At 38.4% G+C, this 72,089-nt stretch overlaps 1 protein-coding gene and 3 pseudogenes across 1 annotated transcript in view; all 4 read right to left on the minus strand.

Moving 5' to 3' along the window:
• Nucleotides 1-7,517: 7,517 nt before the first annotated feature.
• LOC133770608 (protein O-glucosyltransferase 1-like) lies at nucleotides 7,518-41,784 on the minus strand (annotated as a pseudogene).
• Nucleotides 41,785-50,932: 9,148 nt separating this feature from the next.
• Nucleotides 50,933-52,621, minus strand: LOC133770609 (constitutive coactivator of PPAR-gamma-like protein 1; annotated as a pseudogene).
• A 2,046-nt stretch (nucleotides 52,622-54,667) lies between these two features.
• Nucleotides 54,668-55,863, minus strand: LOC133770610 (olfactory receptor 2A12-like; annotated as a pseudogene).
• Nucleotides 55,864-72,041: 16,178 nt separating this feature from the next.
• The window catches only part of LOC133770611 (olfactory receptor 2A25-like), a 921-nt gene continuing 873 nt past the window's right edge, over nucleotides 72,042-72,089 (minus strand). The window contains exon 1 of the mRNA XM_062206665.1: nucleotides 72,042-72,089. This exon is cut by the window's right edge and continues 873 nt beyond it. Coding sequence (XP_062062649.1) covers nucleotides 72,042-72,089 — 48 coding nt within the window.

Genomic DNA, 72,089 nt, shown 5'->3' on the forward strand with positions numbered 1-72,089 from the left:
CTTGTTCCACTAGTTGTTTCATTTCATTTTGATTCCTCCTTAATATTTCATTTTCATGAGAGAGATTTTGTATCTTGTCCATTAAGGATTTCTGTAGTTCAAGAATTTGTTTTTGAGAACTTCTTAATGTTCTTATCAATTTTTTGATATCTGCTTCTTGCATTTCTTCAATCTCCTCATCTTCATAATCTTGAATTGGGGTGTCTTTTTCATTTGGGGGTGTCATAGTGTCTTCCTTGTTCTTGTTAGCTCGGTTTTTGCGTTTGTTGTTTGGCATGTTGGAGATATTTGGTTTCTTCACTGTGGTGTTTTTTCTTGTTACACTATGGCTCTATATTAAGTGGACTGTCTGCTTTCAGTGGTGCCTTAGAGGCTTGAGATGAGTGTGGACTGAGAGCTGTGTTTGGTTCCTCAGGGCTGAGGGTGTGTCAAAGATGACACTCCCAGGTTAGGTGTGGTAAATCTCTCTCTTTTTTGATTCAAAAGGGAAGTAATTCCGCACAGCTGAATGTAATTGGAGGTAGTTAGCAGGCAAATGATATACCCACAGGAGCCAGAGATCGGAAGCTCTTTCCCACGGACCACACAGGGAATCTCTGCTGCCCTCAGTGTGGGCTCCAATTCTCCTGCAATCTCCCACTGGGTTGCCAAGTTAGATGCTAATCTCCTGTTATTTCACCCCTCCCCCCAGAGTCAGGTTTTTCTGCTAGGCTCAGGGCTGGTGCAGACCTGAGGTCGCCCTGCTTATGACGTATGTCCAAAATGGCGCCTGCTCTGTCTTGCTCGCCTTTGAGAGGTGAGCGGAGAGAGAGAAACTTGTGTCCGTATCGGTCGCTTTTTTTTTTATTTTTTTCCTCTCTCTCTTCTAGTTAGCCTGGTGAATTTTTCCCCACGAACTTTCAAGCCTCGTTTCCTCTAGCCTCCTCTTTCCGCTTGCCCGCTGGTGTCTCAGGCTATTGTGGTTCGGCTCACCTCGCGTTCCAGCGCTGGTGCGTTGAGTCTGCTGCTCGTGTCCCAAACTTGGGCTCCCACGCTCTCCAGGCAGGTACACTGTGAATCACTAGTTCCGGAAGAGTTTCCTCTGCTGTTTCATCCCCTACTCTTCCTTGACCCTGCAGTATCTCCACTTATATTAACCTGTCTCTCTCTCCGGACTAATAGTGTGCTTTCATATTTAATTTCCATATACAGGGAAAATCATTTTTTGAACCAATACACTTTTTGTTGGCCAAATATAATCATATTTTGAATTCCATTTTTCACAAGAGTTTGAAGTTCTCTATACATATAATCAATGTGCTCTAGATTAAACTCAACTAAGGGGCTCACAGCACTGCCTTTTAATTTCCTTCCCCCTTCTTACTCAGTTACCCCTGAGGCCCTATGTTCTCAATATCCATGGAAAAGTTTCTAAGAGAACCACAATCATTGAGTAGAATAGTTTCTTTTTTTAACAGGCAGAGTTAGACAGTGAGAGAGAGAGAGAGAGAGTCAGAGAGAAAGGTCTTCCTTCCATTGGTTCACTCCCCAAAGGCCACTAAGGCTGATCCAAAGCCAGTAGTCAGGAGCTTCCTCCTGGTTTCCTATGAGGCTGCAGGGCCCAAGCACTTAGGCCATCCTCCACTGCACTCCCAGGCCACAGCAAAGAGCTAGACTGGAAGAGGAGCAACCGGGACAGAATCTGGCGCCCGGACCAGGACTAGAACCTGGGGTGCTGACACTTGCAGGCACGGGATTAGCCTAGTGAGCCGCAGCACCGGCCTAGCTTCTGTTTTGATGTTCTGCTTTCCAAAATGTAAAAGATTGTACCATAATTTTCTTGCTGCATTAACTTCACCTTGTTCTCTGTCAGCCTCAGTTTTTGACCTCTAAAATATTGATAAAAGCAATATCTAAATATTAGGATTGCTGTAAGGGATGAATGAGATAGTGGCTGAAAATTAATTTAATTGGGATAAAAGGAGAATTCATATCGCTAGTAGAGTTGTTTTGAAACTTAAACTAACTAGTACTAGTCAAATCTAGCCAGTGATAACCTACAGGTTCTCCATTTAATAGGGTAGAGTTTAGGTGAAATTTTTGAGGATATCTATTTTGGTTCCTTCACATTTGTGCCCTTTCCTGGCTTTATGACATTTACCTCATTGCTTAGGAGAAGTATTTAGGAAAATCCAACTCATTAGCAAGTGGGAGGACTGTAGACTTTGAGGCTATTGATAGTAAGGCAACCTTTTGTTTTTCATTCAACAGAGAAAATGGAGCTATCTGTTGACTCTGAGCTCATGGAAGTCACATACATCAACTAGAAGACCCAAATAATGAAGAATGGAGACCCCACATCTAGTATGGGCCCATCTAACTCTTTGTATTCTACTTTCTGAGCATCTACATACTTGTATATGACTTTTTAATCCTACACTTCTTATCACATTATTCTAAGACCACTTTAACAATGTTTATTGAATTTTTCTAAATTTAGTTGACATCTTAAACTTCTTTCTAGATAAAATGGATTTCTTGGTAAAAGACTGGTCATGAGACACCTGAAAATCAGACCAACTTTTTGCTTCATGTTTAGCATTACTTGATCTTAATGGAACATTCTGTGAGCAGCTTCTAACATATGAGCTCATCTTGTTAGATCTTATTTTTACCAGTACCCATACACAAGGGAGACTTGAAATGGTTCCTTTGAAAATGGTATAGAAAGATTAAATGAAAAATAATAAAAATAGAATTTAACAGAGAAGTTTTTTGGTCAAAAATTTCTAAACTCATATATTTTCCTTATAATTAGTATTTTCACAAACGTTTTCATGATGTATGAAAATATTTTTGAAAATACATCTTATCAGAAATATTTGCTTGAATTTAAAAATTTTTGAACCACTATAACTCAAATTGTTAATTCTATTTTTATGCTTTTCATTATCTTTTTATACCATTCTCTGTGTACTATTTGATTTTCCCTACACAAATTTGAGAACATCTTCCAACCAAAAGTATTTTTAATATTTCTAATACTAACTTATTTTTCATCAACTGAAATTCCATTTAACAGATCAGTTTGTACATTCCTTTATGTTACATACATATAATTTTAAATATACAGATGACATCCCAAAAACCAAAGGAATCTTTCTGAACAAATAGACTTCCTAGACAAATTCATGACCTGAATCATTTAAAAATATTCAAGACTCACAGTGTATCTTGTAACTGTAAATGGAACCACAAAATGACAGATATATAAAAGTGCCTTGTTTCAAAAAACTCTATTGTGGCACATATATAAATGTTCATTAATAATGTTCATTTCTACCTATTTGTTCATTAATATCCATTTAACTCTTTATTGATACCTATTTGTCAATACTTAATTGATTGTTCATCAATACCTTTTTGACTCTTCATTAGTACCTGTTTGCCTTATTGTTAATATCTATTTGATTATCCATTCATGAATATTTGAATATTCTTTAATACCTATTTGATTCTTCATTAATACCTATTCGGCTATTCAGTAATACTTGTTTGACTTACCGTTAATACCTATTTGACTATTCATTAATGAATATCTGACTGTTCATTAATACCTTCTTTATAAAATGCCAATTTTATCTTTATTAGATACAGGACTTAAAGGTCAAATATAGAGACAACTAAAATATGAATTAATGTTATTCTGAAAATGCTAATTTTTCATGTGACTAAAGTATGAAATTAGAACTATCCTCCAAAAATCTCAAATATTTTATAGAGTAAGGAACACCTAAATCTTCTGCTAGTCGACATTCAGGCACCTGCAAAGTATTTGTATTAGTATGTCCTGATCCTTGGGCCACACTCACCTTACAAAGTAATGTAAGCTTGTCATCTGGTAGAAGACCATTGGCTTCATCAAGCAAAAAAAACCTAGACCTTCCTTTGAACAAATCAGTATGCTCTTTGGCTTTCCATTGCTTTTGTTTCTTCCATTTTAACATTCAGAAGGGAAAATTTGAATTTTGCTCAAACTTCACTTTTGGAGCAACTGACTAAAAGCAAATATAAGGACACACAATCTTTCCTTTCATTATCTAATTCCTTTGGGTTTACCCTCGGGCAGCATTTCATTTTGTCATTTGGGCCAGATGAAAATGTTGAACTTTTTAACCCTTCACCCACTTCTTCTCCACAAAAACTGAAGTTATTAATGGTCCACATGTAGGAAAATTTTACTATTTTAAACTGTGTATAACACCAGCTTTCTGCTATAGGACCAGTAGACATACCGACGGGTAGGTTCCCGAGACATTGCCACTTTATTGTAGTCTAAGGATTTAAATACTATCTCACACAGTTGAGTACTATACCCCGACGTGCAGGGCGGCGGCGGGCAGGCCCAGCAATGGCTCCTCTCCCGCTGAGTGGGCAGCCCTGGCAGTCCCAGCAGCCCAGGCTGTGGCAGCTGAGGCGGCAGGGGTTATGGCAGTGAGTCGATGGGGTGGCTGCCCCTGCTGAACTGCTTCCCTTCTCCCCTGCCCACCCTTCTTCTTTTCGCTGTCGCCCCCAAACTTCTTCTTGCCCGGGATAAACAAACACAATACAGGGGCGACCGCCTGCGCAGCTTCCAACCTTGAGCAACCCTTTACGCCATGGGATGTTCCAGGCTCGGACTTCCTTCATTTTCTGTTTTACTTGAAATTAATTTAATGTTTGATTTTGATTGTGATTGTGAAAAGAATACTTATCATGGGCATTATTTTATATTTAATGGTCTCAAAATTGGGTTGACTATTAAAAATTGTTAGCGGGAATTTTTGTTATTACATTGAACTTAATTATCAGACATTTCATAAGCATTGATAAATTGCATACTACTAAAATAGCATTTACAGAATTAGGACTTACCGCAGCAAATAAGCTCTCCTTGCGTTCATCAGCAGCACTGGGTTGTATAACAAGGTTAGCTGACAAGACAGTCTGGTTACATGGGCTTTGATTGTATAAATATTACTATATGAGCTTTTTAAAAAACTGATGCATAACATTGTATATACTCACAGGAAACTATGTGATATTTTGACACATGTATACATTGTGTAGTGTTCCTGTCAGGCTAAGTGAATGGTGGACACATTCAAAACTCTTTCTTCCAGTTTTATTTTGCACCCCTGATCAAATAGTCAGAAAATGAAAACATTGCAAGTGTCCAACCTCTGATGAAAGGACACAGAAAATATGGCAGAAACACACAATTGAATGCCACTCTGACATAAGGTCAAAGAATGAAATCTTGCCATTCGTAACAACAGGGATGGACGTGGAAATCATTATGTTAACTTAAGTAAGCCAAGTTCTGAAATATGAACATCACAGGATTTCACTCATCTGTGGGTTCTAAAACAACAAAAAAGTGATCTTGTAGAAATAGATAGTATTATGGTGGTTACCAGAGGCTGTATTGGAGGGGAGAGGGAATCAAGGAAAATGTTGACTAATGGGTACTAAGTTATAGCTATATTGGTGTAAAAAGTTCTGTAGTTCTTCTGCTCAGTAGAGTGACAACAAAGTTAATAGGTCACACATTTCTCTATATTAAAAATGTCTGAGTGCTGGTATTGTGGCACCTCATATCAGTGTGCTTGCAATCAAGTCATTCCTGTACTTTAGATCCAACTTCCTGTTAATGTGCCAGGGAGACAGCTAATAATGCCCAACTACTTGTGTTCCTGTCACCTAGGTAGGAGAACCAGATGGAGTTGCTGGCATCTGGCTTCTGCCTGATCCACCCCTAGGTGTTGTGGGAATTTGTGAAATGAACCAGTAGATAGAAGGTCTCTTTCTCTTTCTGTCTCTTCCTCTCCCTCTGTCACTGTGCTTTCAAATTAATTAATTAGTTAATTAACTAAAGATTAAATTACTGCAGAACATGGGATTTTGGATGTTTTACCATAAAAAATGTTAAATGACTGGGGACATAGGTATATTTATCATGATTGGACATTGCATCTTATTTAATATTAATTGGTACCCCATAAATAAGCAATTTTTTTAAATATTAAACAATTCAAAAAGAGACTATACAGTACAATATTTTTACCTACTTTTACTCTACTGTGCAACAAAATGCCAGAATTTCTTTGCCACAGGATAGCTTTGTTCATTTATACTTTATATACATGGAGGATAAGTAGGTAGTCTTTTATAATTAATTTCTTTCAATTGATATGCTTGCTAGCTTCATCCACATGGTCACATATGAGTTCTTACTGTTATTTTCATTGCTATATACCATTGTGGAAATATATAATTTATTTATCCATTCCAGTGTTGATGGACATACTTACTAATGGATTTTGTGATTTGGGGTTATTACGAACAGTGATGCTTTAAAACTTTTAAAAACTTTGTGCAGTTTGTAAACCTGTTATGCTTTAGATCTACACTGAAAAATGGTATGGATGAGTTTTGTGTATTCGAATGTTTAACATTAGATATTTACACACATTTATACTTGTACCAGAAATATAAGAGTGTTCTGGGTACAACAGCATTACATGTCTTGTGTTTCATGATGTGTAGTGTCATTTTTATTTTTATTGCATTTTCAGCTGCTTAGTAAAGTTGGACATTTTTAAAGCATGTTTATCAGCCTTTTGGGTTCTTCTTTGTGGACTCAAACCAGCAGCCTGCCATGGGATGCCAGATTGCAAGCAGTGACTACACCACAATGTTTGGCCCTGATACTGCCAATTTAAGAAGGAAAAATATTATGGGTGTGCAAAGGATAAAAACGAGGTTTTGTTGCAAGCATAGTTCCTTAGAAAGTAAGAACTACTTCCTAAATTTATTAAGAGGTTTTCAATTCTTTTTCTTTGTAAATAAAAAGGGCATGAAGGCACAAACAGGAAACTTTAAATCCAATTGCAATCACTCATGCAAGTTTTCCCTTTCTATGTGGCATTATAGAAACTTCCTGAGTATCACGGGGTTTATGCATTTATAAATAACTCCTACATCATTACATAGCACAGCAGCTCTTCCTTAGACCTTTAAGTAAATAATCCCCAAATATTTTCACAAATTTCCTATTAAAGTAACATCAACAAATTCTAGTATAACTTAAGAACTGTGAAGATGAGTTGCACTAGTTTCAAATGGATTTTTGCTTCAAATGATGGCACACAAGGCATCCTCATAAGGAGAGAGTCCATTTCCATTTCACAATGATGAACATACACAGGTAGATGACCTGAGGCACATGCTGTGATTGGTTGTAAGGCAAAGAAATCCACATTCAAAATCCACATCTCATGATTTCTGTTCTTTCAGTATGAGGGTTGAGCTGCTTCATATCTGGGGATTATACACATTTTGTATCTTACGAGTTGAGCTGGGTGCAGAATGATAAGGAAAATGATATCTGGCTTGATAAATGGTATTCAAAGTATAGGTGCCATGCTCATGGTGAGCTTCTCATCATAAGACATCTGCAACCTGCAGGCATAAAGACAACCATTGTACCACAACCACTAGAGTTCAGTTTTGATAATTGTGGTGCTAATCTGATCATAGCATCTCCTTGCTGCATTATAGGATAGGAATTTATTCAATCAAGAGATTCTCCCCATAACAGGTGATGTCATGCATCTTCAGGTGGTTCATAATAAACTGGCTTCCCTTTCAGCAGCTTTTTAAGCTATATCATCAATTACTTGCAGAAATTGCAACATCACTTGGACACTGGAGGGATCTGTTTTCACTGGGATATAGTGCACTCATGGCTGTAGTTGTGGATAGAAGAATTGGAGCCACTCTTCACCAACATGTAAAACAAGTGAACCACACAGAAAGAGATGTTCAAACTGAAAGCTTACAGCTACACCCCAAATATTAAACAGATATTTATATTTGCAGTGATCTACAAGATGAACATCTTTAGCAGCTGGCTTATCCAAGGTATATTTCATAGATTTCCAGGCCTGGTTTTTGAAATATTCTCCATCAACAAGTTTTGGATTTTTCCAAGATAGAAGAATGAGAGAATATTCTGGATATGTCCTTGACCCTCAGAAATATGCTATAGAATTTTTCTTTTCTCATGGCCACTGCGCTGCTAACTTTACTAGCTCTTCTCTGAAAAGGTCCCACCATCCAATCATGTGGGATAAATTGGCAAACAGCAGGTCCCCCTTCCCAGAATGTCAAAGAAGGATACAAGATATCATGATACTCTGATGTTGGCAACATGGGGGCCTTATCTGCTTTCCTGGGAGAGTTTCAGGGAAAACAACCAGACCAACCACCTTATTGAAGGAGAAGCCTGGGAAAGCAAGCTCCATCCATTTAGGAACCTGAGGATAACCTCGTACATTGACCACCAGCTCCATGTCAGGGAGACGCTCAATACCTTCCAAAATAAAGTGTTCAACACCGTTACACTTGGGAGGGAAACATGAAGTCATTTCTCCATTATAACCTACTCTTAATGATCTAATAGTGGGTCCCCAGCTTCCACTGGACTACCTCTACCATCATCTTCCTGGAAATAATTCTTCGAAAAGTAGTAAGATCTTCCACTTTGACACAATGGTAGCAGATGCAGTTTTCACTTGAACATGGTTCATAATTCTCCAAAGACCTGTTAATTTGATCAATAAACACTTTCCATTTCAAACCTAGCAATGACCTTAAGTGATGTCTCCCATCTGAAAAACTGGAGTGAAGACTTGTATATATTTGTCACACAGAGTCCATGAGGCAACATGATGACTGCTGGCACAGGGCTTGTACCTCAGAGGTATGGGCTGACTTTGATTTATTTTCTTTTTTTAAAAAAATAGATTTATTTTATTTATTTGAAAGACAGAGTTACAGAGGGAGAGAACTAGAGCCAGAGAAAGAGGTCTTCCATTCCATTGGTTCACTCCCAAATGACTGTAATGGCAAGAGCTGAGTTGATCCGAAGCCAGGAACCAGGAGCTTCTTCCAGGTCTCCCACATGGGTGTAGGGGCCCAAGGACTTCAGCCATCTTCTACTGCTATCAGATGCCACAGAAGAGAGCTGGATCAGAAGAGGAGCAGCTGGGACTTGAACCGGTGCTCATATGGAATTCCAGCACTGCAGGCTGGGGCTTTAACCTGCTGCACCACAGAACTGGCCCCAACTTTTGATTTCTTGAACCTTGGAAGTATTGTTTCATTACATCCAAACCATAAGGGGAAGTTGAAAATATCCTAAAGATTTTATGATGTCGTCAGATAGAATTAGCCACCCAAAAGACTTTATTTTAAGAAAAACAAAAGGAAAAACAATAGTCCATATGACAATCCTGAGCTTAGACTTTAGACTAGGTTGTCCTCCTAGTACATTCCAATTTCATTCATACCACCCCTTCAAAATGCATTATTTGCATTAAAATCACAACTTAGACTGGCTGAGTTCTTACTACTCCACTTTTATAAAAACCTTTGAGATATAAATTACCATACTATACAATTCACCATTTTAAAGTGTATAATTAGTATTTTTAATATATTCACTGAATTGTGAAATCGTAACAATCTAATCTTTGAATATTTTTATCATCCTCCAAAAAAAAAACTCTTATACCCATTGAGAGTCATTTTTCACTCTTTCTATTCCCATCCTGAATCAACCAGTGAATTACCATTGTTCTCCATGGATTTGCCTTAATTTGGTCATATCACATAAATTATGTAATATGTGGTGTTAACTCAACATTAATATGGATAATTTCCATACTTTCATTTCCAGAGAGCATAGGTGAGTCTTCGCAGAATAGTAAAATCGTACAATACAATTCTAGAAAATGTTTTAAGCAATCAGGGCTAGACATTATAATTTATTAGTTCTGTCCTTAATATCAGCTATCACTCATTTAATAACCCACGTTCTCTGCATGCCTGAAATATCTTCATATATTTTTTCTTTTTCATTTTTATAAACTAGTTTACAGACATACAAATACTGTACATATTTATGGGGTACTATGTGCTGTTTTGATATATGTAAACATTGTAGAATGTTTAATCAGAGTAAATGTATCTGTCTCAAACATTTAATGTTTCTTTGGGATGAAAATAAACAAAGTCCAGTCTTTTAGGGCTTTTTCCTTGTATAAAGAAATATACAGTACACTAATATTTTCTTTAGTCTTTACTTTACAATAGGACACCAGAACTTCTTGCTTCTATCTAATTCTGTCTTAGTACTATTTTCTTCTACATTTATTCCTTGAAAATGATCAGTTATTAGTTAATAGGTAGATTTGAATATGCCAAGTTTCTGGTTTGGTCTCTGAACATTTGGAGAAGTTCAAGTGAAAATCTACCTTCAAGAACTTATAATCCTGACTTAATATGTTAGGAGAAAAATGAACTTCATTCACTGTATTAAACAAAAGCTTTATAAGCACAGACATTGAATAAGAATGAGTGTGTAAGATTATTTTTGAAGAAATGGATTATTTAAGTCAGAGTTTGTACAGATTACATTTCTTTTTTAAGATTTATGTATTTACTTAAGAGGTAGAGTTACAGACAGAGAGAGGGAGAGACAGAGAGAAAGATCTTCGATCCACTGGTTCACTCTCCAAATGGCTACAATGGCTGGAGCTGAACTGATCCAAAGCCAGGAGCTAGAAGCTTTTTCTGAGTCTCCTACATGGGTGCAGGGGTCCAAGGACTTGGGCCATCTTATTCTGTTTTCCCAGGCCATAGCCGAGAGCTAGATAGGAAGAGGCGCACCTGGGACATGAGCTGGCATCCACGTGCAATGCCAGCGCCATAGGCAGAGGGTTAGTCCACTAAACCACAGGTGCCAGCCCCACAGATTACATTTCTTAAGACTTCTTTGAAACTCAAAGAATGCTTTAAAATAAACCATGCTTGGAAAATTTTAAATTAATATTACAAAAAATAATCCTGGAACTGTTTCTACTGATTCTTTTCCCTGCTAAGATATAGCCTTCCACTATAATCTTCAGTGGAAATACGTGTTCATGTATCACTGTAAAGCTAATTAACAGAATAGAACTCCTTTCATTTTATGGAATCTGCAAACAAAATACATAGATAATTCTGTTTGAGTAGCTAGGTTTGAGGAGACAGAGCTCAAGTTGTGATGACAAGATATATAATAAAAAACACTGAAGTATTAGCAAAATAACATTGAGAACTTGAAACAAACTACAGCATAAAAATGTTTACTTTTGCATCACCAAGCTCATTAAAATATCAAATATATGAGATCCATTATCCTGTAATTTTTACTATATGGTACTCTCCAAGCATCTTGACAACTTTCCCAAAGTTTTCTCTCCAAACCAATTCCTCTTTCTCCAACATGTACTTCATCTTCCAAAGCCAGACTATTGCTCAATTTTCTCAAATGAAGAGATTTTAATGTCTTCAAACCATTTCCCCTTCTGGTTTCACCTACTTAGCATCAGTCAATACGGAGCTATTTATATTTCTTTACTTAATCTTCAGAACAACCCTACTGCATAGTGAATTTTGAAGAAGTAAGATTATCTTCTTAGAACTGTATCTATGAATACAAAAAAATCTGTTTGCTTTATATTAATAAAAAATAAAAAGAATTTTAATGAGGTTCAATGGATGCACAAAGAACTACAAGTATTTAATGTTTACAATTCAATGTGTTTGGTTAAATGCAAGTAGAATGATACCATAACCACTATAAAGGCATTAGACATATCCAACACTTGCCAGAATTTTACTGTGTCTCTCCTTGCTTGGTGAATTCATATCTGGGGTATTGTGAGTAGCATTATAATGAATATGGAATGCCTATATCACTTTGATATAGTAATTTCAATTATTTTGGATATATACCAAAACGTGGGATTGGTAGATCACATAGTCATTCTATTTTTAATGTTTTTGAAGCATTTGGGATAAAGTTTTCCATGCCAACCATTTTCAAGTGTCATGATTTCTCCATATCCCCGTCAATGCTTGTTTTCTTTTGACTACTACATAATACCCATATGAATAATGTAAAATGCCTGTATTTATTCGTATTATTTTATTTTATTTTTTTATTTAGTGAATATAAATTTCCAAAGTACAGCTCATGGATTACAAAGGCTTCCCCCCCCTCAACTTCCCCCCAACCCCCAACCCTCCCCCCTCCCACTCGCTCTCCCCTTCCATTCCCATCAAGATTCATTTTCAATTCTCTTTATATATAGAAAATCAGTTTAGTATATATATAGATTTCAACAGTTTGTCCTCCTATAGCAACACAAAGTGAAAAAATACTGTTGGAGTACTAGTTATAGCAATAAATAACAGTGTACATCACATTAATGACCGAGATTCTGCAAGATATTTTTTTTAAAAAGATTGATTATTTTTCTATGTAATTTCCAATTTAAAACCCAGGGTTTTTTTTTTCATTTTCAATATCTTTATATACAGAAGATCACTTCAGTATATACTAAGCAAAGCTTTCATCAATTTGCACCCACACATAACCACAAAGTGTAAAAATACTGTTTCAGTACTAGCTATATCATTACTTCACCTTTGACAACCTATTAAGGACAGATCCCACATGGGATGCAAGTACACAGTGACTCCTGATGTTGATTTAACAACTTAACACTCTTGTTCATGGCGTCAGTAATCTCCCTAGGCTCTAGCCATGAGTTGCCGAGGCTATGGAAGCCTTTAGGGTTCGCCAACTTCGATCCTATTCCGACAAGGCCATAGTCAAAGTGGAAGTTCTCTCCTCCCTTCAGAGAAAGTTACCTCCTACCTTGATGGCCCCGTTCTTTCCACTGGGATCACACTCGCTGAGATCCTTCATTTAGGTCTTCTTCTTCTTCATCTTATTTTTTTTCCCCAGCGTGTCTTGGCTTTCCATGCCTAAAATACTCTCATAGGCTCTTGAGCCAGATCTGAATGCCTTAAGGGCTGATTCTGAGGCCAGAGTGCTATTTAGGACATCTGTCATTCTATGAGTCTGCTGTGTATCCTGCTTCCCATGTTGGATCCTTCTTCCCCCCCCCCCTTTTTTTATCAGTTAGTATTAGCAGACATTAATCTTGTTTGTGTGATTCCTTTGACTCTTAGGCCTATCAGTGTGATCAGTTGTGAACTGAAATTGATAACCTGGGCTTTGAGATGGCATTGGTACATGACACCTTCATGGGATTGTATCGGAATCCCCTGGAACATTTCTAACTTCATCATTTGGGGCAAATCCAATTGAGCATGTCCCCTATTATACATCTCCTCCCTCTCTTTTCTCATTCTTATATTTAACCGGGATCACTTTTCAGTTAAGATTTAGACACCTCAGAATAATTGTGTGTTAATTACAAAGTTTACAAAAAAATACTAAAATAGATAAAGTGTTACATTGTACATCAACAGTCAGCACCATAGCTGATCAAGTCACTATTTCTCATAGTGTCCATTACACTTCCACAGGTTACCCTTTGGTGCTCAGTTAGTTGTCGCCGATCAGGGAAAACAAATGATATTTGTCTCTTTGGGACTGGCTTAATTCACTTAGCATGATGCTTTCCAGATTGCTCCATTTTGTTGCAAGTGATTGGGTTTCATTGTTTCTTACTGCTGTATAGTATTCCATAGAGTACATGTCCAATAGTTTCTTTATCCAGTCTACTGATGATGGGCGTTTGGGTTGGTTCCAGGTCTTAGCTATTGTGAATTGAGCTGAAATAAACATTAATGTGCAGATTTTTTTTTATTTGCCAAATTAATTTCCTTTGGGTAAATTCCAAGGAGTGGGATGGCTGGGTTGTATGGTAGGGTTATGTTCTGGTGTCTGAGGAATCTCCAGACAGACTTCCATAGTGGCTTAACCAGTTTGCATTCCCACCAACAGTGGATTAGTGTCCCTTTTCCCCCACATCCTCTCCAGCATCTATTGTTGATTGATTTCTGAATGTGGGCCATTCTAACCAGGGTGAGGTGAAACCTCATTGTGGTTTTGATTTGCATTTCCCTGATGGCTAGTGATCCTGAACATTTTTTCATGTGTCTGTTGGCCATTTGGATTTCCTCTTTTGAAAAATGTCTGTTGAGGTCTTTGGCCCATCTCTTAAGTGGGTTGTTTGTTCTGTTGTTGTGGAGTTTCTTGATTTCTTTGTAGATTCTTGTTATCAACCCTTTATCTGTTGCATAGTTTGCAAATATTTTCCCCATTCTGTCGGTTTCCTATTCACTTTCCTGACTGTTTCTTTTGAAGTACAGAAACTTCTCAATTTGATGCAATCCCAATAGTTAATTTTGGCTTTGACTGCCTGTGCTCCTGGGGTCTTTTCCAAGAAGTCTTTACCTGTGCCTATATCTTGCAGGGTTTCTCCAATGCTCTCTAATAATTTGATGGTGTCTGGTCGTTGATTTAATTTTTGATCCGTGTTGAGTGAATTTTTGTGTAAGATGAAAGGTAGGGATCTTGCTTCATGATTCTGCACGTGGAAATCCAATTTTCCCAGCACCATTTATTGAATAGACTGTCCTTACTCCAGGGATTGGTTTTGAATCCTTGATCAAATATGAGTTGGTTGTAGATGTTTGGGTTCATTTCTGGTGTTTCTATTCTGTTCCATTGGTCTCTCCATCTGTTTCTGTACCAGTACCATGCTGTTTTGATAACTACTGCCCTGTAGTATGTCCTGAAATCTGGTATTGTGATGCCTCTGGCTTTGTTTTTGTTGTACAAGATTGCTTTGGCTATTCGAGGTCTCCTGTGTCTCCATATGAATTTCAGCATCATTTTTTCCAGATATGAGAAGAAGGTCTTCGGTATCCTGATTGGTATTGCATTGAATGTATAAATTGCTTTTGGGAGAATGGAAATTTTGATGATGTTGATCCTTCCAATCCATGAGCATGGAAGATTCCTCCATTTTTTGGTATTCTCTTCTATTTCTTTCTTTAAGGTTTTGTAATTTTCATCGTAGAGATCTTTAATGTCCTTGGTTAAGTTTATTCCAAGGTATTTGATTGTTTTTGTAGCTATTGAGAATGGGATTGAAATTAGAAGTTATTTCTCAGCCGTGGCATTGTCTGTGTATACAAAGGCTGTTGATTTTTGTGCATTGATTTTATATCCTGCTACTTTGCCAAACTCTTTGATGAGTTCCAGCAGTCTCTTATTAGAGTTCTTTGGGTCCCCTAAATAAAGAATCATATCATCTGCAAAGAGGGATAGTTTGAGTTCTTCCTTCCCAATTTGTATCCCTTTAATTTCTTTTTCTTGCCTAATACCTCTGGCTAAGACTTCCAGAACTATATTGATGAGCAGTGGTGAGAGTGGGCATCCCTGTCTGGTACCAGATCCCAGTGGAAATGCTTCCAACTTTTCCCTGTTCAATAGGATACTGGCCGCAGGTTTTTCATAAATTGCTTTGATTGTATTGAGAAATGTTCCTTCCATACCCAGTTTGCTTAGAGTTTTCATCATGAAAGGGTGTTGTATTTTATCAAATGCTTTCTCTGCGTCTATTGAGAGAATCATATGGTTTTTCTTCTGCAGTCTGTTAATGTGGTGTATCACGTTGATTGTTTTGCGAACGTTGAACCATCTCTCCATACCAGGGATAAATCCCACTTGGTCTGGGTGGATGATCTTTCTAATGTGATGTTGCATTCTATTGGCCAAAATTTTATTGAGGATTTTTGCATCTATGTTCATCAGGGATATTGGTCTGTAATTCTCTTTCAATGCTGCATTTTTTTCCAGCTTAGGAATTAAGGTGATGCTGGCTTCATAGAAAGAATTTGGGAGGATTCCTTCTTTTTCGATTGCCCTGAATAGTTTGAGGAGAATTGGGGTTAGTTCTTCTTTAAATGTCTGGTAGAACTCAGCAGTGAATCCATCTGGTCCTCGGCTTTTCTTTGTTGGGAGGGCCTTTATTACTGTTTCAATTTCTGTGTCAGTGATGGGTCTGTTTAGGTTTTCTATGTCTTCTGGCTCAATTTAGGTAGGTTGTATGTGTCCAATAATCTGTCCATTTCTGATAGATTTCCCTGTTTGCTGGCATACAAGTCCTTGTAGTAATTTCTGATGATTCTTTTTATTTCTGTGGTGTCTGTTGTTACGTTTCCTTTTTCATCTCTAATTGTATTGATTTGGGTCTTTTCTTTTTTTAGTTATTTGGGCCAATGGGGTGTCAATTTTGTTTATTTTTTCAAAAAACCAGCTCCTCGTTTGGCTGATTTTTGTAATTTCTTTTTATTCAATCCTGTTGATTTCTTCTCTGATTTTAATTATTTCTCTTCTCCTACTGGGTTTGGGTCTTATTTGTTGCTGATTTTCTAGATCCTTGAGATGAGTTGAAAGTTCTTCTATTTGGTGCCTTTCCAATTTTTTGATGTAGGCACCTATTGATATAAACTTTCCTCTTAACACTGCTTTTGTTGTATCCCATAGGTTTTGGTATGATGTGCTGTTATCCTCATTTACTTGCAGGAAATTTTTGATTTCTCTTTTAATTTCTTCTATGACCCATTGTTCATTCAGGAGCATGTTGTTCAGTCTCCATGTGTTTGTATGTGCTCTGGGGATTCCCGAGTTGCTAATTTCCAATTTCATTCCTTTGTAGTCTGAGAAGCTGCATGGTATGATTCTAATTCTTTTGAATTTGCTGAGACTTGCTTTATGGCCTAGTATGTGGTCAATCCTAGAGAAGGTTCCATGTACTGCTGAGAAGAATGTGAAGTCTTTCTGCGTAGGAAAAAAAATTCTGTAGATATCTGTTAGATCCATTTGAGCTATAGTGTCATTTAAATCTACTGTCTCCTTGTTGGTCCTCTGTCCTGATGATCTGTCTATCTGTGAGAGTGGAGTATTGAAGTCCCCCAGTACTATTGTATTGGGGTCTAAGTCTCCCTTCAAGTCCCTTAACAGGTCTTTTAATTAAACCGGTGCCCTGTAATTAGGTGCATATACATTGAGTATCATTATATCTTCCTGTTGAATGGATCCCTTAATCATTATATAGTGCCCCTCTTTGTCTCTCCTAATAGTTTTTGTGGTAAAATTTATGTTATCTGATATTAAGATGGCTACTCCCACTCTTTTTTCATTTCTGTTGGCATGGTATATATTTTTCCAGCGTGTCACTTTCAGTCTGTGTGCATCTTTGTTAGAAAGATGTGTTTCTTGTAAGCAGCAGATAGATGGGTTTTGTTCTTTAACCCAATCAGTCAATCGGTGTCTTTTAACTGGATTTTTCAGGCCTTTAATGTTTAATGTGACTATCGATAAGTAGTAACTTTGCCCTATCATTTTTGGGTTTCCTGTGATCTTTTGCTGTGAGGTTTCCTTCCTTTACCTTTTTTCATATTGCTGACCGCGTTTCTGTGTTTCTGCGTGTATCACATCTTTAAGTATCTTTTGCAGGGCTGGACGAGTGGCGATGAATTCTTTCAATTTCTGTTTGCTGTGAAAGGTCTTTATTTCACCTTCATTCACAAATGAGAGTTTTGCAGGATATAATATTCTGGGCTGGCAGTTTTTCTCTCTTAGTACCTGGGCTATATCTTGCCATTGCCTCCTCGCTTGTAGGGTTTCTGATGAGAAGTCAGCTGTGAGTCTAATTGGGGATCCTCTGAGAGTGGTCTGATGTTTCTCTCTTGCACATTTTAAAATCTTTTCTTTATGTTTCACTGTGGTGAGTTTGATTACAATGTGTCGTGTGAGGATCTCTTTTTGTCATGTTTATTAGGGGTTCTATGAGCTGCCTGTACTAAGATGTCTCTGTCCTTCTCCAAACCTGCGAAATTTTCTGCTAGTATCTCACTAAAAATGCCTTCTAATCCTTTCTCCCTCTCCATGCCTTCAGGAACTCCTAGAACCCGAATGTTGGGTTTTTTAATAGTATCCTGTAGATTCCCGACAATATTTTTTAGATTTCTAATTTCTTCTTCTTTTCTTTGATTTGCCTGTTTCCTTTCCTGTTCTCTGTCTTCTAAGTCTGATATTCTCTCTTCTGCTTCCCCCTTTCTGTTTTTAAGGCTCTCTAATGTGTTTGTCATTTGATCTATTGAATTCTTCATTTCATTATGATTTCTCGTCACTATCACAGTTTCATGTTCTACTAGTTGTTTCATTTCATTTTGATTCGTCCTTAATATTTCATTTTCGCTCCAGAGATTTTCTATCTTGTCCATTAAGGATTTCTGTAGTTCAAGAATTTGTTTTTGAGAACTTCTTAATGATCTTGCCTATTTTTTGAGATCCGCTTCTTGCATTTCTTCTATCTCATCATCTTCATAATCTTGAATTGGTGTGTCTTTTTCATTTGGGGGCATTATAGTGTCTTCCTTGCTCTTGTTGCCTTGGTTTCTACGTTTGTTTGGCATCTTGGAGGTGTCGCCAAAGAGCTCTGATTCTTCAGTGTTGCCCACGCTAAGGAGTTTGTTTTACTTATGTAAAGTAAGTGGTCCCTGCTCTTTGTCTTTCTGGGGTTTGTAAGGAGAGTGCAGAGAGAGGCTAGTGTCCAACTGGTTCCCCCCCTTTTTTTTTCTTCCAGTCAGCCTGGTGTAGTTCCCCCTCCCCACCGCGTGAGCTCTGACCACAGTCTAACCTTCAAGGCCAATGTCTCCAGGTTACCTTTGCTTCCAGAGCCGGGGCTCAAATTTTGTGGGTGGGCCGTGTCTGTGCCGCGCCTCCCTGCGGGTCGGGTCGGGTCGGTGCAGTGCGGCGCAGCTGGGTCCTGCTAGGTGCGGCTCAGCATGGCTCGGTGCGGCTCGGCAGGGTTCGGCGCGGCGCGGCAGTGGGCCACCTTACTCTCCCAGTAGGTCCTCCGTGTTGCATCCACTAGATCTGGAAGAGTTTCCTCTGCAGTATTTTCCTCTGAGGCTCTTCTTCAGGGTACAGTAACTCCACCCTTGTTTAAATTTCTTTTCCCAAACTGTTGTGTGTGCCCTCACTCTTCCGCCATCTTGGCTCCGCCCCCGTATTTTTTCGTATTTAAACATTGTTTATAGAGTCTTTTCAAATTTAAGCTAACTCTATCAATTGTGGTATTTTATTTATTTCTAATCTAAATAGGAGTATGATTTTCTCTGATTATTATCATCTGGTATATTACATGATATTTTTAAATCCTTTTTCTTTTTTTAATTGCTATTTAAATTGTATGTATCTATAGGGTGCAGTATAGTAAGTTAATGTATTTAATATGTAAGGAACAAACCAGTGTAGTTAGCATTTACTTTTTAAAATCATAAAACATTTTTGATTAACAATGTTTGCATAATTTCTGGGGCACACAGTGATATTTCATTAAATGTATAAGTTATGTTCTGATTAAATTGCAATAGTAAATGTTACCCACTCCTTGGCATTGTTTTGTAACTAGAGCCATCATTCACCTCCCTTCTAATTTCTCAGAAAATCCATAATAGTTTTGTGTGTGTGTGTGTGTGTGTGTGTGAATTTTAGTCACTCTACTGCACAGTGTAGCCATAGGAACTCATTCTTTCTAATTGTGATGTGATATCTATTATTCAGCCTCCCTCTACTTGCTCTGCCCACTTTTATCAGCCTCTGGTAATTTTTTTGTGTTCAGACTGACTATTTTAGATTCCATATATAAGGGAGAACATTCATTATTTGTCTGTCTCTGTCTAATTTACTTCAGTTAGAACGACATCCTCGAGTTCTTTCTATTTTGGTGCGAATGGCAGGGTGCCATTCTTGTTTGTGGCTGAATAATATTATATTGTACGTATATATCAGATTTTCTTTATCCATTCCTTTTTAATGTATGCCTTGGTTGATTCCATATCTTGGCTATTGTGATCCTATTGTAGTTTTGATTTGAATTTTCCTAACTAGTGATACTGATCACCTTTATATATATATATATATATATATATATATATATATATAATATGTGTGTATATACATATACATACATATATACACACACAGACAAATGTATAAATACATATACACACACACACCTCTCAGCCATTTTCATGAATTTCTAGAGTAATGTCTTTTAAAGTTTTTGCCCTATTTTAGTTGGAATACTGATATTTGTTGCTATTGTGTTTCTTTGTGAAGACAGAAAGAAAAAAAACAATTCTAAAATTTAAATGGAAGTATGAAAGACACAAACCAAACTGAACAGTCTTGAGCGAGAAATACAAAACTGATTCATCACACATTCTGATTTCAAAACATATTTCAAAACTACAGTAATTAAATTAGTACAATGGTCCTGAAGAAAAGTGAACAAAATAATAGAATGAGATAGCTCAAAAATCAATGCATGCATACACAATTAACCAATGTTTGACAAGTGTAATATGAATGTACAATGAGGATGAGATAGTCCTAGTCCCTTCAACAAAGCAGATTGGGAATACTGTATATAAATATATTTAAAAAACTAGAATTGTATACAAAAATAAAATGTACAATAGATTAAAATCTTAAATAAAACAACTGAAAACTGAAAAACTCTTAGAAAATAAGGAGAAACCACATTGTCATTGGCATTGTAAATGATTTTTTTACATGACACCCAAAACACAGGTAACAAAAACAAAAATAGACAAGACAGCCTAATTCATAATAAAAATACTCTGTTCAACAAAGGGACAATCAATGGAGTGGCAAGACATTTTACATAATAAAAGAAGATATCTGCAAACTATATACACATATAAATTTATATAGGTGACATGTAGTCAAAGAAGGTATAAAGAACATGATATGGCTTTGAAAAATAATGTGAAAAAAGTTGTTAGGATAGAGTTTTCTAATATAAAGACTGTAATCTGTATACTAGAAGTCTATATTAAATCTCAAGAAAAATGCATTTCATCATTTTTAAGGCTGAATAACATTGTGGGGTGTGTGTGTGTGTGTGTGTGTGATCACATGGACGTGAAGGATATTATGCTAAGTGAAGTAAGTTAGACCAACATTAAATGATAACTTATATGTGTGTATATATATACACAAATGTACATATATATATGCATACATATACACACACAAAAATACACAGTGATGGAGAAGGTATCAGTCATCACCATGGGTGGGGGTAAGGGGAAAGAAATGAGGACTTGCATCAAAGATGCAAAACAAATATGCATACATACAACATAAGGACTTTAATAAATAAAATTGTGTTGTATTGGGGATTATTGTTTAGTAGGTAAATTTTACCTTCTTATATCACAAAAAATTATGTGAGATGATAGGCATCCTAAATTGCTTCACAATAGAAACCATTTTAATCTCAATATGTAACCCTTAATATTATTTGTAAGCATCAAGTACACACAAGAAAATTTATGTTTTTAAAAAATAACATATCATGTTGATCCTAGTAGAAGTGGTAGGAATTCTGAGAACTAATTTCTTAATTTGGTATCACAAGAAGTAAATGCGTATTGATTAAAGTCTACTTAGATAGTTTAAAAAATGAGGGGTAGGTGTTGTGGAATAGCCACCAATTTTGGTGCTGGCACCCTATTCGCAGTGCTAATTCACATTCCAGCTGCTCTGGTTCTGATTCAGTTTCCTACTGAATCATGCACGATAGTAGGAAACTGAATCAGAACCAGAGCAGGTGGGATTTGAATCAGCACTGTGATAAGGGGTGCCAGCATCACAGGTGGTGGCAATTCCACAACACCCACCCCTTATATTTTAAAGTACCTGAGTAGGCTTTATTCAATATGGAAACTGAAAAACAGGTTTCTTCTCATCTGAGAAGAATTTTTCTAGATTCTTCAGTACTCTCACCCATTTCCCAAAATCGGTCTAAAATCTGGCTAGGTCATTTATATAATGTCATTACTCAAATGCAAGTTCTGCAAAAGTGGAGATTTCTCTTTTATTAAGTACTCGATGTAGAGCACATACAGTAATTTCTTGCATAATAGTATGCATAATTCAATATTGGTTGAATGTCATTGGGACCATGAATAATAGCTGAGATATGCAAGTACTGTTAAGTAAAAGATCTATGAATTATATGTAGCATTTCAGGTGCTCCATGAATTTTATGTTAAGCCTGTTTGATGATTAAGAAATGAAAGTTGTGTTTAGTGAAGTCAATATTTCTTGGTATTATTAGCCAGGAAAACTTTAGATTAAAAGTTTTAGCTTATTTATTATATTTCTCACAAGCTGGCTAACCAAAGGGTTGATTGGAAGGGATGTGTAAAGATTGCCTGGATGGATAATGCTTTACCACAAAACACTTAATACCATTAGGAGCCAGATGCCACAACATTCTACATATTCTAGAATTGCTTAGCACACATCTTTTTTTAGACTTATTTATTTATTTGAAAGGCAGAGTAACAGAGAGAGGAGGAAAGACAGAGATAGACAGAGGTCTTCCATCTGCTGGTTCACTCACCAAATTGTTGCAATGCTGAAACTGGGCCAGGCTGAAGCCAGGAGCCTAGGGTTTCTTCCAGGTCTCCTACATTGGTGAAGAGAACCAAGCACTTGGGGCATCTTCTGCTGCTTTCCCAGGCCATCGGCAGGGATCTGGATCAGAAGTGGAGCAGCCGGGACTGGAACTGGCAGCCATATGGGATGTCAGCACCACAGGCAGAGTCTTAACCTACTACACCACATCCTATTTACATTTTTGATGCCTGCAAAACATGTTGCATTGTTTCCAAATATTTAAAGCCTTATACAGTCTCCCCTGTTTTTCTTTGTCTCAACATCAAACAGACTTTTATATTGAAGAAAATATATTTTAGTTTGAACTTTCATTAACCAAGATTTTTCCAGCAGAACAGTGGTCCTAAAGCAGCTGTAAGTATGCTGTTTTGTATGGATAATAGAGTGGTGAGTGCCTAACTCTGAAATAATGGAAGGTAACCAGCTGAGTGGCCTGGATATAGGGCTGATGCTCTTCCCTATGATGAGAATAAATTTTTACCAGTATCAAAGAGGATTAGATTTCTATACAAATGACAGAGTTCTGAAATCACAGTGACTTGAAATATATAAAACAAAGCTGAGGCAGACCGGGACTTATGTGGTAGCTCCTAGACAGGCCTAACAAAGGTTCGTGCTTTTGCTCTAAAATGTCATTCATGACCCAGTCATCAAATTTGTGTTCGAGACAGTTGCAGGCAGTAGGAAAGGAAGAAAATTATTGGCTGCCATTGAATATTTTTCTGCCTCTGTCTCTGATTCCAGTTACTTAATAACATGCATCCTGGGAGATAATAGATGATAGATTAAGTACTGATACTTGGGAGGGAGATCCAAATTGAGTCCCTGGCTCTGAGTTTTGACATTGAGGAGTGAAACAGTAGATGGAAGAACTCAATTTCTTTCTCTTTCAAATAAAATGAAAAATTCTATATGTATGTAAGTAGGTAATGTTTTGAGGAGGCTAATTTTTGAGTGGAGAGTTAGAGAAACCAGAGTCTACATTTTGAATGGTGAAAATGTTAACACCACTTAAATGATTGTTTTTTCAAGCAATCTTATATAAGGATAGGTATAAGACAATATAATCTTATCTGGAAAATAAACATTACTTAAAAACTCACTTTCCTATCACACCATTTAATAAAATAAATTACATTTCTCAGATTGTTTTCATTCATTTATCAATATGCAGCCATAGTTTGTATCAGATTAATAAGAGTCCATCCTGATGGTGTGATATCAAATCAAAAATCTTAAAACTCAACATGGTGAAAACAGAGTCACTCACAAAGGGAACACAAGGGAAATAAATAAAATTTTCCTTCCTTAAATACCTCTTGTCCAAAAGGTAAATGGCTTTTGTAAAATGAATCATTTTTTTATTATTATTTGACAGAGTTAGACAGTTTGAGAGAGAGAGAAAAAGAGAGAGAGAGAGATTCCTTCCGTTGGTTCACCCCTCAAATGGCTGCTACGGCTGGAACTATGCCAATCCAAAGCCAGGAGCCAGGTGTTTCCTCCTGGTCTCCCATGCAGGTGCAGGCACCCAAGCACTTGGGCCATCCTCCACTGCCTTCCCGGGCCACAGCAGAGATCTGGACTGGAAGAGGAACAGCCAGGACAAGAACCTGGCACCCATATGGTATGCTGGCACCACAGGCACAGGATTAACCACATGAGCCACAGCACAGGCCCCAAGGAATCATATTTTAATGAAGCAATGTAGCTGATGTGCATAAGATCAGATTAGACCTTCAGCTATAATGGCGAGTTTCTGTTGGCATTTTTGGATTCATACAGACTATGCTGGCTCTAGCATTGTCTTCATGATCTTGGAAAAGAACGTGGTTCTTCAGACTGGATTTCTTGCTGTATTGGTTAGCTACAGCTACCATAAATATATCACAGACTGTGTGACTTCAACAATCGACATTTACTCTCTCACAGTTTGGGAGGCTGGAAGTCTGAGAACAAAGAGTGGGTAGGGTTGGTTTTCTCTGAGGCCTTGTCTCATAGATTGCAGGCAGCCACCACCTTGCTTTGTGCTGTCTTGGTCTTCCTTCTGTGTGGGTCTGTGGCCCCATCAATTCTTGTAGGGATAAGATGCATACTAGATGAGAGAATAAGCCAGTGACTTTATTTTCACTTAATCACCTCCTTAAAAAACTTAAACACAGTCACATTATCATGGATTCAGCCTACAATCTTAGGGAGAGCCCAGCTAGCTCAGAGCATCTGGTTTGAGAATATGACTCAAAATGTTATTATGTTACAATTTTGCAGTTTTGAGTTCATGTTTAAGTTCATGTTTAGAAAGCTCTTAATGTGAAGCCAAGTACATAGAAGATACTTCTTGAATGTGTTATTCCTACTTTAGTTTGGTTTTTATTACCCAGTTTTTTTAAAGGATTCTCTATAATAGAATCCGGGGTGTTTCATATAGAATCAAAATGTCATTTTGTTAGCTAGAATCTAACACTCATCAATCTTGTATGCTCACATTGAATCTTCCCTGGCCTCAAGGAAACACTTTCTGGAATGTTTCATCACTGCTTTGTCTGGGTTGTTACTATAGGTACTGCAGCATTCCTAGGAGGCAGTAAGCTTTCCAAAGCACTGCAGTTAGAATCTTGGATTCTATAGTACCAAAGCATCTAACTTCACTGCTTATATCCTAAGGATAGGTATTATATTTAAACTCTTTTTCTTTTTTTAAAAAAAATTCTTCTAAGGTAAACACAGTTCATGTATTTCATATATACAGATTTATGCACCTACTCTCCTTCCTGCCCATGCTCCCAACATTCTTCCTCTTCCCTCTGCTATTCCCACTCTTAATTTTTTACAAAGATCTGTTTTCAATTTATTTTATACTCATAAGATTAACCCTAAACTAATAGAGTTCAACAAATAATATGGAAAAAAACACTCTATCTATCCATTTCTGAAATGTAAGTGAAAGTGCTAGTCATTGTGAGGACTGAATAAAAAGACAAATTATAAAGTCCTTAACATAATGACAAGTGACCATATGTAAGTCCTTCATTATCATTAGTTTTATTATTTTCTTTCTCAGTCCCAGTTCCCCAACACAACCACTTGTTATGAGAGGAATGTCTTCAGGGTGCCTGCCACAAAATTGCAGGGAACTTGTCTATTACTATAGCATTTCTGAGAAATGACAACTGGGTGACTGGTATCTCTCCTGTGGCCTACACTTGCCCTGTGAGGTTGGAGCCTATGGTAAGACTCTCAGCCCAAACTGCTCTGCTTTCTCCAGCTTGCTGCTCTTCCTCACTTTCAAGTATCCCTCTCCCTGTGTGCTACATCCATTACTGTCATCTTTTCCATACATCTCTTCAATGTCTTTCCTCTCTGCCTAGTTATAACTATGTTACCATACTCTGAAAGAACTTTTTCATTATTGCTTCTTCATTGATGATTCCTTCCCAAATGTTCCCTCCCTTTACTTTGAAAGTTCTTGAAAGAATGTACTGTCCACTAGATATCCATTTACAGGCATTCACATCCTCCTTCCTCCTGGTCCTGAAGCTTTATCAGAGCATCTCCCTCAAGCCATTCTTCTCTTGTGTCTTCATAGTTGTTATGAAGTTTTTTGTTTGTCCTCTTTCTTATTGCTGATACTTTTTATCTAGTTTTCATGGCTTTGTTCTGTATTGGTAAAGGTCTGGAAAAGTCCAGCAGTATGATATGCATAAAGTAGGTATCCCATGGGACCCAGTTAACACTAGGACATGTACCCAGCTTAGATGTGGGAGAGGAAGTTAGGTGTTAGGACAGAACAAGGGGCCTAATTGAGAAGTTTTCTGTGAGGAGCTGACTTCCCTCTGTCTTGCCTATCTCTCCATCTCTTACATTATTTTTCTTTCTCTGATACTTCACCCCCTCCTAAAACCCAAGTTTAAGTTTTCTATTTGTATTCCTCCCTTCACATATCTCCTAGCACATCAACTCTCACCTCTGTGCAGATGGCTCTCTTTAATCTTCCTCTGGAGAATGATTTTTTTTCACTTGCTGAGATTCCAAACATTTCCACCTCCATCTCCTACTCACCATCAGTTGTGCCATTTTTTTTCATAGTGTCTTTGTACTGTGGTCCTTTCAGTTTCTTTCCAACATACGTTTCCCACCTTCTGCCCATGCTCCTCTCCCTGCTGCCTCTCTCTTCTCTTAAGATTATCCTTTACTCCAAATGTGATTTTTACAGATCACTCTCTGCTTCCAAATCTCCAATGGTTCATTGTTCCTCAGAGGAAAATATTTGAGTCCTTGGGTTGACATTCAAGGCTCTTCACTACCTGGCATTAACCTCCACCTCTGAACTAACACTTTCTGGCCCTCAGCAAGATTACTTCCCAGCTGCAGGTGGACAGTTCCATTTGATAACTTTCCTATCCTTGTTCCATTTCTCCCTCTGGCTGGGGAAGCTCTGACTCCCTCTCTCATTTTTGAGGAAGCCTTCTCCACCCACCTGAGCCTGCAGAGGTTTTCTATTTTCCATGAAGCTCTATGCCTTTTTATATTTCCTAAAGAGCCAAGAGAAGGAGGCATAGTATCCATCTTATCTGGATGCAGATAGTGTTCTGAACAGCCCATCACTGTTAGATCCACTACTTTTACTCTGTTGGATCTTCATAGAATGGCAGATGTCCTAAACAGCACTCTGGCCTCAGAATCATCCCTTAAGGCATTCGGATCTGGCTGAAGAGCCCATGAGTGTATTTTAGGCATGGAAAGCCAAGACATGCTGGAAAAAAAAGAGGACCTAAATGAAAGATCTCTGTGAGTGAGATCCCAGTAGAAAGAACAGGCCATCAACAGACATTAAGAAATGAATATAAAGATGGTGGAATAGTGAGGGCACACACCGATAGTCCAGGAAAAGATAGTTTAATAAAAGTAGAGTTACTGTAGTCTCAGGAAAAGGCTCAGGAAAAAATTGCAGAGGAAACTCTTCCGGATCTACTGGATGTGACAGGGAGGACCTACGAGGAGAGCAAGGTCGCTCACCACATGGAATCCAAGCCGTGGGAGCCGAGCCGCAGAGTCTGCGTGCCAGCCCTGGAATGGGAGGTGAGAAAAAAACCTCGGTAACCCAAGACATTGGCAGGGAAAGGCAGAAAGAGACTAGAGGGAACGAGGCCTGAAGCCCCACTGGGGAAAGTTCACCAGGCGGACTGGAGGAGAGAAAAAAAATGAATAAATAAGGGGAACTGACACGGACATTAGCCTCTCTCTCCACTCACCTTACAAAGCTGAGCAAGACAAAGAGCAGGCGCCATTTTACGTATGTAAAGCAGCGCCTGCCGTTAGCCAACCAGAAAAACCTGACTCTGGTAGGTAAAAAAACAGGAGGTTAGGAACTAGTGAAAGTGTGGAGCTAATGAACTGAACTGGGACTGTGAAAATCTGAGGGGGGGGGCGAGAGAACTCACCGAGTACAAAAAGTTGGTAACCTTGGCAACCCGGTGAGAGACTGCAGAGAAATTTCAGGCCACACTGAGGGCTGCATAAACTCTTTGTGTGGTCCCAGGGGTAGAGCAGATTAATACCCACAGGGGCCAGATTTCATACATCAACTACCCTCAATTCCACTCAGCTATGTGGAATTCCTTCCCAACTGAGTCAAAAAGAGAGAGAGAGAGAGCAAGAGAACAATCTGGGTGAGTCACTTTGGCACACCCTTAACCCTGAAGAACCAAACAGAGCTCTCTGACCACATCCATCACAGCCTCTAAGGATCCATCAAAAGCAGACAGTCCACTTAATCTAGAGTCATAGTATAACAAGAAAGAGCACCACAGCGAAGAAATCAAAGAATATCTCCACAATACCAAACAAATGCAGAAAGTGAGGTAACAAAACAAGGAAGACAATATGATGCCCCCAAATGAACAAGACACCCCAATTCAAGATTATGAAGATGAGGAGATTGAAGAAATGCAAGAAGTAGATCTCAAAAAATTGACAAGAACATTAAGAAGTTCTCAAAAACAAATTCTTGAACTACAGAAATCCTTAATGGACAAGATACAAAATCTCTGGAGCGAAAATGAAATATTAAGGAGAAATCAAAATGAAATGAAACAACTAGTAGAACAAGAAACTGTGATAGTGACAAGAAATCATAATGAAATGAAGAATTCAATAGATCAAATGACAAACACATTAGAGAGCCTTAAAAACAGATTGGGTGAAGCAGAAGAGAGAATATCGGATGTAGAACACAGAGAACAGGAAAGGAAACAGTCAAACCAAAGAAAAGAAGAGGAAATTAGAAATCTAAAAAATATTGTCGGGAATCTACAGGATACTATTAAAAAACCTAACATTTGGGTTCTAGGAGTTCCTGAAGGCATGGAGAGGGAGAAAGGACTAGAAGACATTTTTAGTGAGATACTAGCAGAAAATTTCCCAGGTTTGGAGAAGGACAGAGACATCTTAGTACAGGCAGCTCATAGAACCCCTAGTAAACATGACCAAAAGAGATCCTCACCACGACACATCGTAATCAAACTCACCACAGGGAAACATAAAGAAAAGATCCTAAAATGTGCAAGAGAGTAACGCCAGATTACTCTCAGAGGATCTCCAATTAGACTCACAGCAGACTTCTCATCAGAAACCCTACAAGCTAGGAGAGAATGGCGAGATATAGCCCAGGTACTAAGAGAGAAAAACTGCCAGCCCAGAATATTATATCCTGCAAAGCTCTCATTTGTGAATGAAGGTGAAATAAAGACCTTTCACAGCAAACAGACATTGAAAGAATTTGTCCAGCCCTGCAAAAGATGCTTAAAGATGTGTTACACACAGAAACACAGAAACACGGTCACCAATATGAAAGAAGGTAAAGGAAGGAAACCTCACAGCAAAAGATCACAGGGTTCAAATCATATATTAGAAAATATCTTTGGCAAATGACAGGGTAAATTTACTCCTTCTCAATAGTCACATTGAATGTTAATGGCCTGAACTGTCCAGTTAAAAGACACCGATTGGCTGATTGGGTTAAGGAACAAAACCCATCTTTGCTGCTTGCAAGAAATACATCTTTCCAACAACGATGCATACAGACTGAAAGTGAAAGGCTGGAAAAAGATATACCATGCCAACAGAAATGAAAAAAGAGCGGGCGTAGCCATCTTAATATCGGACAACATAAACTTTACCATAAAAACTGTTAGGAGAGACAAAGAGGGGCAATTCAGCAGGAAGATATAACGATTATCAATGCATATACACCTAATTACAAGGCACCGGTTTATTTAAAAGATTTGTTAAGGGACTTAAAGGGAGACTTAGACCCCAACACAATAGTACTGGGGGACTTCAATACTCCACCCTCAGAGATAGACAGATCAACAGGACAGAAGATCAACAAGGAGACAGTAGATTTAAATGACACTATAGCTCAAATGGATCTAACAGATATCTACAGAACCTTCATCCTACACGGAAATCACTTACATTCTTCTCAGCAGTACATGGAACCTTCTCTAGGATTGACCACATACTAGGTCATAAAGCAAGTCTCAGCAAATTCAAAAGAATTAGAATCATACCATGCAGCTTCTCAGACCACAAAGGAATGAAATTGGAAATTAGCAACTCAGGAATCCCTAGAGCATATGCAAACACATGGAGATTGAACAACATGCTCTTGAATGTATACTGGGTCATAGAAGAAATTAAAAGAGAAATCAAAAAGTTTCTGGATGTAAATGAGGATAACAGCACAACATACCAAAACTTATGGGCTACAGCAAAAGCAGTGTTAAGAGGAAAGTTTATAGCAATAGCTGCCTATATCAAGAAATTTTAAAGGCACCAAATAGTTTAGCTTTTAGTTCATCTCAAGGATCTAGAAAATCTGCAGCAAACCATACCCAAATCTAGTAGGAGAAGAGAAATAATTAAAATCAGAGAAGAAATCAACAGGATTGAATCAAAAAAAATTACAAAATTTCAAACAAACTAGGAGTTGGTTTTTTGAAAAAATAAACAAAATTGACACCCCATTGGCCCAAATAACTAAAAAAAGAAGCGAAAAGACCCAAATCAATAGGGTCAGAGATGAAAAAGGAAACATAAAGAACAGACACCACATAAATAAAAAGAATCATCAGAAATTACTACAAGGACTTGTATGCCAGCAAACAGGGAAATCTATCAGAGTTAAATAGATTCCTGGACACATGCAATCTAAATAAATTGAACCAGGAAGACATAGAAAACCTAAACAGACCCATAACTGACACAGAAATTGAAATAGTAATAAAGGGCCTCCCAACAAAGAAAAGCCCAGGACCAGATGGATTCACGGCTGAATTCTACCAGACATTTAGAGAAGAACTAACTCCAATTCTTCTCAAACTATTCAGAACAATCAAAAAAGAGGGAATCCTCCCAAATTCTTTCTATGAAGCCAGCATCACCTTAATTCCTAAGCTGGAAAAAAATGCAGCATTGAAAGAGAATTACAGACCAATATCCCTGATGAACATAGATGCAAAAATGCTCAATAAATTCTGGCCAATAGAATGCAATAACACATCAGAAAGATCATCCACCCAGACCAAGTGGGATTTATCCCTGGCATGCAGGGATGGTTCAATGTTCACAAAACAATCAATGTGATACACCGCATTAACAGACTACAAAGAAAAACCATATGACTATCTCAATAGACACAGAGAAAGCATTTGATAAAATACAACACCCTTTCATGATGAAAACTCTAAGCAAACTGGGTATGGAAGGAACATTTCTCAATACAATCAAAGCAATTTATGAAAAACCTGCGGCCAGTATCCTATTGAACAGGGAAAAGTTGGAAGCATTTCCGCTGAGATCTGGTACCAGACAGGGATGCCCGCTCTCACCACTGCTATTCAATATAGTTCTGGAAGTGTTAGCCAGAGCTATTGTGCAAGAAAAAGAAATTAAAGGGACACAAATTGGGAAGGAGGAACTCAAACTATCCCTCTTTGCAGATATGATTCTTTATTTAGGGGACCCAAAGAACTCTAATAACAGACTACTGGAACTCATCAAAGAGTTTGGCAAAGTAGCAGGATAAAAAATCAATGCACAAAAATCAACAGCCTTTGTATACACAGACAATGCCACAGCTGAGAAAGAACTTCTAAATTCAATCCCATTCACAATAGCTACAAAAACAATCAAATACCTTGGAATATACTTAACCAAGGATGTTAAAGATCTCTACGATGAAAATTACAAAACCTTACAGAAAGAAATAGAAGAGAATACCAAAAAATGGAGGAATCTTCCATGCTCATGGATTGGAAGGATCAACATCATCAAAATTTCCATTCTCCCAAAAGCAATTTATACATTCAATGCAATACCAATCAGGATACCGAAGACCTTCTTCTCATATCTGGAAAAAATGATGCTGAAATTCATATGGAGACACAGAAGACCTCGATTAGCCAAAGCAATCTTGTACAACAAAAACAAAGCCAGAGGCATCACAATACCAGATTTCAGGACATACTACAGGGCAGTTGTTATCAAAACAGCATGGTACTGGTACAGAAACAGATGGAGAGACCAATGGAACAGAATAGAAACAGCAGAAATCAATCCAAACATCTACAACCAACTTATATTTGATCAAGGATCCAAAACCAATCCTTGGAGTAAGGACAGTCTATTCAATAAATGGTGCTGGGAAAATTGGATTTTCACTTGCAGAAGCATGAAGCAAGACACCTACCTTTCACCTTATACAAAAATTCACTCAACATGGATTAAAGACTTAAATCTACGACCTGAAACCATCAAATTATTAGAGAGCATTGGAGAAACCCTGCAAGATATAGGTACAGGTAAAGACTTCTTGGAAAAGGCCCCAGAAGCACAGGCAGTCAAAGCCAAAATTAACATTTAGGATTGCATCAAATTGAGAAGTTTCTGTACTGCAAAAGGAACAGTCAGGAGATGAAGAGGCAACCGACAGAATGGGAAAAAATATTTGCAAACTATGCAACAGATAAAGGGTTGATAACCAGAATCTACAAAGAAATCAAGAAACTCCACAACAACAGAACAAACAACCCACTTAAGAGATGGGCCAATGACCTCAGTAGACATTTTTCAAAAGAAGAAATCCAAAGGGTTAACAGACACATGAAAAAATGTTCAGGATCACTAGCAATCAGGGAAATGCAAATCAAAACCACAATGAGTTTTCACCTCACCTTGGTGAAAATGGCTCACATTCAGAAATCTACCAACAATAGATCCTGGAGAGGATGTTGGGAAAAAAGGACACTAACCCACTGTTGGTGGGAATGCAAACTGGTTAAGCCACTATGGAAGTCAGTCTGGAGATTCCTCAAAAACCTGAATATAACCCTACCATACAACCCAGCCATCCCACTCCTTGGCATTTACCCAAAGGAAATTAAATTGGCAAGCAAAAAAAGCTATCTGCACATTAATGTTTATTGCAGCTCAAGTCACAATAGCTAAGACCAGGAACCAACCCAAATGCCCATCAACAGTAGCCTGGGTAAAGAAATTATGGGACATGTACTCCATAGAATACTATACAGCAGTAAGGAACAATGAAACCCAGTCATTTGCAACAAGATGGAGAAATCTGGAAAACATCATGCTGAGTGAATTAAGCCAGTCCCAAAGAGACAAATATCATATGTTCTCTCTGAATGGCGACAACTAACTGAGCCCCAACGGGGAAACCTGTTGAAGTGAAATGGTCACTATGAGAAAGTTACTTGATCAGCTCTTGTCCTGTTGATGTATAATGTAATACTTTATCCATTTTAGTATTTTTTGTTCTAGTACTATGGGTTGAACTCTGTAATTAACACAGAATTATTTTAGGTGTTTAAATTTTAACTGAAAAGTGTTAGGAATCTAGAAAACATTATGCTGAGTGAAATAAGCCAGTTCCAAAGGGACAAATATCATATGTTCTCCCTGATCGCTAACAACCAACTGAGCACCAAAAAGGAAACCTGTTATAGTGAAATGAACATTATGAGAAATGGTGACTTGATCAGCCCTTGCTCTGACTGTTGATGAAAAACTTATACCTCTTAGTATTTTTTTGTTTCTTCTACTTAATACTTTTGGTTGAATTCTGTAATCAATACACAGTTATTCTTAAGTGTTGAAACTTAACTGAAAAGTGATCACTGTTAAATATAAGAGTGGGAATAAGAGAGGGAGGAGATGTACAATTTGGGACAAGCTCAAGCTGAGTTGCCCCAAACAGTAGAGTCAGAAACATTCCAGGGGATTCCAATTCAATCACATCAAGGTTGCATGTACCAATGCCATCTCACTAGTCCAAGTGATCAATTTCAGATCACAATTGATCACACTGATAGGTCTAAGAGTCAAAGGGTTCACATAAACAAGATTAGTGTCTGCATGTACTAACGGATAGAATAAAAAAGGGAGAGAACGATCCAACATGGGAAGCGAGATACATAGCAGACTCATAGAATAGCAGATGTCCTAAAAAGCACTCTGGCCTCAGAATCAGCCCTTAAGGCATGCAGATCTGGCTGAAAAGCCCATGAGAGCATTTCAGGCATGGAAAGCCAAGACACTCTGGCAAAAAATGACCTAAATGAAAGATCTCTGCGAGTGAGATCCCAGTGGAAAGAACAGGTCATCAAAGAAGGAGGTACCTTTCTCTGAAGGGAGGGGAGAACTTCCACTTTGACTACGACCTTGTCTAAATATGATCAGAGTCGGTGAACTCAAATGGCTTCCATAGCCTTGGCAACTCATGACAAGAGTCTAGGGTGATTACTGATGCCATAAACAAGAGTGTCAATTTGTTAAGTCAACAATAGGAGTCACTGTGCACTTACTCCCCATGTAGGATCTCTGTCCTTAATGTGCTGTATATTGTGATTTAATGCTATAACAAATACTCAAACAGTATTTTTCACTTTGTGTTTCTATATGGGTGCAAACAGTTGAAATCTTTACTTAATATATACTAAACTGATCTTCTGTATATAAAGAGAATTGAAAATGAATCTTGATGTGAATGGAAAGGGAGAAGGAGCGGGAAAGGGGAGGGTTGTGGGTGGGAGGGAAGTTATGGGGGCAGAGCCATTGTAATCCTTAAGCTGTACTTTGGAAATTTATATTCATTAAATAAAGTTAAAAAAAAGAAAGCAAGAACAGGCCCTCAAAGAAGGAGGTACCTTTCTCTGAAGGGAGGAAAGAACTACCACTTTGACTATGACCTTATCTAAATAAGATCGAAGTCAGGCGAACACAAGAGGCTTCCATAGCCTTGGAAACTCATGACTAGAGCCTAGGAAGATTTCTGACACCAGAAAGAAGAGTGTCAAATTGTTAAGTCAACAACAGGAGTCACTGTGTACTTACTTCCCATGTGGGATCTCTGTCCTTAATGTGTTGTCCAATGTGAATTAATGCTATAACTATTACTCAAACAGTATTTTACACTTTATGTTCTGTGTGGGTGAAAACTGATGAAATCTTTACTTAATATATACTAAATTTATCTGTATATAAAGATAATTGAAAATGAATCTTGATGTGAATGGAATGGGAGAGGGAGTGGGAGATGGGAGGGGTACGGGTGAGAGGGAAGTTATGGGGGGGAAAGCCATTGTAATCCATAAGCTGTACTTTGGAAAATTATATTTACTAAATAAAAGTTTAAAAAAAGAATGAAAACTTCAAAAAAATCATCATCATGGACAACTGTAAATCTTATTTATTTATTACACAATTGGAATGATCTCTTCTACTTTCTTAAGTGGTTGTTACTGAGAGATCTATTTGTGTTTCCAGTGTTGATTAAAAATAACAAAGACAAGATTTTAGGGTAGAATAAAATTTTAATCTATTTACAGATGAGGGCATAGCACACATCTGTCCCAAGAGCTTCCACCCTGCTGAATGAGGGATACTTGTGTGTTTTAAAGCAGGCTACATGGAAGGGGTGGTCAGGAATAGGTGGAAAAAATATAGACAGGCCATTATGTGAAAATGAACTAAGAATCATGATATAGTTTGGCCCAATTGCTTTGTGTGAAGCTTTATCTTGCAGGTGCATCATCATTCCACAGCAATAACACAAAGCATTCTGTACATATAATGAAAGCCAGAAAGATGAATCTTTTTCCACCAGAAGTCTTCAGTTCCAAACTGAGAGTAGACCCACTGACTAAGCCATAAATCCAAGCAGAGTATGTATATCTTGGAGAGTTAAGGAAATATTTTCAGAATTACCAGGGAGATTATATATATATATATATACATATATATTTAAATATTTAAATATTATATATATATGGTTATTTAAAGCATGTTGATATAATTGGTCAGAATTTCAATGTGCCAAATTGCACTCTTCAGTCCATTTGTGGGACAAAGATAAGATCATACCAGTGGAGGATACATCTGCTTCATCTATGAGGCAAATTTGGGAGACTGGCAGGTTTCTGAATATATTTTCTAGTTTCCTTGAACATAAAGAAGTCCCAAAGTCAACCTTTGTATCCCATGGAAGGCAACAACATTCCTTTTCCTTACTTACAGTCTGTGGATATTTACTCTCTTACCTGCTCTAAGGCAGAATGCATGGGTGAGGGCTTTAAGCTTAGCCTTCTGGGCTAAGATATCTGGAGGCAACTGTTTCTAAAGTTTCCAGGAGAGTTACAACTGCAAATCCAACATTTGATTTTTCTGGCTTGTAACGCTCTTCCAGGTCTCCAGCCTGCAAAGGATATTGGCCAGGTCCAACCTGCTAGGACGCACTTATTTAATGACCTATAATCAGTCACATATAGATTCCATGAAGAGGTCTGGTGGTAAGCTGGCTGGGTTAAAATATGGTAGTTTCCCAGTAACATTTGAAATCAAATAGTACGGGTTAATAATTTACCACTGGACCTGAAGTGAGCCAGAAACCTCCCTTTTATTCCACAAGTAGCAGCACACAGTAAACTGTATGCACTGTTATGAGGTGACCAGAAGTGGACCACTCTGTCTCCTACAATACATTACAACTGGCTTTTATTCTCAGACACATCATCAACTCTTGAGTGGCAATGTCCAGATTTTTGAATTGCATGCCATTATTCATTATATTTTTCCCAAATTTTGACTCAATACTGCAAGTCCTAATTCATGCTTCTCAGGTAAAAAGAGATTGAAGAGTTTCCTCAGAATCTCATATATATGATAATATATATATACATACATATATATACATATATATATGAGAATAACAAGTATCACATTTAGTTAGTATTGAAATTGATAGCCCTTTCATTAGAACCTCTTGGATTTATCCAATTTTGTTTAGCACTGATAACAGTGACTTCATCTTTATTTCTTAATTATAATCAATATAATTTTTGGGCCGGCGCCATGGCTTAACAGGCTAATCCTCCGCCTTGTGGCGCCGGCACACCGGGTTCTAGTCCCGGTCAGGGCACCGGATTCTATCCCGGTTGCCCCTCTTCCAGGACAGCTCTCTGCTGTGGCCCGGGAAGGCAGTGGAGGATGGCCCAAGTCCTTGGGCCCTGCACCCGCATGGGAGACCAGGAGAGGCACCTGGCTCCTGGCTTCAGATCAGCATGATGCGCTGGCTGCAGTGGCCATTGGAGGGTGAACCAACGGCAAAAAGGAAGACCTTTCTCTCTGTCTCTCTCTCTCACTCACTATCTACTCTGCCTGTCAAACATCACTGATCAAACATCCTGTAACTAAGTTTTTTTGCCCCCATTGCCCAGTTGGACTCGACCTCACTGTTGATCTGCTCATATGCTGGGAGGGAAGTTCTTCCAACAAAATTTGAGAAACAAAGTGGTTTAAAAGTAGTTACTTAGGGTAACTTTACATGAAGCACAACATAGAACTTAGCTCTATCTGTTTGCTAGGCAAACATTATCTTTCCGAGAATTGTACCTCTGTAGAAAAATGAGAGGTAGTAGGCATAAAACTCAATTAGAAAAATATGTAGCAAAACCACCAATAATGTAATAAATCAAGTTTACATCTTAAAAACAATATGATAGTAGGCACATTATAATTGACAGTGCATATAATTACAGCATGAAAGATTGACTAACCAGACAGTAATCTCATGCCCTGAAAACTTAAAGTTAGAAAGTTTAAAACCAAAGAAGAGAGTTACAGTCTAAACACACATATATTATAGTTTGTTGAGTGTTTGTGTTGAGTGACAAAATGTGTTTTGGAAAATTGTCAAGCTTAAAAGGCTAATCAGATTTTTTAACTTTTATTTAATGAATATAAATTTCCAAAGTACAGCTTATGTATTACAATGGCTTCCCCCCCATAACTTCCCTCCCACCCGCAACCCTCTCCTCTCCCGCTCCCTCTCCCCTTCCATTCACATCAATATTCATTTTCAATTCTCTTTATATACAGAATATCAATTTAGCATATATTAAGTAAAGATTTCAACTGTTTGCACCCACACAGAAACACAAAGTGTAAAATACTGCTTGAGTACTAGCTATAGCATTAAATCACAATGTACAGCACATGAAGGACAGAGATCCTACATGGGAAGTAAGTGCACAGTGACTCCTGTTGTTGACTTAACAAATTGACACTCTTGTGTATGACATCAGTAATCACCCTAGGCTCTTGTCATGAGTTGCCAAGGCTATAGAGGCCTTTTGAGTTCACCGACTCTGATCATATTTAGACAAGGTCGTAGTCAAAGTGGAAGTTCTCCCCTCCCTTCAGAGAAAGGTACCTCCTTCTTTGATGACCCATTCTTTCCACTGGGATCTCACTCGCAGAAATCTTTCATATAGGTCATTTTTTTTTTGCCAGAGTGTCTTGGCTTTCCATGCCTAAAATACTCTCATGGGTTACTGAAAGGTATCGAGGTTTTTTGTTTTTGTTTTTGTTTTTAACCATGGTAACCACCATGGCTGAAAACAAACTGATCAGACATAAATTTGTATAATCTTTACAATTGTCACATTAATAATATATCTATATAATTATTACCTACATTTAGTGTCTGATTATTTGATTATACAAATAATCAGATGGCCAGTCAGAGGTTATCATCTCAGAATCTGTTTCCTTTCTCCTAAGCAAGTTCTGATAAATAGGGACCTAGTCCTTGTAGGGAGAGAAAAGGGGGTTTCCACAGGTAGAAAATCTAGCACCTGCTAGGAATGTCCCTGTGTCTCTTAGAAGGGAAAAGCTCCACAGGCAGGGGTTGTTAACACCAATTTGGGTAACCTCTCACTGCTACAGCAGCTTGAATGGGCAAGGTCTGGTGCCCTGACACAGCCAATTGCTCCATACATTGGTACCTGGTAACGATGAGGATGGGAGCAGTTTTGTCACACTTGGTAAATTTTTGTTACTAATAATGCGTGGTTCCTGTCCCTACTGCTGAATCAAAATAATGAGTACAAGACTTGAGAGTAAAGGAAAGGGAAAGTTTAAAGTGTCAACAGAAGAAGGGTAGCAGGCTTCCATGTCAAGAACTACAAATGTGCTGAATTAGTGTGTTTTGGTTTTTTAAGGAGGCTACACGGAGGTGGGAGTCAGAATATAAGGGGGATAGAGGATATAGAGGATAGAGACATCTGTATGTTGCCCCTGACCAGGCAATTAGGGTCTGATTGGAGTCACAGTGGTTATCTGATTTCGTTACATGTTCAACTCATGCCCAAGTTCTTGGTTTGTTAGTAGTGCCATATTCTTCAGGTCATGGTTGTGGTGGTGGGTGCCATTTTGTACATACATAAGAAATCAACAAAACTGAATAAAAACAAACAAGCAAACACAAAGATCAGCAAAATGAAGAATTTTTTTTAAATTGACACTCTATTAGCCAAACTAACCAAAATAAAAGAGAAAAAAGACCCAAATCGATAAAAATAGATGAAAAAGGAAATTAACAGACACCACAGAAAATAGAGTCATTAGAAATTACTACAAAGATCTGTATGCCAACAAACTGGGAAACCTAGAAGAAGTGAATAGATTCCTGGGCACATACAATCTATCTATTGAGCCATGAAAACATAGGAACCTAAACAGACCCATAACCAATACAGGAATTAAATCAGTAATAAAGATACTCCCAACAAAGAAAAGCCCAGGACCATATGGCTTCACTGCTGAATTCTACTAGACATTTAAAGAACTAACTCCATTTCTTCTCAAATTACTCAAAAACAATTGAAAGGGAGGAAAGTCTTTCTATGAATCTACAATCACCTTAATTCTTAAACCTGAAAAAGATACAACAGAGAAAGAGAACTAGTGACCAATTCCCCTGATGAACATAGACACAAAAATCCTCAACAAAATCTGGCCAATCAAATCCAACAACACATCAGAAAGGTCATTCACCCAGACCAAGTGGCATTTATCCCTGGTATGCAAGGATGGTTCAACATTCACAAATCAGCATTCACAAATCAATGTGATACATCACATTAACAAACTGCAGAACAAAAGCCATAGGATTATCTCAATAGATGCAGAGCAAGCATTTGATAAAATATAACACCCTTTAATGATGAAAGCCTTAAGCATACTGGGTATAGAAGGAACATTCTTCAACACAATCACGGCAATTTATGACAAACCAATGGCCAACATCCTATTGAATGGGGAAAAGTTCTAAGCATTCCCACTGAGATCCAGAACCAAAAATGCCCACTCTCATCATTGATATATATAGTCTTGGAAGTTTTAGCCAGAGCAATTAGACAAGAAAAAAATCAAAAGGATTCAAATTAGGAAGGAGGAAATCAAAGTATCCCTATTTATAGATGACATGATTGCATATATAGGGGATCCAAAACACTCCACGAAGAGACTATTGGAACTCATAGAAGAAATTTGGTAAATTAGTAGGATTTAAAATCAATACATAAAAATCAACATCCTTTGTATTCACAGACAATGCCACGGCTGAGATTGAGCTTCTAAGATCAATCCCATTCACAATAGCTACAAAAAGAATCTGATACCTTGGAATAAACTTAACCAAGGATGGCACAGGCAAAGAGTTTTTGGAGAAGACCCCAGAGGAACAGGCAGTCAAAGTCTAAATTAATGGGATTACATCAAATTGAGAAGTTTCTGTACTGCAAAAGAAACAGCAAAGTGAAGAGGCAATGGCAGAATGGAGAAATTATTTGCAAACTATGCAACAGATAAAGGATTAATAACCAGAATATCTAAAGAGATCAAGAAACTGCACAATGACAAAACAAACAACACAGTTAAGAGATGGGCAAAGGACCTTAACAGACATTTTTCAAAAGAGGAAATCCAAATGGCCAACAGGTACATGAAAAAAAATGTTCAAGATCTCTATCCATCAGGAAAATGCAAATCAAAACCACAATGAGGTAATAATAATACACAATTAGAAAGGAGAGAATGTTCCAACATGGGAAGTAGTCCACACAGCAGACTCATAGATTAACAATCACTTTAAGTAACACTCTGACCTCAGAATCAGCCCTTAAGGCTTCCTGGTCTGGCTGTAAAGCCTGTGAGAGGATTTTATGCATGAAAAGCCAAGACACTGTGGCAAAAAATGTTCTACTTGAAGGATCTATGTGAGACCCATCATAAAAAAGTGGCCATCAGAAAAAGGATGTACTTTTCTCTAAAGGGAAGAGAGAACTTCCACTTTGCTTCTGGCCTTGTCTAAATACTGATGGACTCAATAGCCTTCCACAGACTTGGAAGATCATGTCAAGAGCCTCAGGTTATCACTGATTTCATGCATGAAAAGTTTTAATTGTTAAACTAGCTGGAGTCTCTGTGCACTAACTCCCCATGCAGGACCTCTGTCCTCAATGAGTTGTATTATGAGAGTTAACTGTAAAACTAGTTCTCAAACTGTTTTTCTGTGTGTGTGTGTGTGTGTTTGTGTGCTAGACTCTGTGGAAATTTTTGAAATCTTCACTTAATATAAAGTTGGTCTTCTGTGTACAAAGTTAATTGCAAATGAATCTTAATGGAGAATGGACTGGGAAGGTGAGAGAGACGAGGAGGAGTGTAGGTGGGAGGGCAGGTATTGTGGAAAGAATAACTATATTCCTAAAGTTGTACTTAACGAAATCTGTATTCCTTAAAATTAATTAATTTAAAAAAGAAATCTCTGGTAAATCATGAGACATATACAATTCATTTCTCACAAGCATGACGGTGGAGAGCTTCTGGGTGATGACAGCTTCCCAATGAGTATATAGTTTAATGAGAAAATGAGAGCCTCCTGAAATGGTCTGTAGCTTGATCATGGCATTCTGCTTTGTTGTTTCAAGGTCCTTAAGATGCAACTAGTTATAGGAGCTCCTGGCACTGGCTGTGGCCTAGTAGAAACAACATAAAATTTCAATTAGGAGCTACTTCTCTTAGCAAGAGTTTATGAGGTTAGAGAGCACTTGGTAGGCCCCTTTCAGATAACACAAGGGTGAGGAAGCTTCTTTCAAAAGAAGCATTGGAATCTAGCAATAGCTCCCCAATGGCACTAGCTAGTACTGTTATTTTGAAAAGATATTCAAGGAAAAATAGGTGATTGTGATTGTTATGCAGAATGGCTTTTTTGAGGAACGAATGGAAAGAGATGTGCTCATGATATGATGGTAAGTCTCTTTATAATACTTCGGGTGAACTATGAGTGAACCATCTCATCTCTCAGGATAATGAACAACAGGAGACTCAAGAAATGGAAGACAGAAACTAGGGAAGACTAAGGGCTATGGAAGAAGTATTCAAATACATTCTATCCTTAGATTTAGTTTTTATATATGTACCTGATGGGAAAGAATCTTTTATATAAATAACTAATTTTGGAATGTCTACCTGGCTTTAGAATGCACAGTTAGTTGTTTTTTATAGAATAGCTGGGCAGCTGCAGGTGGGCCTTCCCAATACTATGTGAACTAGGTTGGAAAATTGCCAATCCCTAAGCAAAGCCCCGAAGATGAGGTTGGAAAATTGCCAATCCCTAAGCAAAGCCCCGAAGATGAGGTTGGAAAATTGCCAATCCCTAAGCAAAGCCCCGAAGATGAAAGTAGGAGGTGACCAAGTAACAGAGGCCACTTTTAAAGAAATTGTAAGCTATTACCAGTGGCTGTCAGTGGGTCTTGTGTCTCTCCTCACATGCTGTAATGCATTGAGTGCTACGTTGCCATATCTGCCAGATCTACCTTTTCTGGAGCCTCCTCACCTCTGTGTGATAACCACCAATCAAATTATACTTTGAATGGCTAAGAACTCAGAGCCTGGCATTGGCATTGTGGTGTAATGGGTAAAGCTGTCTCTTGCAATGTCCACATCATATATGGGTGCCAGTTCATGTCTCGGCTGCTCCACTTCTGATATAGCTCCCTCTTAATGTCATGGGAAAAGCAGCAGAAGATGCACCAAGTGCTTAGGACCCTGCCAGCCACAGTAAAGACCTGGATGAAGCACCTGGCTCCAGGCCTCAGCTTGCCCAGTGCTGATTATTGCAGTCATCTGGAGGAGTGAACTAGCAGATAGAAGGTTTTCTCTCTCTCTCTCTCTCTCTCTCTCTCTCTCTCTCTCTCTCTCTCTCCATTTCTTTATTTCTTTCTCTCTCCTTTCTAACTCTGACATTCGAAATAAATAAACAAATCTTTTAAAAAAGAACCTAGAGGATAAATAGAGGTGAAGAGATTAAAACAGGAAGTTGATTGATGTCTCCTTAAGGTCTTACTAATTTCAGACAGGATATTTTCATGAGTTTCCTTATGTGCCACGCATACACACACTTCAGCTCAGACCCTAGGAAGTCTAGAAGTCTGGATCAGTTTAAGCAACTCATTGATCTTTGAGAAAGTATAAGGAGCTGGCTTTTTTTCTCAACCTGCTGGGGGCAAAGGTGAGGTGGTCACAGCCTCAGAGGCTTCAGGCCTGAGGCCCTGGGAATCCACCTACCATTAAGTGAGGGTCAGGTAGCAAAAGTATTTAATATTCCGTAAAGATGATCAAGCTGTGTAGTTCTTAGGCACCCTACTCTAAACTTAAGTCTAATCTACATACATGCAAAATAAACATCTGATAAAATTTAACCTTTACTCATGATAAAAATTTAGAAACTGTAATAAAGGAAGTCCCTCCATATAATTGGGGTGGACACTTGAGGGTGTCCCAAATGATTTCTGTCTCTTGTTGCTCTCACACTTGATCTTAGCCAAAAGGCTGAGAAGTGATTTGCTGTTCTCAAATTGTATAATTCTGTTGAGTGTGGCCAGGAACTGTGACTTGCCTTTGACGGTTAGGGTATGAAAATTGTGAAGAATTTTATATGTAATACAATTCTAAAGTCAGTTAATGAAAAAAGTTAATATGACATGAAATTAGAATAAATGTCTATTTGTTAAGATGAAGAAATATCTGTTTTATTCCTAACCATATGCAAGTTGCCCCTCATCTATATTTTAGATATAGCATTTTTGAGATATGGAAAGTTAACTGGCACAAATGCTGTGGAAGATAGGATCGTGATATCTCAGAAATCTGAATAATGGCCTACCATGTGATCCAGCCATCCCATTCCTGGGTATTTACCCAAACCAAAAGAAGTCAGGATATGACAGAGTTATCCATATCCTCATGTTCACTGCAGCACAATTCACAATAGCTAAGACATTGAATAAAATCCAGATGTTCTTCAACTGTTGATTTGATAGAGAAATGATGGTATATATAAACTATGTAGTACTACTGAGCTTTAAAAAATGTAATCCTGCCTTTTGCAACAAGATATTTGTAACTGGAAGCAATTATACTTAGTGAAATAAGCCAGTCCCAAAAATATTTCAGATGTTTTCTCTGATCCAAGGTTATTAATGGAGTACCTGAAATATAAAGTATTGGAATGACATCAACATTTGGAGAATCAACGATTGCTTATAGCCTTTGTCTCTGTCATTGAGGAACAGTATTTTCTTTTCTTTTCTCTTCATACTATTTGTTGAACTCTTTTACTTAGAGTATGCATACCTATACAATCATTAAGTATACTGAAAATAAGTCTTTGTAAAAATTAAGACTGGGAATCTGAGAGGGATGAGGAGGAAGGGTTGGAGAGTGGGCAACAGGGATGGTGGGGGGATGCCACAATAATTATAAATCTGTATAAATGAAATATATGAAACTTATATATCTTAAACAAATATATTTAAAAAGTAGACTTTAGGTATATGTTATTGCTCACAATGTACTTTATTAATTCTTCCACTCACTGACTTAGGCACAAAAAGTTTCTTTCAGGATATGTTTACATCAAAGAGAAACCCAGTTGAACACATGTTTTATTTGGAATAACTACTTTTTAACTCCTTACTTTATGTTCTTCTCCATGACCTGGAAGCTTTTCCTCCTTTCTCCTTGTTGAGAACATCTTCCAGGTATTAATAGGAGTTCATATATCAAAACACATTCTAAACTGCATAGCCCCTGCCTAACTTTTCTTTATGCCATTTTCTATTATGAAATCTCACCTCTCACAATCCCATTTTAGCTTCTAACAGATTCCAGTGCCTAAGACATCTGTAGCAGCTTCTCTGGAACAAGTTTGCTTACTAGATATCCCTGGATCCCACCTGGAAATGCTCTATGGAGGCCTGACAGAGGAGCTGTGTGTTTCTTCATTGAAACCCATATACAACCAACAATCTATGAAAACATAAAAACCCACACTCAAAGTCATACACATGCACAAATACACACGCACACACACACACAATCCACTATATATTTCATCTATGAAAATGCTGATTGCCAATATTATGATGGATAAGAAATTGAGAATAATATTTTCCTATCATACTCAATTAATCAGGTTAATATCATGTCACAAACCCAGGAGGATGTGGTCTATGATTGGATCTCACCCTGACAATCATTTTCTTAAAAACATTGAATGAAAGAAACAACCTCTCCTACTTTAAAACCGAAGCCCAGAATTGAAATCTTGGTGTACTTGTGTGTGTGTGTGTATGTGTGTGTGTTCTGTATCTTTCTCTCTCCCCTTCAAACACACACTGGCATTTGAAGTTCCTGTATGAAAAATCATTGAGAACAATGTGACCACTATCACAAATAAACTAAGACTGAATAACCATTTCATAATCTAAGTAACATAGTGATCACATACATTTCTCTTAGGTGTGATTTTAATAGGTGCAAATATAATTTCTGTTGTGATATAATCCTTAACTTTAAACACAGTTAATAAAAGTATTAAGTATATTCACACTAAATGCAATAAATCTTTGTTGTAAATTTTTCCACACATTTCCCAACTCTTTATTTCTTCCAAATAATCCCTGGCAATCACAATTAGACTATCTGGTACTGTGATATTGACTCCTTCATGTACTTTATTTACATAACAGAAACAAAACTAAGACTACTCTACAGAAAGGAAGCAGCTCTAGATTTAGTAAGCACTGAAAAAACTATTTTTTCACTAATAATCTTTTTATCATTACTTATGTTTAATTTTCTTAAAATTATACAAGTTTCATGTATTTCATATATACAGATTTAGGAATAAAGTTAGGTCTGTATTCTTGCTCTTTATGTAGTTTTTTAATTCTTCAACTCTACTTTGCACATAAGAAGTTTGTCTCGGGATTTGCTTACCGTCCAGAAAAATGCAGTTGAACACATTTGCTGTTTAGAACAAGTCATAACTCCTTTTGTATGTCCTCCTCTGGTGTGGAAGCTATTTCTCCTTTACCCTTTCTGAGAACACCTGCAGAATGATAATAGGGACTTACATGTAGTGTTTCAGATCACATTCTAAATTCTTTTTTTTTTGGACAGGCAGAGTGGATAGTGAGAGAGAGACAGAGAGAAAGGTCTTCCTTTTTTGCCGTTGGTTCACCCTCCAATGGTCGCCGCGGCCAGCGCATCTCGCTGATCCAAAGCCAGGAGCCAGGTGCCTCTCCTGGTCTCCCATGCGGGTGCAGAGACCAAAGGACTTGGGCCATCCTCCACTGCCTTCCCGGGCCATAGCAGAGAGCTGGCCTGGAAGAGGGGCAACCGGGATAGAATCCGGTGCCCCGACCGGGACTAGAACCCGGTGTGCCAGCGCCGCAAGGCGGAGGATTAGCCTGTTAAGCCACGGCGCCGGCCGTCACATTCTAAATTCTATTTGCTCCTGTCAAAATTTTCTTTATGTGACTTTCTACTATGAAATCTCACCTCACAATTTCATTTTGGTTTCCAATGTAATGCAGTGCTAAGACATCTGTCACAGCTTCTCTGGAGTGAGTCTAATTAGTAGACATCCCTGGATCCCATCCAAATATGATTTGTAGAGATGACACACAGGAGCTAGGTACTTCTTCATTGACACCATCTGTACCAACAAACTAGCAACCATTTTAGAAGTAGTCAGAAACTTCTACCAGTTCCATTTAGACACCCACACTCAAAACCACAGACAAACCTATATATATTATATCTGTGAAAACACTGAGACCAGTTTTGTCACTGTTATGTTGGAATAAAAAACCAGAGAAATATTTTCCTAGCATTGCCACTGAAGGGTTCACCATGTTTCAGCCCAGAAGAACACTGTCTGATAACTGGAACTCACCTTGGCCATTTTCTTAAAAAGACTTTGAAAGAATATATTCTACTTTAAAGAAGTCCCAAAATGAAATTTGTGTGTGAGTTTTTCTGTCTCTTTCCCTTATACACACACACACACAAAAATATGAGTTTCCCATTCAGATATCAGTCAGACTCAAGTGACCACTATCATGAATACGCTAGCAGATAGAATAACCATTTCATATAATCTAAGTAAAATGATGATCTTACAGGTTGTTTTAGTAAGCACAGAAAATATTTACACTGTCACATATTATTTTAAAGCAGAGATAATGAAAATGTTAAGTATATTCACACTGAATGTAATTAATCAATATTTGCAACATTTCCCTACACACCAAATACTTAATTTCCTGTATATACTCCCTGGCAATCACAGTTAGACTACCTGGCACTGTGGTATTGACCTCTTTAAAGACCATACATCATAGAGTTTATTTGAATGGAAATAAGAGGAGGACTGCTATACAGAAAGGAGCATCTCTGGCTTCAGTAAGCTTAAAACACTGACTTTAGGTCTCCATTCTTGCTCATTATGCACTTTATTCATTCTCCCACTCACTAACTTACACACAACAAATTTGTTTCAGTAAGTATGTGCGTACATCAGAGAGAAAGTTTAACACATGTTTTGTTTGTTTTGAAGAACTGCTTTGTAATTCGTTACAAACATCCTGCTCTACGGACTGAAAGTACATTTCCTTTTTCCTTTCTGAGAACACCTATCCAATATAAGGAGCTTATATGTAGGATTTCAAAAACACACTTTAAACTCAGGAGCTCTTGTACAATTTTTTTCATTATGCCATTTTCCTTTTTTCAACTTTTATTTAATAAATATAAATATCCAAAATACAACTTTTGAATTATAGTGGCTTTTCCCCCGTAACCTCTCTCCCACCCACAACCATCCCATCTCCCACTCCCTCTTCCATCCCATTCTTCACCCTCCCTCTACCCACTCACCTCTATCTCTCTCCCTACATTAAAGGATAATGCTTGATGAGTATAAAATCCTTCCATTTCTTTCTTCATAACCACCTGTTTAATCAAATCATCTATGAGACTGATTCTTAAACTACAGTTTTAACTCTTAAACTGTAGTAGAAAGAACCCTTTTGAATAATAGTACTGTTTTTAATTTATTGTGGATGTAAGTAAAATATATATTCATTAGGAGGTGAATTTGGGTTATTTCTCATCTAAAATGTTGTGTAAGAAGGAAAACTTCACTTCACTTATCTCTTCCTTCTGCACACTATACTTCATGCATGTACTACTTCCCATTAGTTCATGTCTTGAAATTCTTATTCTTTGTTTAAAGTAAATTTTAACATTGTTTTATCTATTTGACTTCAATCATGATAACAATCTTTCAAAAGCACCCAAAGAGCCGTCTTCAACATGCTGACCCAAATTGGCCTCCTTCTATAATAGAATAGATCAAAGCAGTTCCTCTTAGCTTGCTTCAGGGTTTTGCTTAAATAACTTGCAAAAATTGTTTTTGTATTTTAAAATGTTTAACATGCAGTACTTATACATTTTAATGGAGGTACCATATTGTATTTCAACACACATATGCAATGTAACCAATCAAACCAGGCAACTAAGGTTTTCACTCCCTTCTCTTTTGTGTTGAAGCCCACCATATCCTCTTTGCTAGTTTCTTACACAGGATATAATACATTATTGTGAACTATAGTTTCCACATGGTACTACATAATGGAAGAATTTGTTGCTGCTATTCCACTGGGTTTTTGCAGGCCTTTTCAAATGAGGAGACAGGACAGAGGAGCGTTCATTCTAAGAGCATGCCACCAGATAGCCTTGGTCTCCCACTTTTATTTAGAGAGTACCAACAATTCCATAAGCCCACAGGCATGTTAGCAAGGTTATACATCAACTTAAGGATTTGGGAAAGGAATTTGGTCTGGTATTCTAAGAGCTGTATTGTAAATCTTCAGAGACAGGCCCATTTAGATGTGTGAATTTACAAATTCTGGAAAACACCCCAGGTACCTATTAAAATTTATTAGCCCCCTGCTGCTCCAGTTGCCACATTCCTTTGGGGTGGGTGTGCCTATCCCTGGCCTGTTTTGGCATGAGCAGAAACTGCAGCCTTGCCTCTAAATTCAGGGGTCCACCCCCACCCACCCACTGAGAGTCACTTATGCAGCATCTCTACAGCTTTGGTACCTGTTATCCAACATCCTCTATGTCCCCTATCCTTACCCTTCCCAATCTCTAGTAATCACTATTCTAAGTTCAAATCAACAGCTTATTTTTTTAGCTTCCACACATGAAGGAGAGCATATAGTATTCGTCTTTCTCTGTGTGACCTATTTCACTTATCATGATGACCTCAGTTCCTTCCATCTTCCTGCAAATGTCAGGATTTCTTTTTGTTTCGTGGTTGAATGCTGTTTAATTGTATACATATACCATATTTTCTTTATGCTCATATCCATCAATGGAAATCTAAATGGATTCCATATATTGGCTATTGTGAAGAGTGTTGCCATAACCATGGGGGGGGTGTTTTCATATACTGCTTTCATTTCCTTTAAATATATGCCTAAAACTGAGGCAACAGGGTCATATGGTAGATCTATTTTTATTTTTATTTTTTGAGGAACCTCCATCTGCTTTTCCTATTGGCTACAATAACTTGCATTTCTTCTCTTTTCTCTATATCCTCACCTGAATTTATTATTTTATTTATTTATTTATCTATTTATTTATTTCCAATAGTCTTTCTTACAGGATTGAGGTGATCTCACATTGTGATTTTGATTTAAATTTCCCTGATGACATGATATTTAATATTTTTTTCATGTATTTTCTGGCCATTTCTATTTCCTTTTCTGAGAAATATCTATTCAGATAGTTTTCCTAATTCTAATTGGATTTTTAATTTTTTTTTTTACTGCTGAGGTTTTTTTGAGTTTCTTATAGAAACTCTCTGCTATGGCCTAGGAAAGCAGTGGAAGATGGCCCAAGTACTTGGGCCCCTGTGGCTGTGTGGCTGACCCAGAAGAAGCTCTTGTCTCCTGGTTTCAGATTTGATACAGCTCCGGCCATTGCAGTCAATTGGGGATTCAACCATCGGATGGAAGACATTCTCTCTCTCTCTCTCTCTCTCTCTCTCTCTCTCTCTGCTTCCTCCTCTGTTTAACTCTGACTTGCAAATAAATAAATAAATCTTTAAAAAAACCAGCAGAAAGGCAATATTTCTCAATAATTTTTCAGCTTTGATAGTTGCACATTGTTTTAACACAAAAGAACCACATCAACAGTGACGAAATTTAAGATAGAAAAACTGTGGTTGTGCCTTATTTCTTATATCATCATAAAAAAGAAAGCCATAAACAAAGCTTCATTGTGAAACAGTAATACAAAATCAAATATAATGGCATAGATATGGCACCAAATGCTAAAAACTATATATACTTAAAGATTGCCAAAATTTGTTTTCTTTATAGTTCAAATAACAGAAATATAGATTTTTTTGAACAAGTTTAAACTTTATGTGTACTTCATTTAAAGTGCGGGAGTCAAATGCTCTTCATTTTCTTTTTCTTTTTTTTATTCATTCTAGCATTTTGACCACAACTGATTAAAACTAAACATGTGTTGTTTAAATCTCTGATTTCAAAGAGGGATCTGAATTTCAAAACTCATAATTTTTCTCTTACAGAAAGGACAAAATGTACATAACTGAAGGTGCTCTTTCTCTCCAGATATTCCTAAATCCTTTCCCTTCCAGCATCCTCCACCTTCTATAAAAGTAAGTTACTCTTCTTTATTTAAGACAGCCAAATCCAGAGCAGTTTCTCTGTGGCAAGCACTGTCTGTACTTAGCGCATTTCAGTGAGGATTTGTACTGCACATCTTAGAGTCAGTGCTCAAGGCACTTCCAGAGCAGCTGGGGGCCCTGTCATCACCTGCACTCCTATTCATCTGGGGCAGGGACTTCTCCTCTTCTGTCACTTCATTTTCTGCCAGCAACTCCTCTGAAGATGCAGCAGATGACTTCGGTTCCTCAGATTTTGACTTGAGCTCTTTGGCCACTTCCTCTGCTGAAGCAGCATACGGAGAAGGTCTGCCCTTACAGCCTCTGCAGTAGTACCTTCCACCTCTTCCAAAGGTTCAAATCATTGGGGTGGAAATAACTCCTCTTGCCCGCCCTCTGGCAGATCCTCCAACAGAGATCACCTGCAGGGAGAAGGGCCTTTGTCCACAGAGACCCAGCCTGCTCCCAGTCCATTGGCTCATCACAGTGCCAGCGATTTCTATCTTCTCTCCATGAGAAGGCACAGGTTGGACTCCACCCTGGGCCTTGCTAGCTCTGCTGCTGTCACTGCCTGAAAAGGCTCCACAGAGTCACAACACTGCCACCTGAAAGGGGCCTGTCACTACCGTTTCCCTCACGAAGCCTCCAAGGCCACAGACACAGTTACCCCATTGGGGCCTCTAAAGCCACACACTCCTGCAAAGCCTCTGGCCCTGCCTTGGGAGAGTGGCACAGGCCTGAAGTGCTGTGGGTACATTGAGGTAGGGTAGAAGGGCAGAGCAGGGGTTAGGGGAAGGGCAGGGGGTGGTTCTGCCGGAAGAGGTTGTGCCCCTCAGGGATGCTCTGGCCCATCCTCTCCACCTTGGCAGCCTGCTTAGCATGATGATGAGCAGGGTCTTTTCCCAGCTGGCTTTGAGGAACTTGGACTGGAAGAGCTTCCCATCAAAACACATCCACAGACAACAGTGCTTCCAGGGGATGGGCTTCCAGGGAACAGCGCCATGTCCACCCCACTCATGAAGAGAGCCCATAGCTGAATCCCTCGGGGGTTGAGGTTCTCAATCTTGAGCTCCTGAAGCTGATCTGGCTTGTAGAGCTTAGGGGACAGTGCCTGGGCCAGGAAGGCTTCTAGCTCCTGATGCTGCAGGATTCGAGTTCCTGGTCACTGCACCATATACCCTAAGGCACAGCAGAGAACCATGACGTGGGTGAGCACATTGGCAGGGCTCAGCATGGCAGGAGCATCTGACTGCATGCGGGCCAGGAAGGCCCTCATCCTGCGGTTCTTGTCTTCCACTGACTTGCCGAGCCAAAGCCTCTTCAAGTCGGGGCAGGTCCGTTCCCTGAAGTCCAGGGCTTTCACCAGTTCTGGAGTTTGAGGAGACTTCCGTTTGTAAGCTGCCCATTCCTTAATGATCACCAGCGAGAATTCTGCTTCTCTTCATCTGCCACCACCTTACCTTTGGTCCTCAAGACAGGCCAGGCCCAGCATGTCTCTTCATCCCCGGAGAGTGAGGGCGGGTCTGCAATATCAGCACAGCCAACATTCCTGTCTGGCATAGCAGAGAAGTAGCAGCTGTCGGGGCAGGTCCCTCCCAGGGAGGCAGCAGCACGTTGTGGCTGTGAGGGCCATGAGTGTGCCCCTGACCCATCCCAGCCCACCCTAGAGGCCTCTGGTGCCGCGTCATGGCCCCACCGCCCCATACAATGCTGCCAACATGGGCATGCAGGGCTTCCAGGACTACATCTAGAAGCACTGCCCGAATGTCGTGGTTTAGGTGCAGCTGCAGAAGCTGGCCTGGTATAGCTTGTTGGGCAGAGCGGTCCGCAGCGGGCCCTGCAGGCCCCGCTTCCCTGCTGGTGGATGCTGAGGACTGCCTGCATCGCCTATACAGGGGCTTCTACACTGATTGGGTCAACAGCGGTCAGTGGAGCCACCTGGTGGTGCTGGCCAAGGCCTGCTTTGGTGGCAACATCGAGCTGCTGGTGTTCTTCACCTGGATGCTGGAAAAGGCACAACTGCATGACTAGGTCAAGAGGCAGGGCAAGGAACGCCATGGGCGCAGCAGATCCTCAACTAACCAGAACAAAGGCACGCTGCCACCCAAGGTCTGGTTCCTGCTGCCCCTCTGTCTGGCCCACTGCATCTGTCTGGTGCTCATCTGCTTCCAGGTCAAGGTCGCACAGAGCCCTGAGGATCACCAACAGGAGGTAATTGGCTTCTGCGGAGAGAATGGTTTCCACAGCCTGGTGACACAGAACTCTGACTATGCCCTGTGCAACATCCCTTGATACATCAGCACCAATGCCCTCAAATTAGCTGCGGCGGGAAGAGCCTCACCTCGAGCCAGTACCTAATGCAAGAGGTTGCCAAGCAGCTGTAACTGAATCCAAACTGATTTCCTGTATTTGGTGTTCTGCTAGGAAATCACATTCTACCTGATGAGGATCTGGCACCATTTCACTGGAGTCTGCTAGGTCCAGAACATCCACTAGCCTCATTGAAGGCCCAGGCCCACCAGCTGGTATTGCCACCCTGTGATGTAGCCATCAAAGCTGTCACCCACCATGTCCATAACACTCAGGACACCTCTGAAGTGCTTACAGACTACAACTAATGCCTTTCACTGAGCCTAAGTATGCTTTTAACATTTTGTTCCCTGTAAAGAAAAAAATACCTTTTCTACATTGCTTGAGTTTTTTCCTTCCTTTTTCTTTCTGTTTTTAAAGTCCACTTGTCAGCTAGAATTTCAGTGGAGCATTTGACAAATATAAAATAATATAAGGGGGCCAGCCCTGTGGTGTAGCAGTAAAGCAGGTGCTGATTCGAGTCCCAGCTGCTTCACTTCCAATCCAGCTCTCTGCTATGGCCTGGGAAAGCAGTAGAAGATTGCCCAAGTCCTTGAGCCCCTGCACCTGAGTGGAGGACCCAGAAGAAGCTCCTGGTTCCTGGCTTCGGATCTGCACAGCTGCGGCCATTGTAGCCACCTAGGGAGTGAACCTGCAGATGGAAGACCTCTCTCTCTACCTCTCCATCTCTCTCTGTGTAACTCTGACTTTCAAATAAATAAATCAATCTTTAAAAAATAAAATAATATAAGAAATACAAGGATTCTGAAATTTTGATGTTTTCACTATCATTTCTGTCATTTTACCTCTTTTTAAACCTACGAAGATAGTGTAGGATATGCCCCATCAAAAGAAGGGTAGAAATAAAGAAAAAGGATGGCTTGAGTTTAAATGAACTAAGGAGTTCAACCCAGGATAAGGCAGTGGAATTAAATGTCCTATTTCTTTTCAAAATGGAAGAAAATTTGCATCAGAATTTACGCCATTTGGCAGATTTGCTAGTTGCCTGCCTAATGACCATTACCCACTTCTCTGCTGATCCTGTACTGATTTTCTAAAGGGAACAGGCTTCAAACTTATCAAAGAAAGCTGTTTTCATTATAACAGGAGATTAAACCATGGCTGATCTATGTGAAGCATTCCATTTTATCTTCATTGTCAGTGGTTTAGGAATGGCCATTTGACTCAGCTTTGGTTAGTGGAACACAAGGAAAGATCTGATGAGGAAAATATCCTTCCAAAAAGATTCTCTTCTCAAAAAAAGGAAAACATGGACAAAGATAATTTCCCTTTGCTTTTTTTCTACTGAAAATGATTTAACCACTTTTCTTCTGATAATTTTATTTTTCAAAGCCAATTTACACATCATCTGAATTTATAAGGTATCACACACTCAGGATGCCCCATTGATTCTTCACCTTCATCTCTGTTTCCAAAAATGCTTGTTTGTTCCAAAGATCTCTGTTTCTTCTTAGGGCACCTTTGGCCTCTGCATTCCTCAAACAATACACCAGGGTGTTCAGCAGAGGGTTGAAAAGGCTGTGAAACAATGATAGAATCTTCCTCTATTCCTGGGAATGGCTGGATTTGGGAGCCCTGTGTATGACAGTGGCACTGCCAAAGAAGAGCACCAGCACTCTGAGGTGGGAGGCACAGGTGGAGAAAGCCTTTCTGCAGCCCTCCCTGTACTGGATTCTTAGGATGGCAACCAGGATGTATGTGTAGGAGATAAGAACCAAGCACAGAGGCCCCACTAAAACAAACACAGAGCAGCAAAAAGAACCACTTGGTTTACCCTAATGTAAGCACAGGCCAATTTGGTATTTTTTTTAATTTTTATTTTTTAAATTTTTATTTATTTATTTTTTTGACAGGCAGAGTGGACAGTGAGAGAGACAGAGATAAAGGTCTTCCTTTTGCCGTTGGTTCACCCTCCAATGGCCACCGCGGCTGGCACACCGTGCTGATCCGATGTCAGGAGCCAGGTGCTTCTCCTGGTCTCCCATGGGGTGCAGGGCCCAAGCACTTGGGCCATCCTCCACTGAACTCCCTGGCCACAGCAGAGAGCTGGCCTGGAAGAGGGGCAACCGGGACAGAATCTGGCGCCCTGACCAGGACTAGAACCTGGTGTGCCAGCACTGCAAGATGGAGGATTAGCCTATTGAGCCTCGGCGCTGGACAGCACAGGCCGATTTGAATACTGGCATGATTTGACAAAAATGGTGATTGATTTTTTGGGGTCCACAAAAGGGCAGTCTCATGTGGATCAAGCAAAGAAGAAGCCAAGTATCCAGCCAATGGCAACCAGGATAGTGCACACTTTCCAGGTCATGATGAGGTTATTCTGTAAGGGGTGGCAGATTGCCACATGCCAGTCATAGGACATTGCTGCAAATACTCTACACTCAGTAACAGCAAAAGCCAAATACAGAAATGTCTTAAGTATGCATGGAACAAAGGAGATAAATTTCTTGTGCATCACAGGATTTGCTAGCATCTTAGGGACAGTGTGCAAGGTGTAGGATATATCAACAATGGCCAGTGTGAGAGGAAGAATACAAGGGAATGTGCAGCTTGGCATCCAGACAGATGAGACCCAAGATGATCCCAGTCCCCATCAGGGCAAGGCTATATAAAAGCAGGAAGTACCCAAAGAGGAAAACTCAAAGGTTGCGTCAACCTAGAATCCTAGTAGGATGACTTCTATTATCTGTGTTTTTTGCTCCTCAGATTCTTGTGACAGATAAATGCTATGGTGCACTTAAGGGAGAAATTTCAGAGCTGGAGGGTAGATATAAAAAAAGATATATTTATTATAGTGATTTAATTTATGCCAGAGGCTTCAAATCAATCATTCATGGATAAATCCAGTTCATCTAAGGGTTGTAATGCTCACTTGCAAATGTGACTTTCAGAGATATTTTAAATTTTTACTTCTTATGCAATGTTAAATATTAGGAGATTTAACTAACAACAGGGACTTCTGGCTTTTTTTGAAAGAATAAAAGATTTATCATTTCATTATATTTAATAATGAGCATAACAGACAGATACTCTGTCACTTACTGTTGTTTCTAAAATTATATATTTTCTCCAGCAGTTGAAGGTTAGTGACACATGAGTTCTATCATTGCATTTATACTACTGATCACATATTAATGTACTTTAAGTACTGGTTATATGTCATTTCATGTACATGCCGATCATTAACATACATTACTATGTATGTATTAATTATGAACATGCACTAAATACAAGCATGTACACTGCTTATTATATGTTTAGCCAAGAAGAAAGTGAAGATTTCTACTCAAGACGAGTTCCTAATTTCTCCTCTAATTCAAAACAGGGCTATGAGAGATAAAGCATAATATGCAAACCTAGAATAGTTATTCAGAGTTAAAAATGAGGCAACTCCTCCATGTACCAGAAATTAATCAGAAACATTATATACTTCAAGTCTGAGAACAGAGTAATACCCAGAATACAGTTTCTTTTTTTTTTCAAATGAGATTAAGGCAAGGCGTTATGAGATGGACACCAATATGATTGTTTGAAGCTTGGGGATTGTGTTGGGCCTATGAAAGGAGACTTGAGCAGTCAATGATAATATGCCTGTTATTAGATTATTTGTACATTGTCCTGAAGACACAAACTTAGTTGGTTAAAAACAACTCTTGGGTTGTGAATAACTTAACAGTAAAACAGTAAATATGCTTACTTGCACTCTAATTTGATCACCAAACCCTAAGAAAGTATTATAAAACCTGATTTTTCATGAGGGGTCCATACAGTCAGTGAAGAACAGCAAAAACTTAAAAACAAAAGACAGGGAGAAAGAAAAGATGGTAAAGCAAAATAAAAAAAGATAATAAAAAAACACTTTCATTAAATTGTGCTCAAAAAAATTGTCTCAAAACACATAAATTTCTTCCTTTTGATTTTTTTAACTTTTATTTAATGAATATAAATTTCCAGTGTACAGCTTACAATGGCTTCCCTCTCCCATAACTTCCCTCCCACCCGCAAGCCTCCCCTCTCCCACTCCCTCTCCCCTACCATTTGCATCAAGATTCATTTTCAATTCTCTTTATATACAGAAGATCAATTTAATATAAAGATTTCAACAGTTTGCACCCACATAGAAACACAAAGTGAAACATACTGTTTGAGTACTAGTTATAGCATTAAATCACAATGTACAGCACATTAAGGACAGAGATCCCACATGAGGAGCAAGTGCACAGTGGCTCCTGTTGTTGACCCAACAAATTGACACTCTAGTTTATGGCGCCAGTAACCATCCTAGGCTGCCGCCATGTGTTGCCAAGGCTATGGAAGCCTTCCAAGTTTGCCGACTCTGATCATATTTAGACAAGGTCATAAAAGACAGGGTGAGGATAGTAACCAATGATCCTAAGAGTGGCGTTTACCAGGTCTGAACAATTATACAGCATTAAGTGGGGAAGAGGACCATCAGTACACGCAGGTTGGGAGTAGAGCCATTGGTGGTAGAGTAGAGGTTATGATTACAAAGGAATGAGGCCCAAGTGCGCTAGACAGCCCTAGAACAAAGGACAGAGTCATTATTAGAGGAGCTAAGAAAGGTGCTGTCTAAGCTACAAGTAATTTTTCTGATTGAGAGGCAAATAGAACCTGATAGAAGGGGCTTGATACTAATCTGGTAGGCTTTAGGCCTTGTAAGTTAAGAGGCCCAGACCTATCAGAGTTTAATTCTATGTCAAAGAGAAATTGAGCTTCCTGTGATCTTTTGCTGTGAGGTTTCCTTCCTTTACCTTCTTTCCTATGGAAGACCATGTTTCTGTGTTTCTGTGTGTAACACATCTTTAAGCATCTTTTGCAGGGCTGGACGAGTGGCAACAAATTCTTTCAGTTTCTGTTTGCTATGGAAAGTCTTAATTTCACCTTCATTCACAAATGAGAGCTTTGCAGGATATAATATTCTGGGCTGGCAGTTTTTCTCTCTTAGTACCTGGGCTATATCTCGCCATTCCCTTCTAGCTTGTAGGGTTTCTGATGAGAAGTCAGCTGTGAGTCTAATCAGAGATCCTCTGAGAGTAATCTGACGTTTCTCTCTTGCACATTTTAGGATCTTTTCTTTATGTTTCACTGTGGTGAGTTTGATTACAATGTGTCGTGTGAGGATCTCTTTTGGTCATGTTTATTAGGGGTTCTATAAGCTTCCTGTACTAAGATGCCTCTGTCCTTCTCCAAACCTGCGAAATTTTCTGCTAGTATCTCACTGAAAATGCCTTCTAATCCTTTCTCCCTCTCCATGCCTTCAGGAACTCCTAGAACCCGCATGTTGGGTATTTTAATAGTATCCTGTAGATTCCCGACAATATTTTTTAGATTTCTAATTTCTTCTTCTTTTCTTTGGTTTGCCTGTTTCCTTTCCTGTTCTCTGTCTTCTAAGTCTGATATTCTCTATTCTGCTTCGCCCATTCTGCTTTTAAGGCTCTCTAATGTGTTTGTCATTTGATTTATTGAATTCTTCATTTCATTATGATTTCTCGTCACTATCACAGTTTTTTGTTCCACTAGTTGTTTCATTTCATTTTGATTCGTCCTTAATATTTCATTTTCACGAGAGAGATTTTCTATCTTATCCATTAAGGATTTCTGTAGTTCAAGAATTTGTTTTTGAGAACTTCTTAATGTTCTTATCAATTTTTTGAGATCTGCTTCTTGCATTTCTTCGATCTCATCATCTTCATAATCTTGAATTGGGGTGTCTTTTTCAGTTGGGGGCATCATAGTGTCTTCCTTGTTCTTGTTACCTTGGTTTTTGCGTTTGTTGTTTGGCATGTTGGAGATATTTGGTTTCTTCACTGTGGTGTTTTTTCTCTGTTACACAATGGCTCTATATTAAGTGGACTGTCTGCTTTCAGTGGAGCCTTAGAGGCTTGAGATGAGTGTGGACTGAGAGCTGTGTTTGGTTCCTCAGGGTTGAGGGTGTGTCAAAGATGACACTCCCAGGTTAGGTGTGGTAAATCTCTCTTTCTTTCTTTCTTTTTTTGATTCAAAAGGGAAGTAATTCCGGACAGCTGAACGTAATTGAAGGTAGTTAGCAGGCAAATGATATACCCACAGGAGCCAGAGATCGGAAGCTCTTTCCCAAGGACCACACAGGGAATCTGTGCTGCCCTCAGTGTGGGCTCCAATTCTCCTGCAATCTCCCACTGGGTTGCCAAGTTAGATCCTAATCTCCTGTTATTTCACCCCTCCCCCCAAAGTCAGGTGTTTCTGCTAGGCTCAGGGCTGGTGCAGACCTGAGGTCGCCCTGCTTATGACCTATGTCCAAAATGGCGCCTGCTCTGTCTTGCTTGCCTTTGAGAGGTGAGCGGAGAGAGAGAAACTTGTGTCCGTATCGGTCACTTTTTTTAATTTTTTTCCTCTCTCTCTTCTAGTTAGCCTGGTGAATTTTTCCCCACAGAGTTTCAAGCCTCGTTCCCTCTAGCCTCTTCTTTCCGCTTGCCCGCTGGTGTCTCGGGCTATTGAGGTTCAGCTCACCGTGCGTTCCAGCGCTGGTGTGTTGAGTCTGCTGCTGGTGTTCCGAACTTGGGCTCCCACGCTCTCCACGCAGGTACACTGTGAATCACTAGTTCCGGAAGAGTTTCCTCTGCTGTTTCATCCCCTACTCTTCCTTGACCCTGCAGTATCTCCACTTATATTAAACTGTCTCTCCCCCGGACTAATAGTGTGCAAAAACACATAAATTTCATAGTAAACATCTGGAACATTTATAACTGAATGAAAGATGAAATATACAGAAAAATCTTCAAAATACTCTAAAAAGGATAAGTATGAGGATTAGTGAAGATGTCACATTTACTAAAATGCTCCAAAGTTAATAAAAATAAAATTGGCCATAAAAGTACAATTAATGAATGAGCAGATCAATTACAGATCTTTGAAATAAGAAGCATAGTTACAAAACTTTAAAACTCAATAAAGAAAACAATTTTTAGTTATCAGGTTAAGGAAAATTGTGTCTTAGAAGAGCTCATGAGGGGCTGGTGCTGTGGTCTTGTGGATTAAGCCACAGCCTGTAGTGCTGGCATCCCATAAGGACATGTGTTTGCATTCTGGCTGCTCCACTTCCCATCTAGCTCCCTGCTAAAGCATCCATTCCCTGAGACACTGAAACCACATGGGAGACCCAGAAGAAGCTCCAGGCTGCTGGCTTCAGCCTGGCCTAACCCATCTGTTGTGGCTCTCTCTCTCTCTCTTTCTCTCTCTCTCTCTTCATAACTCTACCCTCCATGTACATAAATAACAATCTTAAAAGAACAACTATCCTGCTCAATGAGGAAGATACTTGGTTAAAAAAAAGAGAAAGAGAGAAAAAGTAGAGCTCATGAAGGAATCCACCAGATTTCAATACACACAGTACTTTGAAAGGATAGTTTAGAGACTTGAATAATACAATGAGAGCTGCATTTATCTATAATTAAGGTTACTGAGTGAAAGAAGAGGTAAAATGGGGGAGAACAACTAAACAAAAATATTTCAGCATTGACAATAATGGAAGCTTTAAATAACAGAAAACATGCATTCTGTTTAGTGAGTGCAATAAATAAAATGTATACTTAGACAAATCAAATAATTTTTCACAGTTCAAGATGATTCTTTAAATGAAAACTACACTTTGAGGAGCCACATGGGATAAATAAAAATTAATCCACAATCAATGGGAATTCTCAACACCCTTATCTTTGACTGTTGTCCTTCCTCCACGCTCACCATTTCACTGTGTATAAACCACTGGAACGCCTATTAGATCAAACCCATATCAATCCACCTGTCTTCTATATCTTTAAAGTACTCTTTCAGAATGTTTTTTTCTTTTTCTCTGTTTACCATGTTCTTGATGATATTCATAATATCCTGTTTAAAATTTATTGTATGTTTATTTTAAGTAACAATTTATCTTTTTCCAAAATTTACAAGTTGATATTACATAGATGTTCATGTATATATAAAATAAATCTCTCTTTGTCTCTCCCACACACACACACAGGTTAAAAATGAATAATGGAAAACATGTTGCAGGCAAAGAGAAACTGATAGTATCAATCTTGATGTTATTCCATAGCATGTATAAGCATAAAGGTGGACACTCCATAAGAATAATGAAAGTAGTTCAACATTTTTTCTCTATAAGATTTTCAAATATATAATATCCTCTTTTATTTGAATAATAGTATCTAGAAAACCTATAGAAACTCTATGCATAAGGCTGAAATGTTCAATGCTTTCCCCCTTTGTTGTAAAATAAACCTAAGGTGTTCCACCAGCAAAGCTTCTATCTAATGGTCACTCAAAAACTACCCAGCAGTAAGTAAAAAAGAAGTAACGATATATGCATTAAAAATGCAAATGTCATTATTCACATTGTAATTTAGAAACTTGTAAAATTCGTACTAATTTAGTTGATTAACTGAACTCATTACTTGAATTACAAAATCTTGGGACTCAAGGTTAAAACACAATTAAGGGCCAGCACCGTGGCTCAATAAGCTAATCCTCCGCCTTGCGGCGCCGGCACACCGGGTTCTAGTCCCGGTTGGGGCACCGGATTCTGTCCCGGTTGCCCCTCTTCCAGGACAGCTCTCTGCTGTGGCCCAGGAGTGCAGTGGAGGATGGTACAAGTACTTGGGCCCTGCACCCACATGGGAGACCAAGAGTAAGCACCTGGCTCCTGCCATTGGATCAGCACAGTGCACCGGCCACAGTGCGCCAGCTGCGGCGGCCATTGGAGGGTGAGCCAATGGCAAAAGGAAGACCTTTCTCTCTGTCTCTCTCTCTCACTGTCCACTCTGCCTGTCAAAAAAAAAAACACATAATTAAGAATATGCATACAATTGTGTTTATAGATTGGGAATTTTATAAAGGTTATAAACCTTTCCAAATTGATCTATGGTTTCAATGGAATTCAAATGAATTTTCAGCAGAATTTTTTGATTGTAGAAATTAATAATCATATTCTAAATACTATGAGAATGCAAAATGTCCATGGTAACCTAGTAAATCTTGATAAAAATGAGTATAAAAACTTGCTCTGCTATGAGCAAGACTTATTATAAAAATAGGAGTAATTAAATCAATATAGTGTTGGGACAAGGATAAACAAATACATCAATGAAACATTGTGGATGATGAAAAAATGCAGAAACACAAATTCCAGTCTCAATTTAGATCTAACTATGAATGGGGCAAATTAGAGCTATTTTTTGTGATCTCAGAGTAACCAAATGTTTCTCTGTATAAAACATTTGGTTACTCTGAGATCACAAAACTAAATGTCTTAAGCAGAATCTAAATGGGCCAACCATTTTATCATTACAAAGTTATACCAGGTTTCTCTTTTCTTCGTACTTTCAAAATTTGAGAGCAGTGCCATTTTCATCTCAGTTTCATTACTTCCTTAAAACTGCTTCTCATAGTGACTTTAAATAAATGAAAAGCAAGTAAGAATGTATTCAATTTTTTTATTTTTAAAAGTGAAAGTTTTTACTGAATGTATTGCTAGATACAAACACATGTGAATTAGAGAAACAATTTTTGTCAGAGAGCCATTTCACAGTATTGCCATCCACTAGGACTTCACACAGACAGGCTTCTCTGTTACAGAATTTCTTGTGACCAAGAAATCCTTATCATATAGTCACAGGGCTTTTTCCTGGCACCTATTAGGAAATGAAATTTAATACTCCTTTTTTTCTGGCTGGAAGACAGTTCTGGGATATAATACAAGCAGATGACTTGCATGTAAAAAGGAATGAATATGGATGGCAGGAAAAATTACAGAACAACTCAAACTTCAATTTCTTCATTTCTACAAAGGGACAGCACAACAAGATGGCTCTTAAGGAAAGGAAGGGTCTTCAAAGAAGGAGACACTCTTCTCTGAAGGGAGAGGAGAACATCCTCTTTGCTTATGGCCATGTCCAAATAACGACGAAGTCTGTGGTCACAAAAGGCCTCCATAGCCCTGGCAGCCCACAACAAGAGCCTCAGATGATCACTGACATCATAAAAAAGAGTGTTAATTGTTAAAGGAACAACAGTAGTCACTGTACACTTGCTCCCCAGGTAGGACCTCTGTCCCTATTGAATTGCAATATGAGAATCGACTGCAAATTCTTTCCCCAAACTGCACTCTATATGTTGTGTGTGAGAGTGTGGGCAAATTGTTGAAATCTATGATTAGCATAGAGATGGTTCTCTATATATAAAGTCATACTAAAAATGATCCATAATGAAGAAGGATATGGGAGAGGGAATGGAAGGTGGGAAGGGAGCAAAGCAGGGGGCATAGGGCAAAGAACCCTGTATTTCTAAAGATGTATCTATGTAAAAATGAATTCATTAAATAAATAAACAAACAAACATAAAAAGCCTAGGGGAAAAGATAGCTCTTAAGTCCTTCTCAGTTTGATACTTTGAGTCATGAACATCTACTGCTCCCTGATAGTTCCTCTGAGTATGACCTGGAAGAGGATGAGACTAAGAGGAGTCTGTAACCTCTGCTATGTTTTGATGCCACAAAAATCGCAAGCTACTCTGGCACTCAGGGTAGTGCCAGGAAGGGATCTCTATTTCTCCCTCTCTAAACCAAATGATTTCTACCAGCCATCTTTCCTGGTTTCATGTAAACTCTCAATCAGTGTATAGATAATGATTCTTACAGAGTAAGATGGAATTTCTGGTCATTCCCTCAAATACAATGTACAGAAAAACAGAGATGGGGAAAGATTGATGCTGAATCACCTGCCTCTGAAGCAGGTTTGGTGGATGATGAGTCCCAGTTATTCTTTCTGACCTGAGGATTGGGACAGGACACAGCACTGCTCAGGAGTCTTCTAGATGTGAGAGTTTTACCCTCTGATCACTTAAGTCTAGCCACTCTCTGAAGACACACCCATGGAGTGCAGGGAACAAAATCTGAAGACTCTATCCACCATTCTGTCTTCCCTGTAGAGCAGTGCGACTGCTTCCCCCTCTGCCTCTGGGTCTCCAGCTCTGTCATCGTGTGTGTGTGTGTGTGTGTGTGTTTGTATATGCATGCCCATGCATGTGCACGTGAACAAACATGTACATAGGCAGAGCAGTGAGAGGTCAGCAAGAATGGCAGGGGTCACAGAAACTTCTAGTCCTAAGACCCAGCTTTCAGGATTATGTTACAGAGTGCAGCCTCCAAGGATTTGGAGAAACTGTGTAATTGATCTGAGAATTGTGCCTGCCTCCAGACTCCCTTTTGGAAAGACTGAATTTTATGATGTGATAAATGTGACCCCCTTGGAGTTTATTCAGGCAGTACCTCCAAGGACTCTATCCTCCTTAGGGAGAAAAGACTGTTGATCTACTACAGACCGATTTCCTGAAATGAGTTACCAAATATTTCTGTTGTAAATGTATTGTTTAATTTGGAAGCTCATGGTGTTTGAATCCTATTTACTCAATGTTTCCTGGCTTCCTTCAATTGCAAGCCACTCTATACTTCTCCCACTATCAAAGCATATCTTTGCCACTGCCTTCACCAAATATATATTTAGTTTTAGACTATATTTGTAAGCTTTTATTCCAAGAATTTCAATGTTATATTAAAATTATATGGCACACCCATCCTTTTGGTGCAGTGGTTTATACCAAAGCCAGCATCTCATGTCAGAGCACTGGTTTGAGTTCCAGATGCTCTGCTTCTGATCCAGCTCCCTGTTAATGTGCCTGGGAAATCAGCAAAAGATGGCACAAGTGCTTTGGCCCTTGCCAACCATGTGGGAGACATGGGTGGAATTTCTGGCTCCCAGCTTCAGTCTGGCCCAGCCCAGGCTATTGCGCTCTTGCTCTCGCTCTCGCTCTCTCTTGCTCTCTCTCTCTCCCCTTCTCTCTCACTTTACCTTTTTACCTTCAAATAAATATAATACATCATAAAGATATATATATATATATATATATATATATATATAGCAAAAAACATGTCTGCTACTAACAATAGAGCTGAAGAAAAATACACAGCCATGATGGCATAGATCATAGGAAATTAATCTCAGATAATTGAATTTAAATTAACATCAACTGGACTCTTATTTAAAGAGGAAGATGCTGGGACAACCTCTTTAAAAAGTATATTTATAGTACAATATATTGTATTTCTCCCCAGGCCTTAGCTGTCATTTCCAAATTTTTCTTTTAGCCATTCCTTATTTTTAAGGAAAGATATTATAAAGAACTTGGTTTGTTTTGAAACTCTCAGTCCTGAAATGTCTTTTGAAGTTTATAGATGTGTATGTACCAAGCACCTTCTCCATATTTTCTAGTATTCTCTCCCCAAAAGGTTAGTGATTATGACCACTCTTGGGGGATCAAGGTGCAGGTATTTCTGACTCAATGTCTCCTTCTGGTCACCTCTTTGTGATGGGGCTACTCATTCCTCTTTTACCTGCCAAAGACAAATGCACTCTTGCGATACCTTCATGAGAGATGATTAAGAAAAACCCTGAAAAGGATTTCATTGTATTATTTCCTAAGAAAGGAGCCATAATCTCAGCTGCAAGTCCACATGCATTCAGTTTTTAAAAGTTATTCTGGGGGCAAGTGTTGTAACACAGTGGGTTAAGTTGCTGCATGCAATGCTGGCTTCCGATGTGTGGTGGTTTGAGTCCTGGCTGCTCTGCTTCTGATTCAGCTCCTTATTAATCTATCTGGGGAAGTAGAAGATGGTCCAAGTGCTTGGGCCCTTACCTCCCACATTGGAGGCCTGGATGGAAGTCCAGATGCCAGGCTTCAACCCTAGCCATTGTGGCAATTTGGGGAGTGAACCAGTGATGGAAGATTTTTTTCTTCTCTCTGTATCCGTCCCACATAGTGTTACTCTTTGAAATAAATAAAGTAATATTATTTTTAAAAAATTGATCTTTTTTTCAGTATTGCAGCATTTTATTGAATCAGGCAAGGAATCTCCACAATGTCGCACATACAAGTTTATATACAGTTATAAGGGCATGTCACTTGTCACAAAGATACAGCTGAACAGTAGGTTGGCAAATCTAGAATTCTGAGAACATTCAAAGAGTAAACACAGTAAAAGTCATGCAAGTTCTAGAATAGTGAATCATGATGGAGCTCACTCAACTTATCCTTTATCTTATCCTTTATCTTCAAAATGCATATTGTATCTTTAACCAGAAAAAAATGAATCTGACAACCAGCAGGTTGTCTCTGGTTGATGTTAAGGACTATCGAGCCTCTTTGTCTCTGGCCTGTCTGAGTGGAAATAACCCTAAGCCCACAGGTTTTCAGGAAGAGATTTCCTGCTGTAAAATGCATGCCCTTTATTCATATCACTCCTTAAAGTCAAGGAGCTTCGCTTAAAGCATGTATGTGTATGATACCTAAACCAGGAGTCCCAGCTATGACCTTCTCATGTATTTACACTGAATATGGGCCCACAACAAACCATGTGAAGATTAAAGAGACTGTGAGTAGAGAAACAATTCAGTGATCCTGCCATAACCTAGGTCTATTGTAGCTTAGCTAAGTGACACTAAGTTTAAGAACCTTAAGAGACCTTATGGACTATTTCTTAGGTGGTAGTTCTGAACTTTTAGGTCTAAAATGATGGCTGGACTTCACACAGTCTCAAACTGATTTGTCCAGATCTACCTGTAATATGTACTCCACATCCTAATGGGTGGGTAGACATGATCAAAGGCTGTTTTATAAGCTTTACCTTCCCATAAGCTTTACTTCCCCTACACCACACCTCCTGTAGAAGCTCCCCAATGTAAGCCAAAAGGTCAATTCTGGATTTAAACTTGTCTGAACTAGGATTATAAGAGTTAACATGCAAATACAGGGACAAAGTTAAATTCATTTGTAAACAGCAAATATTATAGATGTATGCTACTATCCTGCTAAACAGAAGACCTGGAGAAAACAAAGATGACAACACCCACATTAAATAAACAAAAATATTGAAGGTAATTTTATTTTATAGCAACTAAATTTATTCACCAAATGTTTCATGACCACAAAAATTAAAACCACAGTTGTGTGTGATTTCTACCAATGTACTTGAAAAGATCTAAAATAACATTTGATAAAATTCTGTTTTTGCATCAAAACTTATATACTCAGGCATTTCTTCCTTTTTTTAAAAAAAAAGTTATTGCTGATGGTTTCCACATAGAATGAAAGCTGTATTTTTGTAAAAATATATTTAATTACAAACAATTGGCTGGCGCCATGGCTCAATAGGCTAATCCTCTGCCTGCAGCTCTGGCACCCAGGGTTCTAGTCCCGGTTGGGGCACCAGATTCTGTCCTGGTTGCTCTTCTTCCAGTCCAGCTCTCTGCTGTGGCCCAGGAGTGCAGTGGAGGATGGCCCAAGTCTTTGGGCCCTGCACCCGCATGGGAGACCAAGAGTAAGCACCTGGCTCCTGGCTTCGGATCAGCACGGTGTGCCGACCTCAGCGGCCATTGTGGGGTGAACCAACGGAAAAGGAAGAGCTTTCTGTCTCTCTCTCACTGTCCACTCTACCTGTCAAAAAATTTTTAAAAATTTAAAAATTTAAAAAATAATTACAAACAATTAAAACCAAAGTGCCTGTCACCCACCAATGCCATATTGAAATATTACACACACACACAGACACACACACACACACACACACACACACACATATATATATATATATATATATATATATATATATATATAAAGGTACTTCCAAAAGTTCATGGAATAGTTGTTCATGGAAAAGAGGATTTAAAATAGAATTTTTCTGGTTTAAAAACATTTTGAATTTCATGCGTAATGTAGGTTATGAGTAATTGATAATAGCAATTCTATAGGCAGCCTATTAAGCATTCATCTAGGATATTCATAACCCCAAAAGGATGTATATATCTCATTCAGGGAATGGTTATTTGTTTAAGGTCCAAAGTGTAGGCATCTCACATATCTACTAGAAAAGCTAAATTCATTTTGATATGTGTATGCAATGCAATACTATAAAATAGAGAAAAGTAATGAATTACAGCCACACACAACAACCCAGGTGGATCCCACAAATCTACAGATGAGTGAAAGGGGGCACATAAAAAATGCATACTTTGTCCATTTCCTGTTTATATTAACTCCAGGAAAGACCTCTATTGGAAGTCAGAGTGCTAGTTACCTTTTCAGGAGTGGGTAGGGAAAATTGGAAGTGGGAATAATGATGGCTCCTAGAGTGCCAGAATGTTTTATTTTTGTCTCAGAAAAGGTTACATGAATCTGTTTACTTTGTGATCTTTCACGGAGCTTAACTTTTGATTTGTGTATTTCTTTATGTGTCTATAATAATATAATAAAGATTTTAAAAGTTCTTCCCTGGATTCATTCTTTAAGTCTAGCCCACCATTAATTGAGGCCCATTTAACTTCCTGTCATTCAGCTCAATAAATCCCATTCCATTTATGTGTGTATTTATCTAGTTCAGCCTCCACCAGCATTTCTTGCTTCAACTAATATGTAGCTTTTAAACTGATTTGACTGACATCAATCTTGTTTCTTCAATTTCTCATTCCACATAAGCACCATAAGGCTTTCTAAATTAAGTTCTGATTACCTAGCATCTTCATATTTACAAACCAGTTTCACATTTCATATAGGAGGCATGTTGAGATTATGAGTCTGGATATGAATTCTTCCACATATGGTTTTCTCCCTAACCTTGCTTCTTATCAGTTCTTGCCTTGTATTTTGTAATGAAAAACCCTGAGCTACTTTTAATCCTCTCCTCCCACCATAGCTTACATGCTACTCTTGGAGTCTGTTTCTCCCAATCATTATATGGAACATACCTTCTTGCCAAACTATGAGTCCCAGAGTCTTGTAGCTCATTCTTACTCACACTTCAAGATGGTCTTCTGTTCCAGGAAGCCTACCTTAAGTTTTTCCAGTTCTGAGTGAGTTATTCTTTCTCTGGGCAATATGAGAATCTTTGCATATATCAGCGATTAACTCAGTATATGTAATTGTTAGTTTCCATTTAGGTATGTTTTGTTCTCACTAGACAGTGTGTAAACAGTACAAATATGTCTTACTCATCCTTTCATTTCGGGCAATGTATGTGCATATGAATGTGTGTGCATGTGTTTATATATATATATGTATATATATACATAAATTTCAGCTATCTGAATTGCATGAATTCATGCTTATAAAATATTCATTGTTTCTTTAGAGAGCTGAGGTTGGAAAGAAAAGACTGAGTCATTTACTTAATGAATTATTTGACATAATGGCATTTCATATCAGATAATGCTATATTTTTGCATATTACTGCTTTTGTAAAACTGCAAATGTGATTTCTTTCTTGTTTCATGTATAAGTTGTTCCCCTTGCTCTTTAACGCTATGATAAATGTCATTTGAGTTTACATTAATAAATGCTATTTATTGAGCACTCATGATTCGTGAACTCTGCTAATTTTTACATGATACTTCCTCTCATCTTCAAACCAACTTGCAAGTTAGTGTCAGTGACTTCATTTTGCACACAATAATTCTAAATTCCAAGGAGTATGAATAAATTATAAAAGTTTGCACATCTAGCACCTGTTGATTTTTTTTAACAACTCAGGTCTATTTGAACCCAAAACCCACACATTCTTAACTTTTCTTTTGGTAACTGAATCATATCTGCAAAACAGACATTCTTATAAAAATGATGCTGTATAAGGGAGAAATCTGTATATTTTCCTCCTCAAAAATACTCTTTTCAAGTTTTCAAATAATCTTCTCTAATAGTCAGAATCACTGAGACCAGGCCTATTAAAATCTTGCAGTAAAGATGTGTTAACCTAGGTATGATTTGAATGCTTTATAATATTGAATTTCTACATAGAAACATTAAAGCAGGTCTTTTGTATGTGTTCTTCACTATATTACTTTTTCTTCACATAGGTTTTTAACTTTGTTTAAATTTTTTTCTGAGTACCTTATAATTTTGTTGTGAATATTAATGAAATTTAAAAAATCCCCTTTCTGCAGCCAGTGCTTGGTGTGGCTCGTAAAGCCGCCACCTGAGGCACCGGCATCTCATACAGTTCAAGTACCAGCTGTACCATTTTCTAACTACCTCCCAGCTAACTCATCTGGGAAAGAAGTGGGGGTTGGCTAAAGTTCTTGAGCCCTGAAACCACGTAGAAGACCTGGAAAAAGCTCCTAGCTAAGGCGTGGCCCAGCCCTTGCCATTGTGGCTGTTTTTGGAGTGTGAAAGCAAATGAAAGATCTCCCGCTCTGGCTCTCTCTTTCTCTATAACTCTGCCTTTTACCAGCAAAGGAGGAGGTACCTTTCTCTGAAGGGAGGACAGAACTTCCACTTTGACTATGACCTTGTCAGAATAAGATTGAAGTCGGCGAACCCTACAGGGTTCCATAGCCTCGGCAACTCATGACTAGAGCCTAGGGAGATTACTGACGCCATAAATAAGAGTGTCAAATTGTTAAGTCCACAACAGGAGTCACTGTGTACTTACTTCTCATGTGGGATCTGTCCTTAATGTGTTGTCCAATGTGAAGTAATGCTATAACTAGTACTGAAACAGTATTTTACACTTTGTGTTTCTGTGTGGGTACAAACTGATGAAATCTTTACTTAATATATACTAAATCAATCTTCTGTATATAAAGATAATTGAGAATGAATCTTGATGTGAATGGAATGGGATAGGGAAAGGGAGATGGGAGGTGTGTGAGTGGGAGGGAAATTATGGGGGGGGGGGGAAGCCATTGTAATCCATAAACTGTACTTTGGAAATTTATATTTACTAAATAAAAAAAGAAAAAAAAACTCTGCCTTTTAAATGAATAAAGTAAATATTAAAAATACCACTTCCTTTTCTCACAGTTAACTGCTGATATATTTTTAAAAGCTGTTATTACATCATAAGTAAAATAAGAAACTTACAGAAAGACAAATATGCAAAGACAAATATGTTCTCTCTCATATGTGAAAGTAAAAAACTGAGCTTAGAATTGTGATCAATAGAACTTGGGAAGGGTGAGAATGGGGAAGATGCTGTAAAGGTGATAATAGGCAGTCAAACATGGTCAGATAGAAGTAGCTGGTTCTGGTGTTCATAGCACAGTGGTGCAATCATTGGACACAATAACATATTATCTACTGCAGCATATTCTCTTTTCTTGAAGCCAAGACTTAGTCTTATTCGTGCCTAAGTTATGCTTTCAAAAAATCACTATCATAAGAATAGATGCCAATATTTAGCTGTATTCCAATTTTTACAGGCAAAGACATTGGCTGAATTAAAAATATTTAAATAACTTACTGTGTCATGAATCACTCTCAATTCCTATATCATAAATACTCTACCAATGACTTAATTTATTCCATATAATTTTGCTAACACATCCTATGTACATATATAAAACTACACAAATTTATTTCCTCTTACTCATAACATTTCACATAACTACATTAAAACTGTGCACAGAACATTTACTATGGAGATATTTTTGTTCCATACACAGGACTGAAATTCAATGCTAGAGTGAGGAGAACATAGTGGACTTTCTTGGGAGGTGCTCAAAGGGAACTTTCAAGAAGAGTGAAAAGATTGCCTAGAGTATGTCTATGTATCCTTTGTAAGTATGGAATGAGATGCTTGCAACATTCCTATAAACCTAGTTATCTTTCTGCTGTATCAAGCTTTGAGGAAGTTCTCTAATTTCCAAGCATCCTCTTTAGTGCAACTTTGACTTCTTTATTCCG

This window comes from Lepus europaeus, chromosome 11 (genome assembly GCF_033115175.1).
Source record: "Lepus europaeus isolate LE1 chromosome 11, mLepTim1.pri, whole genome shotgun sequence".
Lineage (NCBI taxonomy): Eukaryota > Metazoa > Chordata > Mammalia > Lagomorpha > Leporidae > Lepus > Lepus europaeus.